Here is a 72,089-nt window from a genome sequence, read left to right as displayed (position 1 = left end):
AGGGCCCCATACTGATGTTTTGAAGTAACCCTTTTGTTAGCTGCCTCGGGATGAGTGACAGGAATAAAAGCAGCCTGTGTGGAGACGGGAGCAGTGAATAGGGTTCAAGTCTTCATCCTGAATGCAGTCATGAACCATGGGGACACCAATATTTAGGATCACATAATAAATCCAGGTCTACAGCTGGGAATAGACTTTTAGTTCACCCATTAAACTTTTCCCCTATTCCTCCACCACTGGATGCACTATTCACATTTCTAAACTAGCCCTCCAAGGACCCTAAAGCTGTCTCATGAGTCAGGGAATGGGAAAAGCACTGTGGTGCTTGGGTAGGAACACAATCAGTGATAGTACCATAAAAGAAGGTTAAAAGAAATGGAACCAAAGCCCTGGAGGTCTCCCAGTAACCCTATTCACAACCAAGACAGCAGAGCAGAACAGTGTTCCTGGAACATATTTGGCTCAGTCCTGAGGGTGTCATGTGTACAGTTCCTCATTGCCCTAGTAGGAGCCAAGCAGGAATAAAAATTAGGTTCAGATCATTTCATTTCATTAAGTTGTTCCCACCTTCAATTATCTTTTAGCATAACAGATGTCATGAACTTTTTTCTACGTTCAGTTTGACTGAGGAAGAAATTTTAGGTGTGTGCAGTCTGCTATTCATAATTTAATTTATACTGTGTACATAAGCAGAAATGCATAAGTAAAGCCTGAGTTATGCAAAATTGCCAGGACTGTTTTGGTGCAGTCACCTAGTGAAATACTGGATGAATTTTTCCTTCTTCTGAGATAACAATGGGAGCACCTCAGCATGCTTAACATCCATGTAAATTACAGCTATTATTGTGTCAACGTTCAAGATTTCCTTTATAAGTATGAAATTTCTCTGTGTCATTCGGCCTGAATTCAAGTGAGTAAAGTAGCCTGGGTCTGGTGTAGGCAGACACTAAAGGGAAAAGGAATTGAAGGTATGCTTTCGTGGTAGTCACAGCTGAAATTTAGCCAGCTGAACTTTTGAAAGATGGCAGACACACTGGTTGAAATTTCAGATGATATATTATGCTGAAGAACCTTATATTTTCCCATTTTTAATTTTAGTGATTTTACTAAAACCAAACAACAAACAAAACAAAACAGCATATAAATAATGGATGCTCAGAGCATCAGCGACTCATGGAGAGTTGGGAGAATTATTTGTAGTAAATAAATTATAAGATAATTTTTTCCTTTTTCTGTTGGCAAATTGTCTGCGAACAGTTCATAATTTTCTTAGATTTATTTATTTGAAATTAATCAATTAATTATTCATATGATTCATTCATGGCTGTATCTTATTCTGAAAGAATTAATCGGAAATCTGTAATAATAGGGAATTATATGGTCATGATTGCCCAAATATTTCACTGAACTTATTTCTGCGCTGGGTCAGCTGAGTGAAATTTCAGCTCCAGTTTCCAGATAGTCATGTCTGTGAATTTTAAAATCCTTTGACAATAATATTCTTCAAGATTTGTTTCTAAGTTCTATATATCAGTGAACATTCCTATTAGTAAATCTCTCTACCAAAACTATTTGTAGAAATGAAACAAAATGAGTGAAATAAAAATACTAAGTATTGAAGGAGTATTTTTCAGGAAATAATGCTGAGCTGGATTTTTAGCGACAGTGAATTTTTTAATAAGCTTTGTTCATTCCTGATACTCACACAGGCACGCACTTACTAAATGGTATTAACATTTGGCAATGCAGCAAATGTGCTGGTTATGCTGTGACTCCGGATGTGAAGAAGAATATTACAGAGCTAAGGGATCAACAGAATGAGGCTTCAAGTCATTAGTCCATCGGTGATAATTTTAGATGCTGAATACCAGAACTCCCCAATTGACATTCAACAATCACTGAAAGACAAGTTGAAGTCAAAAAACGTACAAGAAAGGGCAATGAAAATGGCTACAGGAATAAAGCAGTTGCCTTGAGAGGAGGAGGAAAAAAAAAAGACAAACTGAAAAGGATGTGACTTAATTTTGGAGAGAAGAGGGTTAAGGGAAAATACGACTGAAGTTTATAAAATCACGACAATGATGGAGTAAGATCAGTGGAGAATCATTATTAAGCAAATTCCCAAAAATCTAGGATTTCAAAGCTCTCATTGAATCTAGTAAGAGACCCTCTAAAACAGATGGAAGGAATTATTTTTTTTACTGAACAGGTAGCAAACTTTTGAAATGTGTTGTCACAGGAAATTGTGCAGACGGATAGTATCAGTGTTTCAAAAAGAGATTAGACAAAATCAGAGACACAGTTCCATAAATGGATACTAGAGAGAATATGCAGGGATCTATACTCCATCCCATATCCATGTGTATCCTGTATACAATGGCTCTGAATCCGAGGAGAGGAAAAAGGCAAGTGGCCAAACTCACGTGTTCTGGCTAAATATCATCCCCCAGTGTTAGCAACAGGGTATGGTGTAGGACACCAGCCACACTCAGTAGGATGTTTATTACGTTCTTGTAGCATTTGAAACTTTTCTAGTATGCACACTTTCAGATTGTACATTTCTGCTCAAAATTAACATTCGTTCCTTATGTACCATCAAACAGTTTCTTGTGATCAGGTAGCATGAGGCAGAGGTTATTAAAATTTCAGTGCCTTCACAGAGGAGGGCAAATCCTTCTATCTGCATAAGTTCCTTACAGATCCTACAGGGATTTATTGAGGCACAGTCATTCCACACACCCCTCCCCATATAAACAGCCTCACAAGACTCCGGATCTCTAGTTGCTAAGCCTGCTGTTTGTGAAAGATGAAGTATTAATTTTGTTTGGTGAGCAATTTCTGTCTTTAGGGATTGTCTCATCCTGTGTTTTATTTGCTGGACATGGGAACTGCCCATGAACAAGTCCTAACCAGTGTTCGTGCACCGATGTAGCTCCACCTGAGGCAGCAATGAGAGTAGACCAGAGGAATTCTGAATGAACTACATTCTGCCAGAGAATATGGCTCTGTCTCTATTGAAATGTGACTTAAAAGCACGGTCAGCTCACCTGGAAGTTCCTTAGAAAAAAAAAAGCACGTGGACAAAAGCAATTCTACTACATTTTTTTTAAGATCACAAGAGTCAGAGCAAGCTTAGTTATACAAAAGTGTTTAAAGAAAAAAGTCCTTCCAGGCTCCATAGCTGACATTTTCTCCCATGGCTGACAGAAAGAGAGAAAAGAAGCATTTTTCCTTTCATGCCCTATACTTTCTTTCTCATGACACAATCAGGAAAAACAGGGAATGCCAGACAATTTTCTGCCACCCATTTCTCTCATGGCGGCAGAGGAAAATAAAAGTGACTCTTGAAGTCTCACCCATCCCCAAATCTCTAACTCATGAAGTGAACACAGAACTCACAAAATCACATACTTCAGAACAGCTAAAAAAAACCATTTTCTACTTTACCTAACAGTGATGAGCTGATTACACTGTTCCGTTTTTTTGCCTGTAAGAAGTACTAATGACTTGCTACTCAGGCTACAAGAAAAACAAGGTTCCTTTTCCCCTTTAGCCATGTGTAATATTATCATGTCTCTGGCAGTGAAGCCCTGAATGGAAGCCTGCAACAGCAACGCTTCAACACAATTCATGCAGTTACATAAATTTACTATCTTGTCAGTGAGATGTTTTCAGTTTAAGGCATACATTTAGGCTATGAAGTAACTGAGATGATCTCTCTGTGCTTATATTTCTTCAGAGAGACACTATCACAAACTTTCAATACAGAGGTCAAGCATCAAAGGCAGTTACAGGTTGTTGGCATTCATTTGTCTTCTGGGTACAAAAGAGAACACTTACTCACTTTGAACATGGAAGAGCTGAAGCAGACTTTAAATCAGCGTATGTTAGAGGTTAGTTCAAAGAGCATGCTGTATAGCACCATACTACTGGTCTATAAATGGAGGGAAATGCATAAGGACCGAAAAAAACCCACAGTGTCTCCAGAGATGCTGTTACAAGTGAGAGAAGAAAAATTTTAAAAGGATGAAAACTTTACTGAGGCTGTAAATAAACGTACATAGTGAAGATTAAATTGCGACCTTGTATATTAGCTGATTTAACACCAAACCTTTCTATAATAATGCTAACAGAAGAAAAAGAATGAAGCTGATCCTTGCAATGCCTCTCCCTCTCCGGGTGCTTCGCTTATTCATCACCAACAAGAGGGCTCCAGGCAAAGCAATAGAAGTGGGACTGTAGTTACCTGGGAAAATAGCACCAAAATCTGCATGCCCTCCAGAATTTGGGTGCTTTTAGGGTTCAGTGAAAACTGAAGAGGCTTTTCAGCATGGCTGGACTTAATTTTAGAATTTGATTTCTAAATTCTGATTTAGCTCTATTCTAATTAGATGCCTAAATTCCATTTTGTGTCTAGGACAAAAAGATTTCCGTTGCTTCCTTTATTTCTCGAGTGTTCTCTGTTCCTCAGAAGTTCACATACAACATGCTTCTAGAAGTAAAAGTTATGTTTGTTTGGAGGTAAACAAGGTGCTTGAATCTTTATTTCAATGAAATTTAGATAAATATATTCTTCTGACCTTAAAGTCTAGTAATATCTGTATATTTGTGGCTCTACAGTTGTACCTACCTTTTGAGGTCATAATCAGGTTCTTCTTTCAGAAATCTTGCAATTCATTAAAGAAATCTTAAAGTCCAAGCTTCACCAAGAAAATCCCAGTGTTAACAACTTATTCACTAATGACAGATTAAGCCCCATATAAGATTGTCTGTAGTACCTGCAGATCAATTATTCATATTTTGAGAGCTAAAGTTTTACTTTTAAGTGATACGTCATCTGTGAATACACCCTTTGCTCATGGTTGAATTCACTTTTGTAGAATATGAAAACTGTTGTTTTTAGACCAAATAGAATCACAGAATATTTTGGGTTCAAAGGGACCTTTAAAGGTCACCAAGTCCAAGCCCCCTGCAATGAGCAGGGACACCTTCAACTAGATCAGGTTGCTCAGAGCCCCATCCAGCCTGACCTTGAATGTTTTCAGGGATGAGGTACCTGCCACCTCTCTGAACAACCTGTTCCAGTGTTTAACAACCCCTACTGTAAAAAATTTCTTCCTTATATCCAGTCTAAATCTACCCTCTTTTAGTTTAAAACCATTGCCACTTGTTCTATCCCAACAGGCCCTACTAAAAAGTTTGTCCCCATCTTTCTTATAACCCCCCTTTAAGTGCTGAAAGGCTCTAGTCAGGTCTCTCTGGAGCCTTCTCTTCCCCAGGATGAACAACCCCAACTCTCTCACCTTTTCTCATAGGAGAGGTTTCCATTCCTCTGATCATCTTTGTGGCCCTGCTCTGGACCCACTCCAACAGTTCCATGTCTTTCCTGTGCTGAGGGCTCCAGAGCTGAACACAGTACTCCAGGTGGGGTCTCACCAGAGCAGAGTAGAGGGGCAGAATCACCTCCCTCGGCCTGCTGGCCACACTTCTTTTGATGCAGCCCAGGATGCGGTTGGCTTTCTGGGCTGTGAGCACACATTGCCAGCTCATGTCCAGCTTTTCATTCACCAGTACCCCCAAGTCCTTCTTGGCAGGGCTGCTGTCAATCCCTTCATCCCCCAGCCTGTATTGATACCGGGGGCTACCCTGATCCAGGTGCAGGACTTTACACTTGGCCTTGTTGAAGCTCATGAGGTTCACATGGGCCCACTTCTCGAGCTTGACCAGGTCTCTCCGGATGACACCCCATCCCTCAGGCGTGTCAACCTCACCACTCAGCTTAGTGTCATCCACAAACTCACTGAGGGTGCACTCGATCCCACTATGTCACTGATAAAGATGTTGAACAGTACTGGTCCCAGTACAGACCCCTGAGGGACAAAACTCGTCACCCATCTCCAGCTGGACATTGAGCCATTGACCACTACCTTCTGGATGCAACCATCCAACCAGTTCCTTATCCACCGAACAGTCCATCCATCAAATCCATATCTCTCATATTTAGAGAGAAGGATGTTGTGGGGTACTGCGTCAAAGACCTTACAGAAGTGCAGGTAGATCACATCTGTAGCTCTTGTCACCTGTCCACTGATGTCCAGTGATGACCATTCCTGTATGAATAGGCTCTGCTTTCACTTGCATCTCCAACAACACAGCACAAACAGTTGATTTATATGCAAAACTCATTTTTCCTAGTACATTCTTACCTATATATTTATTGTTAACTAAGCAACATATAGAAATTTTGAGTGTCCTGATATGGGATTTTCACATAATACCTCTTCCCATACAGCAGGCATTTTTGTGTTATAAAAAAAAAAATGAAGTAAACCAATTACATTTTATCCTCCTGTAGACTCCATGACAGTGGTGCTTTAATTTAACCATCTCAGTTATCATGAATGAAGCTACTATAGTTGAACTTCTTAAGTAGAGGGAATGCATCATAACAGTGTTCTTAGGCTAGCCAGTGGACCAAAATACAAAATGAAAGGTGCCTAAGCCAGAAAGTTATCAAGAGCTCAAAGCTGAAGCTCTGAAATCATAAAAGCAACTTTTTTGTGAAGTTCAGCTCTTTTGAAGTTTGGCACCCAGCTCCAGGAACGGAATTTACAAGGTCAAATGAAGTATTTGAAACTCCTTAATACATAAGTTAATTAGACAAAGTGAAGTGAATGGATTGGGATTCATAGTAAACAGCACATTGAGCACAAAAGTATTTAAACTAGCTAATAAGAAACAACAAAAGAAGGATCTGTCTAAAACTCTGCCTCCTTCATGGAAGCCTGTATCACTGACTTGTCACCCAGCCAATTTTTGCATAGCACTGGCTCAAGCTTTTGCCTATGAAATGGAAAACTTCCTCAGTCAGTGAGAGGTTTTTACACATTTATCTACATTATGCATGTACATAGGTATAACCTCACCACCAGCTAATCTGGTGTTATGGATAAAAATATTCCCTAGTTGGTGAAACACTCTGCAGTTCTTAATGCAAAATTTATAAGGGAACTAAAACTGTGAGGCAGAACAAGCATGACCTGGCTTAATGAGCAGTACGTTGGTTTGAAAAGCAAATTTTTAAGTAGCACGAAACATATAACAAAATCAATTGCCTGCATTTAGAAATGTTAGGCTCTGGCATACACTTGTAAATTGGTTCTCTTGGTCCTGTAGTCATATGAATAGTGAGACAATTTCTTCACAAGGTTCCCATCTGCACTCAGCCTCAAAGCAAATGGAGCGCTTCTCAGTGTTAAAGAGGACAGTACAGCAGCCAACATAGTAGCAGAAACCAAATATAAACACTAAAAGAAAAGCCACAAGCAGGAGTACGTATGTATTTGAAACAAAGCGTCTATGGTGGATAACTTATTAGCACGAATAATATGTAAAGTGTTTGGGTGAATAGAATTGAAAAGGATTACAGTTTTCCTGGGTGCCAAGGGAAGAATATTAGTTTGTGAAGCATCTCAAGGCCTACAGGGCTAGGATCGCAACATCTGAAGAGGATTTTAATGTCATGCTTCAGGGAATAAAGAAGTTAGACCAGTTGCCCCAAGATACATGCATCTCATAGGAGAAACCATTCCATCCTATGACAGAAGATGGAAATGAAGTTTAATAGGCTTACAGCTCTGGAAATTATAGCATGAGGAGAGAAACAAAGGTAATAAGTCTATAAACTGGTCACTGTAGGTGAAAAAAACAGGTCTTGCATTTATACATAGACCTGAATTAAAGAGAAGAAATATTTGTCACTGTCCTAAAGCAGGAAGGGAAAGGGAAATTGTGGGAGAAATGCTTGACATTGCTTGTTTTTCTAAGTTTGATTAATCAGGGAGGTTCAACTGGAGAGCTTAAAAAATGGGACATCCATTCAACACTGCTGTGAAAAACACCATTTCTTTAAATTGATTTATATACAGCACCAATGACATTTCATATGAAAATACAACATTTGCTGCTCTAGAACTTACATTAAGGTCTGTAGAAATGACATCTTGCTTTGGGAAAAGTGGTATAAGGCTGTGACCCGTGGCTTAAGACAGCTTTGCAAAGAGCAAAAGCAGTTGCGTCAAGAAGTCTGAGTAATAAAAGTAACATTTCAGGAAGCGAAGTGAATATAGTAAACTGTATGGGCAGTTCACAACACAGTCTGGGCCAACCCCTGAATCTATCCTCCTGCAATTATGAAAGGGGTCTTGCAAACTCATTAGAATGATGAACTTCATAGAAAAATGTACGTCCAGCCTCTCTGAACCAGCAGCCAGAAAACTACAGTACAATGATGCTGGACAGCTTAAAATACTTAATGGTGTGTTAGATGAGCTGGAAGGATAATGAAATACTCTAACACAGAGGTACTATGACTGTAAATGGAAATCAAAGCAGCACATATGTAAGGAGAGTACAGACACATCACAAATAAGTTTTCACTATCTTACAATCTGGTACTGGATCAAAAGAAGAAACCCACAGGAGACTGGGCTAGCTCAGGACACCTATAATCCTAATATTTAATTCCTTTGTTTAACAATCTGGTTATACATATCTGAAGCATTCCAGAATCCTAATATGGCTTGTAAACTCTTATTATTTTTGTACTTAATTAGGAAGAGAAGATGTGAAGGACTGGACCTTTAAGAGGTTTTTAGCAAGAAGTTGGAGCTGACTATTATCTCATGCTGAGACTCCTGGTATATAACATTGATTGGACAGAAAAAAAAAGATCCTGTCAGCCTCTTTGGCTAAGAATGATTTCTGAACAAACATAGCTTTCCCATATGAGGTGATGGTTTAAAAATAGGAATATATATTTACCACATACAGTTTTCTACGAGTGAAGCAGTGACATCAAACACAGTAGTTGGCTTATTTGAAGTTGACTTCTTAACATGGACTCTCCACTCAGTATGACAGAACACAGTTAAGAGCTGAGCAGTAAAATACAAAGATTTTCCATGTATACAGAAAAAAAAATAATGGTAGGTTGAACCATTCCCAAAATTAAACTCATAATAATTCTGAGCAAATGACTGCTTTTAACAGTTATTTACTATATTTTATAGCACAATGTTAACCTAAGCCATAAAACATAATGACTTGGACTGCAAAAGTGGCAGCACATTTTAATTTTCATTCCAAAAATACTAATACATACTGTTTTTAACTTTTGCTTTAGTGCTTTGTATTTAATGTGCAGGAATTTGTTGTAAATTGCTATAAAAATTGGAATTAATTTCTAAAACAAAATAAAAACAAATTATTTCCTTCTGACCCCCTCAACCATCTCCTGGACCCATAAAATAGTTTCTTTTATTGAACTACTCATGAAAAATGTAGTCTTTTTCCAAAGTAAAGTTCTCCGCAGTGATGTGCCAAGTGATCTGATCATAATGAGGGAGCTGGGTAACCATGGAGTTTGTTTTCCATCTACTTCATAATTACACTGCTTATAGTTCCTGATTCTAGCCTGCAGCTACCATGAAACCTTTTTCAGCGGGTCTGATAACCAAATCTGGTTTTCTGTCCTTGGCGTCCAGAGCAGCAGTGGTTGGTTGTAGCCTTTCCGATGGGTATCTAAGTGGTCTCAGGCATAACACCTTGTGCCTAATTGAAGCTAAAGTACCGTACAAGGTGAAAATCAATGTGTGGAGGGGAGAGAGAGCAGTAGAAGCTGTCAAATACCATTTCTGACAAGCACTTTTGGCTGTAAAGGAAACACGGGCCTCTCATAAGATGGAAAATTGTGGTCCCAAGTCTTTGTTTATTAGGCGTTCTCATTCTCAACTCCTAGAAAAATCAAGTAATTGAGGCAGTTTTTTTTATTTTTAGCAACAAGCAGAATCACCTGAAAATTTGACAGCCACAGTGGCCTTTACTCAGAAATCTGTTGAGAAAAGAATAAAGCAAGAAGTAAATGTCTCACAGCTTTTTGGAATACAAATAGTGAAGAGAACAAGAAACAGGGAAGGAGAACTTTCTAGATTCACTTCTAACCAACAGGAAAGAACTATATGAAAATCTGAAGACGAAAGGCAACTCTGATGAGACAGGCAATAAAATGACAAAATTCATTATTTCTTAGGAAGAAAGGGGGAAAATCAAATATTAAGACAAAAAAAGTGTGAAAGCAGACTTCGATAAACTCAGAGCTTTGTAAGTAAACTCTTATGGAAAACAAATCTAACGAGGTAAAAACTGAGCTCTGAAAAGTTAGCTTTAAAAATTATATCAAGGGCACAAGTGTAAATTACATTGTGGCAGATGAAGGATAGAAAGTTAAATTAGTGTTAATGAGTTTTTCAATCACTTAAATTTAAGAATGAAGAACAGAGAAGTAGAAACTAGGTAATTTATGAAGTAGCTTAAAAGAATAGTTGGAGCATGAGGAAAAGAATAGAAGAGCCAGGGCTCAAAACAGACAACTGTTGGCAAGAGACATAATAAGTAAGAACACCAGCAAAAGGCCTGGCCAACTCCCAAGGGAGCAGGAAGCTATCAACATATGATATCAAGAAACTGAAAGTAATTTCGATGTCTTTTTTGCCCCAGTCTTCACTAAAAGGGCCAAGTTCTGTCAAACAGGCAATGCAGTTAATGCTCACGACAAAAGGATGAGTCAGGCCATAGAAGGGTAAGAACAAGCCTGAGATTGCTAAAATTATTTACACAGTTTTAAGTCAGCTGGACATGCCCATTTCCACTCCAAGATACATAAAGAGATAATTTCACTAATGTCATAGGCATTAGAAGTCCTTCTGGAAAACTTGTCACAATAAGTGAAGTTCCAGAAGACTAATATAGGACAAATAATATTCATCTTTAAAAGTGGAGAGGGAAAATAGGAATTACAAGCAGTCAGTTTAAATTCACTCATACAGATGAATTACAGGATTTGAAGAAAGAGGGAAGATAATATGGTCACAAACAAGCACCAGCATAGTACTCAAAGATGTCTCATTTTCATCTACAAGATGAGGGGCCTTCATGTGTGGCTGAGATACAGTGTCTTGATGTCAATAAAATACCCGCAGTTTTAAGACAGCAAACCAGAGACCAGAGTGTGCTGAAATATTTTGGAAAATGGTATTTTCGCTAGCAAATCAGAAGACAGATATTGTCAATTTCCAAAAGGCAGACAGCACACTGGGATGGGTAAGTAGGTGGTGTCCCTTCCCAGAACATCCAAAGCCTCATCCAGAGTTGTCTCTTGTCTCCAGCATGGGGCATTGTTCAAACAAGGCTTATAAGGAGAAGGCAATGAAGAACAGTAACAGGTCTGAGAGATGATACTTACAAAGAACTTTTGGGGTTGTTTAGTTCGAAGAAGATATAAGGAGTAATGAGTATCCAATGTGCAAATGTGACTGAGAACAGGAAATGAATAAGTTGTTCTCCACACTGAGTGTGGGTAGGGAAGAAATAAAGGCTTTAAACTGGGAGAAGAAATTAAGCTTCAGACTAGGAATAACGTTTCCTAGTGGGCAGACTAAAGAAGAGCAGGAATTGATTTCCCACAGAGACAGTAGAAATCTTAGGTTTTAAAAGCAGATTAGGCGAACATTTTCAATACCATAAGTGAAGTTAATGCACCTGAGATCAAGGAAATGGACTGGATAACCTCAATTTCCTTGTACATCTATCTATCTGCCCAACTGCTGAGAGGAAGGCAGGAGGGAAAGACAAAAACAGTTCAAGGTGGAAGATGTTACAGAATGAGAAGACTGGGTACAATTCATCACTGTGCAAAAAGTGCATTCCAAGTCTGTGCAACATGAAGGTTTCCCTAAAGTCCCACAGACTAAGTGGTGCTTAAGTGCTCTACTGGAATTACATTGATATTCAGAACTGGAACTTTCCTGCCTTTTCCGAAACAAGGCAAACAAAAACCTCCAAATTGCTCTCATTATTTTAATTTAATCTTGTTTACTCTGTATTGGCACCAACTAATCAAAACCAAAGTCCTGCTATGTTAGATATCACATAAGAACAGAAGAGTGGGTAGTTCCTGCATCAGAGACCTTACAGTTCAAAGGTGCATGCAATATATTCTTCCTGCTTTCCTTGTGATAATTCTCATCTACACGAAGGTGGAATTTTTTATCTTTGAAATCTCTGAAGATGTGTAAATATGTGTTTCTAGCAGTAAAGATATATTACTTTATATCTGAAATCTCAAGGAAAATAGTTTTGTTATCACTCTAATTTTCAGTGTTGTGTTTTCTACAATGAGCATTCTAAAAGTTGGACTGTTTGAGGACCATTTTAAATAGGTCAGCTTTTGAGTGTTTTGAGGTTATTTTAACTGTTTTCTCTATGTAAGATGCCTTTGCACTTGGAAAAAGATTCTACCAATTTGCAATTACCAGTACTTCAGAACAGAACTAAGTACAACAGCTGTATCACACTAGAAATTGTTGTCTGTCATTTCTGAATTACATAACCTGTATCTTCTCTTTCCAGTCTGAATCTGATTTTGTAAGCCTATACGGTTTTAATCTGGTCCAAATGTCATTCATGTCTATTGTCAAACATTCCATATCTTTAATTTGAGCTAAAGAAAACAACCATTCACATGAAGAACATATTGCATGAAATGACTGTGCGGGTTTTGACTCTCTTAAACTTAATTACTTTATCTTCATATTTTTCAAATCTGTCCACATACTTTCAAATTATTGCAGTGGGTTTGCTAAATTGTTAGCATTTCAAGTATTCTTTCAATGAACATTCTTTCAACATAGTTTTGCTGGAGCATGGAGGAAATGAAAGCAACATTACAGCATTAGAGAAATGAGGCTCATGCGATTGAATGTATTTACAGTGTGAATGAAGCAAATATGCAAAAGTTGTGTGCCCTTTTCTAGAGAATCCATGACAAAACAATATTATGTACATGACTTTTGTCTCATAATGTATGAGAAAAGGTGTCTTTTTTTTAAAAAAAAAAAAGTAACTATTGCTAAATATGGGATTTCTGTTATAAATGCCATTGTACTAATCCCAAGGGTTTTTTCTCACTGTGTACATTGTCTGTTTGAGTAACTATGATGTGATCTTCCTTTTCCCGTTTCTTCAAAGAAGTAATGATTTATGACATCTAAAAGTCATTGTTGATCTAACCTCCAAATTACATAGTTTGTTTTAAAATAATTCTTAGCATTTTCCCATTACAGACAATGAATAACTTAAGCTAGTATAATCAAAGAAGATCACAGGTTTTCCTGTTAAACTGACAATTTAATTCTTTTACAGTGTATTGTAGCTGCACCTACTGTATTTATTGATGTATGGACTTTATGTTGTTTTTTGCTTATCCTTTTCTACATCCCCTTTGTAATCAGCAGTCTGAATTTCTGCAATATTATAAATGGCTCTTTTCTGTTTGTCAAGCTTTTTTTGTGATTCTTCTTTTCTCAGTCTTAACATTTTCCTTGATGTCTTTTCTTCTTGTAATAGAGGTGAAAAGATCAATATATTTATTGTGGGTCCAGTTATTTGGCTTTATGCATATGCATCCTCTTCTTAACCTTAGTGGGGCAGTTAATGAACCTAATCCACCACACTGCTTTGTTGAGTAAGGATGGACTGAAGCATTTGTGTAAAGTTGGCTGTGTGGTTTAGTGTTTTATTGAGGCAGGCTACGTATGCAAAAGTAACGATATGTTGCATAACTAACTTGCAAACTAACTGTTTGCAAGAGAAACTCTTAGTTTTCCATAGTGACATCTATGCAAGTAAATCCATGATACCACTAATAAAACCACAAGAGAGATCTGGATTCATGCAGAGCTTGAATTAACCTCAGTAATACATCAGAAGCTTCTCCTTGGCCTGCTTATAAGTATTAGTAATAATAACTACATATAAATATGAAATGTAGGTAGCATTAATGTTATGTATTTGATAGAGTACGAATATAGACAGTAACAAGGTAGCTGCAATAAAAATATATTCTGAAGTAAAGCTTAGTATTTTGGAAAAAATATTTCAAGTGGAGTTTCAACTGAAAATATTTTCATTTTTTACTTACATACTCAACACTGCAAAAAAACAGAAAATATTTCAAAATTTGAATTTGATTGACAGCTTAATTTTAAGGCTTGTAACTTAATGGGTTAATTACCTTACAATGAACCCCTTAATCCATGTAATTCATTTACAAAGCTGAAAATCTGACCAAGGCTTGTTCTTATAAAAACAACGTAGCGGTTTTTCCCTCATTTGATTTAATAATTTTTTATGTACATCTTTTTTTTTTAAATGTTATGTATTATATAGTAGAATAAATAATTTTATAGTTTGCAATAGTTGTAGATTTAAATGTATATTTTATTTAGTTGCACGATTTATGTTTTGTTTTGAAATTGGGAAAATACATATTTGTGCACTGTTTCCCCTTGGTTTAGATATTCTTCAAAGACACTACAGTGAAGTGACATGGCACAAAATCTGTTTGCACATTACAGCAATTAAAAATGATACAATATTGTTGCTTCCCTTATGCAAATGAGAAATGAAATAGCCTTGAGATGATTTAGATACACCCATAAATCAGGCAAGCCAAACAAAGTAAGATTTGCTTTGCACAGATGTGACAGCCAGATGTGGCTCTGCTTTTTATTTCATAGCTGTAATCTGTACTGGATTTAAGTTATTTCCTGAAAAACAAGGCATGCACTCAAAGCTGAAATATCACTAGTAGCTTCAGATCAGTACTTGTTTTTAGCAGGGATCATTTCTCTGTTTGGATTCCTTTTCTCTGGGGAAGAGGTGGAATGGAAATTGTTGTTTCAGGGCTTTTTCTTTAGAGTTCTTAAGAGAGGCCAGCAGATTTCATGACATTCAGATATTGGGATCATTCTTTAGATTTCTGTTTGTTTAAAAGATTCATTCAAATTACTAAATAGTTTTTGGCAAGGGGTGCAAAATGTTTTCACTGTAACAGGTTTGTTTCTGTACCACATTAATTTATTGCTCTTTTAAGCCATAATTAATATATATCCCAGGATGATTATGTTTTAGTGTAGAGAAAGTGTATTATTAGCAGACTCCTTTGGTGAAACAGGAAGCTTTCACAGGTTTTAGTTTTCACACTTTTCACTTTGTACAGTTGGTAATGCCTTCTCTAGAATTAAGAGACCGAGATTTGTCCTTGGCATGCACACTCTTCCAATCAAAGGTAACAGGCGAAATTTTGTCCTCAATTATGTGCGCATGATCTCCAACAACTTCATGCCAGCTTTTATAACAATTATAAACACAAAATCTAAAATTGCAGCTGTGATCACCACTATGAGGTGCAGGAAAAGTGCTATCACGTCTCTGTGCACTGCACAGTTCTTATTCCTGTTGCCTTCTTAATGAATACTCCATATCTAATCCCTTGTTAATGGATGCTCTAAATCTAACATCTGCCTGCCCCAAATGAGTAAAAAACACCTGAGTGCTTGACAGTGGGAACCCGAGACGTTGGTGCTTTCACAGTCAAAACAGCAGGCAAATGCCTTCCACTTGCAGATGGATGAGGCAGAAAGATGACCTTAAGATATACAGTTCGTCAACTTTGCTTAGGCTTTCCCATTCAGCCACTTTTCCTCCATCCAGACACTGCTTTTCCTGGATTGCCTGGCAGCTACTAGGCAGCTCTCACCTCTGAACCTCCCGGCTCTGTCTTGCTGTAAAGTTATGCGTCCTGTGACAATGGGTAAATAGTTGTATCAAACTGGATTCTGCTCATCGGGGGTTAGGCACTCTGGAGATCCTCTCTTTTCTGACAGCACACAACCAACTTTGTGCGGTTGACTGAAAAATATTTGTTCTAGTCCTTTTTTTGGTGTATGGTATGTTCTAAACAAAAGGTCTGCTTGGTACTACATAGATTTTCAAGGTTTACTTTAACTGTAGCTAATACAAGTTATATGAGCTTGTAAACTTTGATTCTTTTTAGGGGTTTATGACTCACAGTAATTTATATGGAAGCATTTTGGTAGGGTAGGAATAGGATCACTTCTCTTTGCCCCTTTATAAAGACATATTCTTGAGAGAACTCATAGTAATGCTTTCGGCCAGACCAAGCACATAAAGATCTGGTTTGACGTCCTTCCATTAGAAAGTAACATGGGCATGAAGTGTGATTGTCCAGCTGTCTTGGAGTCCTCTGTGCTCAAATTATCTGATCGTGATTTTGGACATAGTCATGGTCAACTGATAGCTTTATTACAGCTTCTTCAGTTCCAGTGTTCAGTACATTAAACTCACTTTAAGGGCCAAGGTCATTCCAGGGTAGACCTCTCTCCTTTTTTTTTTGTCATTTCATTCATTTGATGGACCTTGAGGTTGGTCAGCTGTTTACACCATCTATATTTTAGATTTAGTTTTTTGTTAGGTATTCTTGTCTTGTGTAGTGTGGGTAGTTCCTGCTAATCTGGAAAAGAGAATAAAAACAGGCAGATGAAATTCACTTATTCAGGCAGGCAGGAGGTTAGAGCGTAAAGCAATGTTGGCATGGAAGGGTGCTCGAGTGTAATGATTCAGTGTTAATTTAAAACCAGACTTAGAGAGTGGTCAGATTACAATTTATAATGTGTCTAAATAGATGGCCTGGAAGTCTATACTACTTTTGCTGTGCTTTTCCAAAAAGTGGTGCACCCTGGAACCTGGTAAAAGGGCAGTCTATGGCTGTACCCCATCTAGAACGGTTCCCTGGTAAACAAGTGTTTATTAGTTTTTCATGGCAAGGATTACATACCTTTAAGTCTGTTTATTAAATTTATAATCCTAGGTTCATTTTGAAAAGTCTGTTTAAGTCTCACATAAACAAGTTAGTAGAAATATAATTGGAGACTTCCCTTTACAATACCCCTACTTGGTATTACTACTTTTTACTTCAGTCCATCGCTTGCATTCATTTTCACTATGGTGACCAATCTCCTTAGTTCATCATCTCATAAATCAAAAATGTAAAACTTTTTTGTATATTTCAACACCAAAAATTCAGGGTTTTTTTACAAATGGCAATCCTGGATGCCACTGAATATTTTGATCTTGGATTTATGCTCAAAATGCAGAATTTCAAAATCCAGACTTCTGAGAAAGATCTGACTGGCTAGAAAAAGGTGTACTTTAAATACAGAATGTGGTTGTTTTAAGTCACAGTATTTTTGAGAAAGACTACATGAGCCCTCTGTAGATGTCTTTATAATGAGCTTCCACATTAATTTTAAGAAATCAGTATGATGTGCTGCTTGCAGATTATAATGTAATTCTGTAATACAAATTAGATCAGCTTTGAATGTCTTTGAAATGTAGTGTGTTAAAAATGGTATGTACAGGTTAAAAGATACAGATTCAGAACACCGGGATTTACATGAAATTATCACACATGCTTTGATAGAGTCCTAGACTGATTCAAAAGAGCAAGTTTCATATGAAGCTGTCTCATTTTCTTTGATAGCCACCTTGATCTTTATGCAGTCATCTATTAATTATATTACAGATAAGGTAAATAAAAGTGTTGAAATATTGAGATCACAGCCTCCTTTTTTCTTGTGAAGACTAAAGGTATGCTTCTATGAAGTCAGTGAGCAATGGGGGATGATAAAGGTATTCTTTAGCTGTCAGACAGTATTTATTTTGACACGTGACTGAAAGATCTAGAGTTCAATAGCTAAGAGCATAACTGAAAGAGTAAAACTTATACGTGATCTAGACCGAAGGTGCTATAAGACAGCCTACGCATTTTCCAGGTCCAATGCACTGGATAACACAACGAAGGTTTTCCTGGTGGAATTATACTTCATTTAGTTCTCAAAGGTTGTGCTGTAACCCCGGTCCTGCAATGTGCTGATCACACCACACAACTGCCACTGACATCACTGCTCATTCCGGCTTGTTTCCTCCCAGGTTTGGCCTCTCTGATTTCCTCACACAAGCAGCTCGGAGGCTTTAACCCTGTTAGTTCTAAAGGAGCCCATCACAGTTATTACAGACTAAACATAGGAAATGTGCTTATTTTATCAGCTTCAGGAATTAGCTGTGTGGGGTTTGAATGTAGCAATTTTTCTTTTTTTTTTTTTTTTTAAAGGCCGCTACATTTAGCTAATAAGCTACAGTGTCACAGTTACACAGCTGTAGCTGCGGAGTCCTCTGTCTCAAGAAATTGGCTTATCTGCTTACTCTTTAATTCAGAACTTTCCAAAAGAAAAGTCCTTTGCTTTCAGTAAGCCTAAATAGAAAGGTCTAAACTATAAAAGCTATTTATCTCTGTAGTGACGGAATTTTCAGCTGAACTAAGCGCATCTGCTCACTTTAATATTTAATTTCAGTGTTCTGCCCTCTGTAGAGACAGATAACAGAACCTGCCACCAAAAAAGCGCAATCAAATCATGGGTATATCTGCTAGAACAATGGCTTTATTTAAACAAACATACAAGTCCCTATACAATGCCATCTCTCAGTGCAATAGGTTTAACTCAATTCATTGCCTATACAGACGTTGGTGTTCTGAGAAGAAGACTCTAGAACTCTTCTGTCTTTTTTTTTTCTTTAGGAGATGTTCACATACATTTAAACTTGAATCTGGTATCGATATTGCTTTATATAGCTCACTGTGAGATCATCAAAAGTTAACGCTCATGTCTCCATTGATGTGTTAAAAACGTGAACTAGCAATCTGCTAATAAAAGACTCTAGAATCTCGTGTTCGTTAACGGTGTATTTCTCCTTTAAGAGACTCTTTTTCTAGTTCTGTATGTTTTAGTCTTAGTCTTTAAAGGGTTTATTTTCCAAACATGTATATCATTCCTACCACCATTGATGATATTTATGCTACAAATGTATGAAGAGGGAAAACAGTCCTTATGCTTTTAAAAGTAGTTTATATAAATATTGCAATAATAAAACTATTCAGAACCCCATCCAGTATTTTTCTGTACTAAAGTTCTTTTGTAAACTCACTTTGTAGTCAAGACAGATGAGTTTTTTGTAAGTTTATTTTTCTCAAACCAAGGAATGCAATTAGGTGACTTTTATCTAAAACATAAATCTGCTGACTTGCTGTTAAAGTTTTGGAAAATGAGGAAGTAGGCAATGGTTACAGCAAGAATTTCCTAGACTGCAATTGTATAGGCGCTTATTCCTAATTTTGTGGTTTGCTCTATAGAGTCATTATATGGGAAATCTCTGTAAAGTGTACAGTGGCTATATGCAAGGAGAAGAGAGCATGGAGAATGAAAGGGAAGAGAGATAGACCCAAATTCCCTACAGAAAAATATAGAGAAAGCTATAAAAACATTATTCTTCTTATAGGATGACCAGGTAGTATCCTTTGCTAGCGAGGTTTTCATCGAAGCCAATGTGCTGATTTGTATGTTAAGATCATCTTTGGTACAAGACAAAGAGTGGTAACATCTGTGCTTAGAAAAGAAGTATTATAACGTAGCAATAAGAAGGGAGATGATTAGATAAGTATGTATGTTTTCCATAAACCAGAACTGGAGCATTGCCAACAAATGATGAACAGTTTGGCCTGTGAGAAAGTAGCTTCAACAGGTTTCCTTTCATAAGCTCAATTTACTGTAAAATACATCTTCCAGTGGATATGAATGTCCATTGCTGTTCTGGCCTTTGGGTGATTTCTGTAAAATTGTCAAAACTGAAAAGTGATGTGGGCTTATAAGTCATGTGTATGCTTGACATTTTTGAAAACTACACCCTGAACTACGTATCAGACCACACAAGATATGCTTATATGGACAGCTAAAAAATACCCAGGGCCTTGCTATGGAGATTTACCCTTTTTGGTTGTTAAGTTTTTTTAAACTTTCTCTGGGGGGAAGAAAAAAGGGAAAAAATAGGAAAAAAAAATCAAAAAACGATTGTCATAAATCCCAGAGTATGCCAATAGAAATACTTTAATTTTCAGACACTTTGCTGTAGTAGGAAAGTAACACATTCCGTCTTTTTATTGAGTATGTCTATTGAAAAATTCTTTAAATCATTAGTTTATTTTCTCTTCCCCTCCAGATTAATTCACTTTTACATTAATTCATATGTACATCTCACCTGTTGTTTCGGTGCTTGGGGGTTTTTTGTTGTTGTTTTGGTTTGATTTCTGTTTTTTTAATTGTTAAAAAAAAAGCATCTCCAAGTCATTCACTGAAGTAGACTTTCCAGATTATCTCCAAACGGTTCTGGATTGTTTGACGTAGACCAGCATCTCATACTACAATGGCCATGATATGGTCTAAGAAAAACCGAATCCACAAACTAGCTAGGGACACCGGAATTGTAGCCACAAATATTTTTTTGATGTTCTAAATTGATCCTTGCCCTCCCTGCAGCTGTGAGAGCTGACACCAGCACGCTACTTGTGGATGTGCACAGACACGGAACTTGTGATAACACCATGAGAGTCATTAGAGAGGGGATGGCATCAAGTGACCCCTTCTAGGTAGCAAAACAATTTTCAAGTAGAGCATGGGCCTTCAAGGGCAAGCAGCTGATGAGCAGGAGAGGGATTTTTTCTTCTGGTTCATTGGTTTTTTTGCTTCAGTACCTCTTTTCCATCTTTTCCAACCAGTTCTTTCATCTCCTAAGGCCTATATTGAATAATAAACAAAATCCACTGATTTTGTTTGGACTGACTGTGGCTGAGCCCTTGGAAGTAGAATACTGAAGTATTTGTTAGCTTTTATACAGAGTTTTTTTTCTTTAGCATAGTTTTCTTTCAATATGCATAGTTTCTATGTTAAATGTAGGTATATCACACATGAATATATTACAGAATGCATTTTTAAAGATAAGCTAACAGATACTTTTTTCCGCTTGTTTAAAAAGTGTGTGCCTTTGTTTGAAAATCAAAATAGGTGTTTCCTTGCAGAAAAAAGCTATATGCACAAGATTAAAAGACAGAACAAGATACAATATCTAAGATCAGTTGGGCAATTATGCGACAATACTGTATTGATAAATTATTAGAAGACCTTGACTTATCATACGATTTGAAAGGTCACTCACCTTATGATAACACTTCAGACCCCAGCTTCCTCTTCCAGACACTAAGCGTTTAAGAAAACCCAGCAGTGTAGCACACCAGACTACTTAACAGATGTCTCTAACTGGTGACCTCAGATCAAGCTTCATCTATTTCTTAGCAGACCCGATTCCAAAGCTATAGCGTTTGTATTTATGCATGGTGTGTACCATTTCTGTACATGCTTTTCAACATAAAATTAAGCTTCATAAGGAATTTAAACCCATCTTGCAATGCATATATATCTGTAATGCACAAATAAAACAGGAAACCATCAGCCATACCACCTTTTCTGCTAAATCTACAGAATATCCATCTAATACAAAACAAAGAACATTTTTGTAGCAAGTATAGGTACATTTAGAGCTGATTGGAAAGTAGAAACGATACACAGAACTATCCATAATTATGCCTTTTTTACAGTATTCTGTTCTTGTCCTAATTTTCTTGCAAGCTAGTCATGGGATACCCCTGCAACTCCCACTGATATATTAACATAAAACGTTCTAAAAGTTTGTCTTTCTCTAAAAATACACTTGAACTAGCTGAACTTCCTGATCTACGTCTCTCCCCAAAATAAACAACGAGTGAGATCTGTTTATATTTGAGAAGAAGCTGCTGTGAATCTCCTTTAAGTGCTTTTGTAGAAGTGCATTTAACTGCACATATTATTCTAAGTTTTGTATTATGCAATATTCCCAATATGAAAAATCCAAAGGATTTAATTGGAACATAAAAAGAGCAATATCTTTAATCCGATATGTTAGGATTTAGTAATTGTATTTAATATTTTAAAATTTATTAAAATCATGAATTACAATAGATTATTTTGGAAAGTGTCCCATGTTATTTGTTCCCTAATAGTCCCAGAGACATTATATTTTTCCAAAAGAAATATAAATCTTATTAAAAAAACTTGAGAAAGTTGGTGTGTGTATATGTCTAGAGAGAAGTTACTCTCCTTTTCATCTTTTTTTATCCAAATTCTGATTTCTTTGCCTTTGTCAGCTTAAATTAGGCTTTTAGTGTTATTTTAACATTTTGTATTTAATGTGTACTGAAAATGGTCTGGGCCTAATGTTAGCACAGCTGTGAAATTTGATTTTTATCCTCTTTGCTAAAAGACTTGCGGGAGTATAAAGATTTTTATAACAGTGCTTCCTAAGGAGGTAAAAATAATCAATATAATACCACTTTAAAAAAAAAAAGTAGATAATTTGCACAGTACTCCTGACCATAGCAGTGATTAAATAAACACTAGGTAGGGTCACCCGCTGCTTGTAAGCTGGTAAGTATAACTTAGCCATTACCATCCACTCCTGCTTTTTATGTATTAAATTCTGGCACTGTGACAACAACTCCAACGCATTTCATAGAGTCATACGACAACTGACTAGAAAGAACCTCTGGAGGTGATCTGGTCCAGCAAGTCCAGCTGAAATAAGGGTTGCTCAGGCACCTGTCCGGATGAGTTTTGGATATCTTCACAAACAGACAATTAAAAAAATCCCTGCATGTGTTTGAAAACCCTTGTGGAGAAAAGATTATTCATAATATCTAAAAGTTGCACCTTCCATCCATCGTCTCTTATCCTGTCACTATGCAGCTCTGAGTAAAGGCCGGACCTGGCTTTCCATATCCTCCAGAGTAGATGAAGACAGCAGTAAGATCTCCCTTTCACATTCTCTTCTTACTTCTGAACAAAGAAAGATCTCAACCTCCCTGCAGGTGTCCTGTGCTCCAACTCCTGCTCATCCTGGTGGCCCTCTGTCACTGCCTAGCTTATACTAACTGGGGTGCAGAAGATGGACACAGTACTCTGGGTGCCTCCCCTCCTCAGCGCTGAGCAGCAGGGAACAAACACTTTCCCTGACCTGCACCTCCCCTGGTCAGCTCACCAATGCCCTTTTCCTGGAAATTATCTTCAGTTTTCTTCAGAAATGTTTTGGTTGCAGCAAAGAGTTGGCCACAGCTGGAAGTATGCTCCCTGCTCCTGAATGGGACAGAAATGACCAAGTGGATGCGTGCACGGATTGTGTTACTGTGTGACTAGGTTGATTTCTCTCCAGTTTCTCTTTCCCCCATGCTCCTACCTGCAAAAGTGGCCTTGTTTGGCCTAGACGGCACCCTGAGCTCTCGGGCTTCTCCGAGATGATATCTACCTTTTTGTTAGCCACCTTGGAAACATAAGCCTTCAGGTTGGAAACAAGCCACCTGCTATCTCATGGCAGAGGCAAAGGAGAACCCCAGAGTACTAGCCCATGGCCTCATTGCTCCTTACCACCTGCACTCTTTGCAGCTTTCCATGGACAACCTGATGCACAATCCACTTTCAGAGCACCCTTCTGCCTTTACCTGTGCTCTCCCAGTCTCCCAGAGCTTAAATCCAAGCTTATGAATCCCACACTGCTTTCTGGGTCACAGCCTGCTCTCTCCAGAATCAGCCTCTGGGCAGTCTGGGGAAGCACCTGATTGCTATCTGTTATGGCACTTTTCATCGTCAAGTCAACTTTGACTGGTACAATCTTTTTTTGGTCAGAAGCTTCCCTGGCTCTGTGTTACACAATGGGGACAGTGACACACATTGAGGGGGCCGGAGACCCACATCTGCTGAAGCTAAAGGAATTTTGCAATGTTGCAAAGAAAGCCAGGTCCTCTCCACCCAACTTCTTCCTCAGTTGGTATAGAAGAGTTCCTTCTTCTTCACTCTACAGAAGCAGGCAGAAGCACGACAGGTCACAAAAGAAGATGACATGAACATTTTTTTGATTTTTGATCACCAGGAGACGAACCCCAGCCTGGCGAGACTGATGCCTGTTTCCTGCCTTCAGGATAGTTTGCTGCCCTCCATCCCAGCTACTCACTGGCAGGTGTCTAAGCCACCTTGCACTACTTCAAGGCTCTGGGACCAGGCTAAGCAAGGCTGTGGATGACAGATGCTTCAAGTGCCTGCAGGAGATTGGAAGCAATGAATTTGACCCTTCTGCAGGAAGTTTATTGCCTCTTTCTGGAGGAATCTCAGCCAGGGCCATATATATAAGCAGTGGCTGCACCTCCTGCTGGTCCCTCACCATCTCCTCTTCAATGTCATCTCGATGTCCAGTAGGTCTGGGCCCCCAGTGACCTGGCAGAGCAAAACTGTTTTGTCCTACATGTTCTCCCCATGTGCTCATGTCTTGCCCTGCCTCTCCATATCCTTCCCCCTCTAGGCTTTATCCCTTCAGTTTATCCAGGCTTGACAGGCAGAGGAGCTGGAACCACTTTTTCAGGAAGGAGTGGATGCCTCCTGCATCCCAGGTGTGTCTCTCCCGCTGCTGGTGCAGCTGGTATGGCCACTTCTCACCAGGTCTTTGTTGGAAAGACTTGGCTGACGGGGCAGGCTTGTGCCAGTCTTTACCAAGCTGGACTGGGCTCTGGGGAAATGTTCTTTCTTCAAAAGGTCGATGTAAAGTCCTTCATGCTCCAATCAAAGAGCTGGCAACAACTGCGTTTTTTCTCCTTACACTCCTGCCTGCTCCAAGACACCTCAATGATCACAGGGACGACACACTCAGCGACCTGAGGCCACAAGTCAGGTGGGCAGACTTCTTTTAAGGGCTAGGGTACAACAGGTTACCCAGTACGGGCTGTCAGGTGGCTGGTGACAGCAGGCAGCTATTGGGAGATACTGTACCTCTATTTCCTGCCTCAAGGATTTGGAGACCTCCATCACAGCCACCCACTGGGTGGCTTCTCCAGAAATGTCTGGAAACTGCTCAGTATGTCAACATAACTTTCATCCTAGCTCAATGGGAAAGCTTGCACATACATTTCTTGCTCATCATTCTCTCACACTTGACGAGTTTACAGAGAGAAAATAGGAAATGGCAGTAAAGATAAGTTTCTTATTAACATTTAGAATTAATCAGAAAGAGTATTTGTTCTGTGTGTATTCCAAGATCTCTGGGTGACGGTGAAAATATGACACTGAAGTAAAATATGGTTTACAATTACATTTTCAATTATTCTACTTTTAACACCTTCATTTTTTAACTTATTAGTGTCTATTTAGCATGCTTTTTCTCGATAAGACAAATATCGGTCACTCATGATCAAGACTTCTGTCTTTTTGGACAGGTAATTTATAAAGCCCTCAACACAAAATCAAAATTAGAAGTCATTTTTCTTATATCGCAATGTACTCTATTTAACTAGTAATATTACTTAAATCAATAATCTCCAAAATGTAATGCGAAAATATTTTATATCAATGGCAGAAACTTATTGAAAGTCATGGTGAATAATATTAGTCTGTTTCAGGGAAAATTAAAGGTAATAATAGAAGTTAATCCTAATGAATTGCAATAAATGAAAATATTTTCTAAAATTATATACCACACTGTTTATTTAACCACTTAAAAGCAGTTATCTACCAAGACCTGGACTTCAAAACAGGTAACTTCACCGAATTGTGTTTAAAATTATGTAGAGGAGTGTAACACCGCAGTTTCCATCATTTCTAAGAAGCAGAAGCTTGAAAAATCACTTTCACATAAACCCACAATGAAATTTTGGTAATATATTTGTCACAATAGCAATAGCAGAAATATACTAATACTTCAATTATTAACAGTTACACTTTTATTTATAGCCATAGAGGTTTGAAGAGAGTTTAAATAAGAAGGTATTACTGTAACTTTTGATAAATGAAACTGTCATTCTATTACCTGACCTTTTAGTTAGTGTAAGCAGGTGGTAGTCAGTAGCACTCCGGCTTGTGATAGTATTAACGTTTGTTTTTTTTTACTAAAACCACCTTGGCTGAGCTTATATCAATAAATAGCTCTTCTATGTTACTAGAAAACCAAGGTATTACCTGTCTACATCAAATAAGTTCCATGTCAGATGTGTGACTACTAACACTGTTGAATGTGTCGCAGCTAGCAACTGGAATTGTTTAGATATTATTTTTATATTCACTGGTTTGGGTTCTGTAGAAAAAGCGATCTCTGTGAGTGTGAGCTATCCACTGGTATGTAAAGAAGATGAAAAAAATAATTGCTAAAACTTTGTACATTATGTATTTTCTATACTTGGGGGAGGGGGAACAACACAAATTCTGAAAATATTTTGGTCTGTTGTTTTTAACAAATTTTATCTGAGAGACAAAAAAATAGCCATTACTGGGAGTGCTTTTCTTCTGTGAGCCATGGATTTTTATGACTGTCTGTGCAGATGCATGGAAAATTAAGTGAAAGGAAGGAAGAACGGGAGGGACAACATAAAAAGTTGCCAAAAAAGGCCTGGTAAAAGACCTGACAAGAAGACCAAACTTAATTCAAGAAGCAACAAAGACTCAATTAAAGTGTTACAGTGCATTTTTTACTCTCAAAGAATTCCTACGGCTCTTTATAATTATTCCAGCTGATACTACAGTGATTGTGGAGGCAGGCTTACCAAACGGTGTCCCATCAACAAAACTAAAAGATGCATAGCCTTTGTTTATTACCATCAGTTCTTATTCTTAAGTAAAATGTTCACCCGTATGCTAGACTTCTTCCTTCTCCCTCTTTGCAAGGGCTGTTAGACTCCACCTAAGGAACCTCATACATGGCCAAAAGAGACACATGCTTAATATGGTGTTGGGATAACTGGAAGGATTTCTTTACTGTATAAAGAAATACAGTATTCCCTATTCTTCCACTTCATTATCAGCTGTGAGTTGCTTCAGCTTTCAAATGAGAATTTATCATTTTCCAGCCTAAAGATGAGTGCTATGTTGGCACATAAAAGAAAAACTACCAGCACACACCTTTGTTTCATGTGCTCAGAAATCTCCAAATAGTCCCACCACAATTTTAAAACCACGGAACTCTTCTCCTCTCTATTTAGGTAGCTGCTGTAAAGCCACATTTTTAATGGCATTGGGAACAGAGAAGGTCTTTAAAGTGATACTGAAATATGTCTGTGGAAACATTTTCTCTCCATTTAAACAACTTAAAGGTAAGGGGGAGAGATCTGTAGTTTATCCTCTCAACAAAAGCAAGAAATCTTTAACGTTAGGGACATAGCTATAAAGTAATGGTTACAAATTATCAAACACGTTTATGTGATGGTACCATCAACATATATTTAGCTAGATATATGTTGTCAAGATAAAACTTCAGGGAAGGCAAAATTTCGGGCTTTCACAGACTCATGAATCAATGCTTGAAACCCTCTGGGTGAAAAATGTATGGAGTGTGAGTGCACTACTCCAGTTTTACACAGATGAAACTTCATTGATTTCTGGCATAAAAGTAGAGTATTGTAGTGATAAATCAGACCTCTGCATTTCCTACAGGTGTAACACAATGTTTTCTATGTCAACTTAAACAAAAAAAAAACAAAACAAAAAAGAACAAAACAAAATTAAACAGAACAAAACAAGCCCAAAAAACAAACCCACCCCCACAAAAAAAGCCTTCTAAAACCACAAAAGGCTTTGCAAAAAAAAAAGAAAGAAAGAAAGAAAGAAAGAAAGAAAGAAAGAAAGAAAGAAAGAAAGAAAGAAAAAAAATTAGTACTTATTTTGTACTTACTGATTTACTGATTTTAAAATGTATCTCTTGAACACATCGTGAAAGTGGAAAAGAAATAAAAGTTGTACTTATTTTGTAGTGACCTGAATTTAGCATCAGATGTTAAAATCGAGACATGAAATTTTGGTAGAGAGATAAAAGTCAGAACAGAGACCTGACCACATGCCGGATGATATTAGTGGCAGATGTGATCGTCAGAAGTGTGATGGCATTTCCTCTGAATAGGCGAATGTACTCTTCAAACTTTGATGTTAACATGATTAGCAATGAAAGTATGCTTTGTTCCTTTGCCTTCACATGGTCTCAATATTGGCAGTTATCGTTTACTTGTATTTTTAAATCAAATATTATCCTGCCCTGTATTCATGTGCAGATGCTTTGCACAATACTGCTTTTTCTGTTGGACCTAAAAGAAAACTGTGAACCAGTGTACTGAACAGAGGCTAAATATATATTTTTTCGCTTTTACTGGATCCAAGCATTTGCATTTCCTAGTTTTATACTGGAAGTCCCAGAACCACTTCATACCATTATCCCTACTACTTTGTCCGTTGCCCCAAGACAGCCGTTAATTGACTGCAAACACAACTTTATTGCAAAATGACCGTAGCTTTATTAAGCAACAGGATTTACAGGCAATAACATAATCAATATAACATTAATATATCCATAATTAAGTAAGATTCTTACAAGCTTTGCCTGTAGCCTGAAATATATAGAACATCATTGTGACTGGTGATAGCAGTTGTCCAAAAAAGATAAAATCATGATTTCTAAAGCGGGAAAATACATATCCTCTCTCAATTGAAGGAAAGATGTCCTGTTTATTCCATACACATCCTCATCAGTCACCTAAAAATTCTTATTCATCCATCTTAAAATGTAACAGTTGCGTAAGAATGTTACTATAATAAAAGTTAGAATAGCAAGGTATGTTCCTGAGAACATACTGGGATCGACTCTTTTATTCAAACTCCTGTTAAGTATACCTGGAAGTCAGTGATGCTTCCTGTATTTGACATGTTACTTTTATGAGTAAGGATGGCACACCAAACAAAACAGATAAAATGTTGTTAAGTCTTGCGCATTAGAATACCACTGAATGTCTTTCAGCTGCTGCAATAAATCTGGGTGTACTTATGAAGTTCTGTGAACCTAAAATAGAGTTTACTATTTCCATGAACTCTATCTGTACGTGAATGAATGACACTCGAGACGACGGAATCTATTCAAATGGTATGTCTCAAGAGCAGAAATGCTCTTGAACACATAACTTTCCAAAAACTCGCACAAATAGTCTCTGAAGTTCTTCTATGCCTTCTTTTTTTGACAAAACATTGATTATTCTTACTACAATGGAGACATACCAACCTGGAAAGCCATGTCTGCACTGCACTATTATAATTTGGTTCTGTTGGCAGCCCTGAGGTGAAATTCCCCGACCAAATTCCCTTAGTGCTTCCATCTACTTTTGAAATGTTCTCTGGGGCACGGTAGGCATGTTGTTGCTTGCGCGGGGAAATGGGTATTGTTGCTTGCACGGGGACCATGGAGGCATCCAACACCTCCAGCTTATACCCGCATACAGCCTTCAATACCTGTGTTCTGTAGTGCCTCTCCTGAAGAGCCTAAGCCTGCACACAGCTCTCTCACGAGACTTTGCACCATAAGATGATATCTTCATGCCATGACCCTGTTCCTCCTTTTTGCACACAGAAAGTATTTCTTCAAAAAGACATGGCACACATAGGCCTCTTATTTCCAAGTATAGCACCCAAGCAAATGACGGTATGCTGCCTCTGAGAAACCATCAAATCAGGAGAATATCTGGACAGAGTTAGTTCAGGAGCATGGTCTGGGAAAGTCAGATGCAGCAATTTGGACCAAGTCATCTTAATGCAGAGAGGAAAGCAGTGACACATTAAGGAAGAAAAGCTGATGGAGTTTTACAAGCCAAAAGTAGTAATTCTGCTTGGAAGGGGGCTGCGTATGAGGAGGTCCATCATAAAAGACTACCATGCAGATTATTCTATTCTTGGAATGGAAGATGGGAAGACAGATGTCCAAGCTAGTAACTCAAAACATAAAGGATAAAAATGGGACATAAGATGATATCTCCTAAAGAAGGATGTCTGTCAGAGAGACAGACATCAAAACATCTGCCATGCGCAGAAGCCTATGAGTGACCTCTTTCTACCATTTGCTTTGTAGGGACTTCCAACCAAGCAAGGCAACCCCTTCAGCTTGTTTGGAATCGCTGCCTAGGAGCAGTGAGAACTATCCCAAAGATATTCACTGCCCAGCACCATGCTTCCAGGCTGGCAACCTCTTCCCTCGAGCACCTAGAAGTTATTCTTCCTCCACATACCAGTGAGCACTACCCACAAGCCAGAGATCAGTTATTCTCTCACATTGTGTAGGATACAGTTCTTCTACACCTACAGTAATCTGAAAAACCTATATTGGGATATTCAGGCTATCCTTCTGCACCAGATTAGGGGGAACGATTGTCTTGTGCTGATTCCCTACTCTACAAGCTCCATTTCAGAACTTTCTGAGGAAATTCCTTGGCATCTCTAGGAAGCAAGATGATCAAATCTTTAAGGTAGTAGAAAATCACAAGATAGCGTTCACTCTGTAGAAGAGGAAGCAGAGGGAAGGATGGAGATCACTTTCAGACCAGACTTCACAGAATTTCCCCGTTGCTCTGAGGGACTCTTCATTTACACACAACACACTTACACAACTAGTCCTATCCCTGCTGCCTGAACATGAGGATGAACATGGATGTAAGCCCAGAATTCCCTCTGGCAGAGAGCTGTGTATTATCAAACACAAGAAGAAATAACCAGATGAAGAGCTGTGTCCCAGGAGAATCTCACAATCTTCTCCACTCTGGACACTTTCTTACGAATAACTGGGCAAACAGCCCAAAGCCTGATCTGGTTAGAATTGCACATCAGGTTTATACATTTGACAACAATAAAATATTTTTGTACTTTCCAACATGTGTTTGTTCTCTGGGCTTGAGGTCCTTTGGGACTGCCCTTAGCTCCACTGCTGTTTTCCCTGTCTTCCCCATGCACATGCTTTGATCCCGGGAGATGAGAACCTCTGCACATTCAGGTATGGACTAATGGTCTCTTACAGAAGACCTGGGAGTCTCAAATATCACTCCAATGAAAGGTTTGAAAGAGATGACAGTCAAGTGTAAAAGATGTTCTCCCTGGGATTGGGGATATGAGAGCTTGTCCTTCTTCTGACTAGGAGTCACACAGCCAGTGTTTTTCTGCCGCCCTTTGAAACTGATGTAAGGAGAAGCTTCTGTCAGGCAAAATAGCAGTATTCTTGTATTCCTCTGCTTTGATCAAGACTAGCAGAACGCTGGCCAGGATGATAGACTGTGATGTTCATAGTGATGGTTTGGAAGCAGCATCCCATTGCTCACGATCTCCCAAAAGTTCCATAAAATGACAAATATATTCCCTTAATAGTAAGCTGAGGAGTATGTTTTCTAATGAAAAGGGATGATGGAGGCTGGTATTCAGTGTGGAACGATTTTTTTTTTCCTTGTAGTCTCACAAGAAGTTTAAAAGTGTCATTTTTCAAGTAAGAGGGGGAGGAGATGTTTTAAATTTGGAGAGGGAAGGGAGAGTAGAGGCAGGCAGACATGGAAGTCTGATGAAGAGGACAGAATGGTCAGGCTGTCTGCTGACAGCAGCCTGTTCTTACAGCAACCAAGAGAAAGCCTCCTACCTGTTGAGAGGACATACAGGAGGAAAAAAAAAAAAAGAAGATAATATTATTTGAAAGGGAGGATGAAGAAAGACAGAACAAAGATAAAAGTCTCAAAGCCAGGAAAAGACCCTGAGAAAAGCTGATGAGGATGACCAAACCAATGAACACTTACACAAATGGCCTTCAGCCACAGCCCTTCTGTTCCAGGAGCAACTGAGCAACCACATCCATGGTCAATGAACCCAGAACTATGAGTGCTTATTGTCAGGAGAGACTGAGCAGATTGTGGAGCCAAAGATAAAAGCCACTTGCCAACGATGCAAATGAGAACCCTTGCATTTTATATTGGTGATCGTACCTGAGACCCAAAAGATCTGCACTGTGGGCATGCATATCATGTACTATCAAAGGGTGCTTTCCACAAAGATGTGACAAAACCGAATAGGTTTCTCAAAGCTGATATGAGGCTATCAAACAAATGTAGATAGACTCAAGTATTATGAGCCAAATTTTATCTTGGGGATGGGGAGGAGGCAAAACCAATAGCCTAGTGAGACAAAGAACATCCACTTATGATGGAAAAGCAATCGAGAGGGACAAGTTTGTTGGCGAGAACAGCACTTCTCTTATGCTTCTCTGATCTTTCATGTACATTGCATAAATCGGTAAGGGAGGGCCTAGGCAGACTGTAGGACTTTGTCCTGCCTAAGAAAGCCATGTGTTTGGGCATGTCAAGGAGCCCAGCAACTCAACTGTCACACTCCTCCTGAGAGCATCCTCATACCCAGGTAGCAGCCACACAAAATGTAAGGCAAGATCCGACTTCGTTAGCTTCCGGGTGGATTTACCACAGATTACCAGAAGTATACAAATTTCCTGTGTTCACAGTAAATCATCTCCTCTTACCTCATGTCCACATGTAATCACTTAGACTCACAGAGCGGCCCTTATGAGCAAGGCCTGGGGGAATAATTTCTTCACTCTCTAACGTACACATGCACACACATATACAATAGTAGAAGGCCATATAAATTTTTAAAAAAGTAGTTGGTGACATGAATTGGTTTCCGCTTCCTCCTCTGTTCTACTGCTTTCATTTCTTGTAAAGTCAGTAAGAAGATCACCACAAAGAAAATGTAACTTGAGAAGAAATTTATACGTTCCTTCAAGTTATTCTCCTCCAAAGGGAGATGATGAATTAAAGCATCACTACCCCCTTAAGGTTCTGGAAAGTAAGCCACGGGAGACACACAGGTTGTTCACCTCCGTATCCGATTCCCCTCAAAAGATATTAATCTCTTCCGTTAGCATGCTACTCTGTATTTTAATTCTACCAGAGGCACCATCACCACTTCTCTCTTCATTGTATTCCACTCTTCTTTTTCAAAATGACACCCTGTTTTGCTCTCTTTTGTTCTTAAAAACTCCTTCTAGTAAAAACTTTAGATTTTGTGCTCTGTGGCATTTACCGGTATTATGTAAGTCATTTTTTCAAACAAATCCTGAACTGCTGATGTTCAGAGTAGCGGTGAGGTATTTTTGCTATATCCATCCTTGTAAGTCTCCTGCTCCCTCACACAACCTAAAACATGCCTGTCTCAGATGAAGAAAGTCTCCATTTTCCCTTTTCCTCTCTGTGTACAGGAAAACCACATATACGGATATATTTATCGTAATCTCACTTTGCTAAACAGTATCTTTCAAGGTTTATCATCTCTTTTAAAACTAATTTTCCAATTTTTTAAATTCTTTTATTTTACTTGTAGCTTTGCATGTGAAGTTGTAAATTATTTATCCTTTTATCCAAAAACTTGAAGGATTTTCCTGGCATTTTAAGAAATCTGTTTATAAAAAAAGTCTTTATAAAGCAATTTTCCCAAATATTGCATCATTTTGTAGGCTAGATTGTTTCTCTAACTATACAATGTGTTTTTCAAACCGAAGAGACCAAGAGTAGGTTCCTTAATCCTTTTTTAACCACTGAAATACATGGAGTAATTTAAAAATATTTTTTTAACTTAAAATAAAAGAAAAAAATCCCTTTATTTTAAGGCCTTCCTTATAATTGTAACCCATTCTAGGGCAAGCCACCTTGATGACTCCAGCGAGAATAACCACAATTTGTAAATATCAGATAGCTTTCACTGACATAACTAAGTATGGACTTCAGTGTGTAAATTCAGATACGAGAGTCAAAATGTTTCCAGCGGCACCACGGGAGTTGGTGACAGTGTGGTGAATATATTATGAGGCTGTGGATGCAGTTTAACGGCACCAGTTCTGGCTCCACCCCTCACCTGCAGTCACCGGGAATCTTTGAAACATCCTGTTACACCCGAGTCTCGGTCCAGCGAAAACCCTAATTCTCAGATTCTCATTTCTGCCATAAACAAAGCAGGTAACTTGGGGAAAACACTTCTCTACCTCTGTGTCTCTGTCCTATGCTGGTCTCACAGAGGTAGTGTTTCTTTGTTATGTTCCGTGCAGATCTCATCTAGTACAATTTCACCTGTTCTAGGAAAGGGGCTCTCTTCCATGTTATACAGAGACATTTTTAAGAGGATTCCAGGTACAGCTATTGCAAGGCACAGAAAAATAATAATCACTTCCCCAGGGACTCTGAGTCTGAGCTGTTTGCTCTTTGATAGCCTAAAAAAAAAGTAAAATGCATATATTCGAGCAAAATGTTACTATTGTAGTAGAACCAAAAGCTGAAGGATGAGAAAACAAAAAAAGAGGAAAAAAAAACCCTCAACTTATTTAAAAAACAAGACTTTGTGTAGTAATCTATGCAGCTTATCTTGCCCTTTGCTCTGAAACAGCTGGTAAAAGATCCTATGAGGTGCAGTGTAGTAAAACTGAACCCTGATCTGATCTGTTTACATAGCTTACATGTTCCCACTCTTGCTTGCAGTTATGTATGGATTTTCTTGAAATCGAGCTTATCGGATACATTTTTTAAGGCCTGTGAAGCGCTTCCTGTGTGTAAATTCAGGGGGCCTGAATACAGAAATTTCACTTGCCCGTGAATTTTATATGTTGCATATACTTAGAAAATCTCATCTGGGAGGTTCACTACTATTACTTCTGCTGCTATATCGTTATCAGAGAGGCAACATCCTGACATTCAGTAGAGAAGATGCTTGTTGGCTTGTTTTGGTTTTTTTCTCATTTTGCAACACCTAGAATTAACAGATGGAGGAGTCCCCTTCGCAATCACACATGAAGAATGCAAACAGTTATTTCTAATACCGCAGCTCCCACATTATATTATTCTAAACAGGTCTTCATCCCTGTAACTGTTGTGAGGTGAATTGTTAATATTCGATTATCAATAGTGATGTCACCAGGCAAATGCAACTGTATCAGAGGGATCAGCCCAAAGTCAAAACCGAAGTTTACAAGGATTGAGATGAAAGAAATCGATACAAATAACGAGAGGGCAGTGCTACAAGGCTCTGCAGTGGTGGACTTGCTAACCCTAAACCCTTCCACCTGAATTCTAACAAGGAAATCAAAGCGCTCGTATCTGGATCAAGGCGCTTTCCAGCTTTGCTTTAGTGACAGGGGAATGGGCATTACCCAGAAGCTGCAGGGTGATGTTCAGACGCGGCTAACAAACCACCAGCTCAGCTTTTCTTTTCCACAGGGCAAGCACTCTAAATGCTCCTCCTCCCCTTAACTTGCTGAAACTTGCAGCTGTGATTCACAACCTGACCAACAGTGATAGATAACAAACCACTGACCTTGAGGGCGGCTTTGTGTGTCAGCCTTCTTATTGCGTTGAGTCACCGCACTCCTCGTGTGTGTTATTTTAAGTAGCACATTTATCAGCCAGTACCAAACAGAATATGTGGCCATGTGTATTTTATTAGCGGGTTTTGAGTATTTTTAAAAGAAAAAAAATCAGAAAAAAAAATCCACTTTATTTCGAAAAAGGCTTGAAGGCTCTGACACACTTTAAAAATCTTCTTGTTTTCAGTTACAACATAAGGAATCTATATGGATGCTAATATGTTTGCATTTGTAGCTTTTCCAGACCTTTTTTTTTTTTTCCTCGCAGCACACTGCAGTGTAGCAATGTCAGAAATATACCATTCCCCATAACAGGACACATCTGTGGTGAATCTGCACAGAAGCAATTAATTTCCTTGTGGTATTTTTACACTGGGGGCTTAATGCAAGTCCCCATTATACAAACAAAAAGCTCTAGACAGCTCCTGCTGCCTGATAAAAAAAAAAATAAAATAAAATAAATCAGATTGAGAAGGGCTGTTTGGCCTAGGACTGCTACCGGCAATGACTTGTAATGAGGCATCCCAACACTAATTATGAAGCTTATTAAAGAGAATTGTCTAAGTTGTACTAAAGTGCATACTATAATCACGTTACGGGAGACATGCATACTGAATTGGGGTCCTCCAGTTTCTTCTCTTAGAGAAGCGGACCCACTACTTAATGAAGCCAATTTGGGTCTCCGTTTACAGCAGCAATATTATTGTGCCTGGCAGACTGGTCAAGATGAATTCGATGGAGAGGCAGGTGAGAATCCCAGCAGCTTGGTGATAATTCACACATCATAGCCTTCACAACTAACTAACATCTGCAGGCGAGTGGGCCAAGAAACTGTCAAAAACAAATACTTCCAATCCAGGATTTTATTATTAAACTTCTCCCAAATCTTCAGTAAGGTTGAAAAAGCAGTATTACAGTGTACTGTTTCAGGAAAGGAAAAAAAAAAAAAAAAAAAAAGATTAATAAAGATGTTAGGAGGCTGAACTGCTGTGAGATTTGTTTAATTATTCCCCACAGTACTGCCCCAGCAATCTGCTGACATTTAGCCCCGACCTTGCAAATCCTCAGTAAATATTAATATATCAACTCAAACAGGGACCGTTGTTTTATTGGTTCACGGAGCTCAGAGAGATTCGCCACAGCAGTGAAAAATAATGTGCAGAACTGAGGAAGAACGGCTCCTTTGATATCACCTTCTGCTGCACACATGTGCTGGGAGCATCAACAAAATGGAAATTCTGTTACTTTGCCACAGCTGTAGAGTGACACTTCAGATGCCTTTGCTTCCCTTTGTACAGCCTGCTGGAATAATCCCAAAACCACAGTGGCAAGAGATTAGAAAACACACACACACACGCGCGCGCGCGCGCACACATATACACACACAGAGAGAGGAAAGGGAGAGAGAGAGACAGAAAGAGAGAGAGATCACATTTTATTATCTGACACAGTGGAAATTTTAATAATGGCAAGCTCCCATCTTAAAACCTAATAAGCTTTGCCCAGAACAATGAGCGCGCTAATAAGAGCCGAGGAGAGCTAAGCGCAATCCACTGGAATCTGTTTACTATGGTGACTTTGCTGTTTGCCTCCGTGAGCGCCACATAAACTTCTTTTTTCTCTGAACAGTTGCCCCTATTGACTGCTTCCTAATGCATTTTATGTGCCTACCAGTCCTCACAAATCCTGACAAAATACCCCCAATTTATTTTCTCCCTTTTATTTGCTTGCCTCAAATGTAAATGTACATTATTAAAATATCTTCTCATAACTACACTGCCATTACTAATAGGCGAGTGTTTGATGTGGGTCAATACTGCATCCAAAATTCTTGGGTTTAGGGGAAAGGGCTGCTGTGCAACATTTGGCATTCAGATGTATTGAGCTGCAGAGTTAATGCGTGATTAATTTTATTCATAAAAATGTTAATCACTTCATTGTGAGATCTTTTTAACATTCTGTGCACCGAACACCTTTTAACTTCTTTTTCACACAAGCTCACAAATGTATTTAATATTTTCAAACATTCTGTTATTACCAATAACACTGGTAATTAAACATACATTTAAAATGCAGTAAAAAGCTGGCAAGTAACGGCACGGCACCGAACACAAACGGGAGCCCGTTGCCCGCTGCCTCTCCCGTGCCCCCTCCCCCTTGGCAGCAACTGACCAGTTTCTTTAATGTGTGCTTGTTTGCCGAGTCCGGGAGGCATTTATTTTTTTCCACAAGCGTGCTTCAACCCTCATTGAGACAGCCGAATATCGTGAAAATAATACAACCCTGTAGCCCGCTATAGACGGTGCTAAAAATACTTGTGTTCTCAAAGAGGGGAGGATCACAGCGCTGGGCACATCGCGGCAGGTTGGGGGCTCCGGGGGTTTTGTTTTGGGTTGGGATGGGATGGAATGAGGGGGGTTTTTTGAGACAAGCGCTCGAGGCTCGTCCGAGAATGGTGTCAGGCATTGGTGGGTGTGCCGGCTGCACTCACTGACTTCTTGTTTCCAGCTGGGCACAGCTATTGTGAGCGTATTCAGCCAATGCACTCATGAAACTGGATAAATGGATTAGTGGATCAGAGACACCATCGGCATCTTCAAAAGGAAAACAGCAGCCTGCAAAAAGACTGACATTTGTGTACTGGGGCAGAGGGTGTGTGAATGCTCTGCCTCCTCCAAAGGGACAAGACAGTGATAAACTTTCCACACTGACCACCTCACTTTGTGCTACAATTGACCAACAAAATAAATGGATTGCTTCATTGTTTTTGAACCGTAGGCAGCACAGGGAAAGCGCTACTTGCACAGCAACAAAGGACAATGTATTGTGTGGGGCCAACAGCTCAAAATAAAACCTTTAATTATCTACGGGTCAGCCATAAATCTGGAATAAAAATAAATGTTACTTTTTAAACTCGCCTTTAATTCTGCACGGAGTTTACGCCAGTGCTTTCTATTCTCTCAGGAGAGGCACTACCGGGACTCGGTGTGTGCCCCACGTTTGCATTTTCACATTAGCTTGAATCCGGAGGAACACGTTGGAAAACAAGTTTGGCTATCAGATGTGAAGGATGTCTGTAATGCTAATTAAAGTGAGTAAAAAACAGATAAAAGACATATTTTTTCCCACTTTTTTTACAAACACCCATGCAAGTATTCTCTTCATATACACAAAAGAGAAGCCAAAACTAATATTAATAACGGTGACGGGACCAGAGTAAATTAATTCCTCACAGAAGTACATTGTTTAGTTTTAAGAGCTCATATTTTCGAAGTCTTAAATTTTGAATACCTATTTCTATGGGGTTTTCAGTCTCCTGGTACTTCCAGCGATTCCTGTCCACATGGCTGGTTTTACAGGCAAGCTATGAACGGCACGGCATGGGGGCACCGCACAATGGGGAACACCAACCTCGCCGGGAGCCGTTTATGTAACTTTTCACTGGCAAACACGCCACGCAGGCCATGTTTATTACATGTTCCAGTGTTTTACTTGATTTGTGAGTCCCAGGTAAGATTTACTGCTGAAACGTAAAACTTGGCGGCTCGAAGCCTGGAATCGGGCCCCATGTCCCTCCTTGCCCGCCACAGCCCCCATGAAGACGGCGGTGGGCTCCAGCCCTGCCGGCCACCTCTGTGGCCCTTCCTGGTGGAGGGGGACGGAGTGGGACCGGTGGGTCCTGCATGACGTGGTTCCACATCCACCCCTGTGGGCTAGTGGGGGACCTTCCCTGGCCAGTTTAGGCCATGGGCACCAGAGCCACAGCGGTCAGATGGGTTTTGGGGCCTGCGGTGCCGGGGCTCCCCTCCATGTGCCAGCAGGCCTGCAGGGAAGCAGGCAGTGCCGAGTGTGGGACGGTTCCCGAGATGGCAGGGGGGCTTCATCCCCGAACTGAGCCCGGGGCAAGGGGAAGGAGGATGTGGGCTGGGGCCCCTGGGTTGAGGCTGCCTTTGGCTGAGCACTCATTGCTCATGGGCCCTTCCCCTGCGCTGCCTGTGTGCCTGCCCAGCACGCTGCTGCCAGCTCCAGACATTCTTTACACCTCGCCTTTTAAGGGCATTTGGGAATTAAAAAAAAATAATAAAATAAAAATAAATAAAAAAACAACATCAGAGCTGGCCAGGCAATGGAAGCACCCTGTAACACCTTCCCTCCCCAGCCGCACCGCCTCAAGGGCCGGTCCCCTTAGGGCGGACAGGGCCGAGCCCGGCTCACCCCGAGCCCCTTCCCTGCCCCAGGGTGCCCACCCGACGTGGCGGGAGCCGGGCACCCCGCCACTCCTCCGAGGCGAGGCGGCCCAGCGCGGCCTTTCCCGCCTCTGCCTGACCGGCGTGGGGAGAGACGGGATGGGGACGCAGGGCCGCGGCAGCCCCTTCCCCGGCACCGGGCGGCGGGTGCGCGGCCGGGGCTGGGGGAGCCGCCTCCGCTGGAGTCCCGCCGGGCGGAACTAGTGGCGGACCCGCATTGTAATCGTCGTCGTCCCCCGGCTCCGGCCATCGGTCGCCGGTTAAAGAAGGGGCCGGTGGCCAGCAGCGGCGAGGAGCCCTCGTCTGCCGCCGCCGCCGCTCTTTGTAAACGGTCTCATCTACAAGGACGACGGAAACTTTATAGCGCGTGATTCATCGAGCGGGGCCGCGCTCGCCCGCCGCCGCGGCGCGCGCTACATTAATCAGTGTCAGGCCACTAAAACAGAGATATGAATATGAATCCTCCATATTGCAGGGGGAGATAAATGCGCTTGTGAATAATTGATCGGCGCCCATGGGGAAAAAAAAAAAAAAAAAAAAAAAGGTTGATGTGGGTGGTGTGGGGGGGGGGGGTGTGTGTTGGAAAACATGGTCGCACAATGAAAGTTACCGGGAGATGCAAGGAGCCCCGCTCTACCCCCCCGGTGCGGGGATCCCGGGGGGTGAGGGGGGTGAGGGGGTACATCCGCGGCCCGGAGCCGCCCCCGTCGCGGGTCCGGCCGGTGGCGGCGGCTGCCCGTCCTCTGGGCGGCTCCAGCGTCGGAGCGAGCCCGTCACAAACTCCAGCAAAGCAGCGAAAAAGGGATGACAGGAGCCGGGAACGATAGGAATCGCAGGAGCGAGCCGGTTCGGGTACACGCACCCTTTCTCCACTCGTTCCCTTTCTCCAAGCTTTTTTTTTTTTCCCCTCTAGTTAAAAATAGACTTCATTTTTTTCAGAATAAAATAGAAAAAGAATAAAAAATGAGGCATGCATAGCAATGAGCACGTTTCATAACTACGTCTCTGTGACAAAGCTAAATCCCCCGCTAAAGCTGCCGATTGCTTTTAGTGTGCTCTGGCAAACTGATAATTTCGAGTTTGCTGAAGTCGAGATTGTAGCAACTTTTCTTCACAGATTTCTGCCATTCTTCTGGTAACGCTAAGTAAATAATAACAGAAACAAGACAATTTTTACTGGGGAAGGACGGAAGATTATGCAAACGTGTATGAAAAATGTTTTCTGCCACCCTGTTAAATAGCAAGAAAATGTATTTTGGCGCTCGGTTGTTGTTCTCAAAGAAGTATTACTCCAGGTACCTCCCATCCTATTCAATGCAAATTTGCCTATTGACTTTATCAGGTTCGGGTCCCGTCATCGTTTAAAAAAAAAAAAAAATTAGGAAACTAGGACTTTCCAATTTACTCTTATCAGCTCGAAGCATTCCCAATTAAGGCAAATCGTTTAGCTTAAGCTTCTCCTTTATTATTCTCCCTGCCCTGTGGTATTTGCTGGTATACATCTGCCAGGGTGGATCTCAATGAAAACGGAAAATATGACAGAAAAACTACAAATTATTTTCCTGCCAGGGTGACGTAAACGATCATTCCTAGCACGGCTCACGTGACAGGCGAAACCTAGGAAATATGGAGCCCCCGCTCTTTCTCCAAACTGGCCGGGGGGGCGGTGCGTGGCATCATCCCGCCCGGCCCCGCACCGCACCGCACCCCGCGGCCACCGGCAGCCTCCGGGGGCTCCCAGCCCTAAATCCGGTGGCCGCCCGCCCGCCCGCCCGCCTCTGCTCCCGCTGAAACTTCCTTCCACGAGAAATGGCCACCTCGGTGCGGCCAGCGGCGGGGAAACAAAACCAAATTATCTCCCTCCTTCAGGTGACAGCTAGGCTAAAGGCAGCAGCCCTCGGGGGCTGCTGGGCACGCACCCACGCGAGAGCTTTTCTCTCTTGGAACAACCCGGCGTTTCGCAGCTGGCCTTACTGCTGTGGGGCTTTCCCTTTTCCAAGGGGAAGCCACTCGCCCTCCTGCACAGAAACTTTGGAAGGGGCTCGAGCATCCTCCGTCCGAGCCGGCAGCCCGCGGCCCCGGGCGCCGCTCCTCCCCCCGGGCCGCCCCCCGCCTTCCCCAGGCGAGGGAAGGAGGCTGGAAGCCGGGTGCTTCGTCCCGTCTCCGGCAAACGCTCCGGGAGCGGTGCGGAAAGGGGTTGACGGTGCTGGCCCCGCGGGGCTTCGTTCACATCCCCCCCTCGGCTGGATGGGAAGGGGAGCATCACGACTGTTGGCGTTGTTGGGGGTAAAGGGAGGGTGGGAAATTCAAACAAGCAGAAAAAAAACCAAGAAAAAAGAAATCAAGTTTTGCAGCAGAGCCTGCTCTAGAGATGCCGAGGCTTCCACAGGCGGAAAACTGCCAGCCGGATAACTAGTAGGAATTATCACTCTCCGGAGGATAATCAAAACTGGAAGCACACTCCGGAGGATGTCGCTGGCTTTCTGTGTGAATTAAAGGCGGGTAGCCTCACCCCACACACACACACCACCACCACCACCAGCCCCCCTCCACCCCCCTCACCCCGCCGGAGCAGCGCTGCGGGGCTGGCACCGCCGCCGCGCCGGGCGACGGGACGGCGCCGCCCGCCGCCCACAGAGGGCGCTGCGAGCCTGCCCAAAGCCGGGTCCGCTCGGCTCCTTTCGGAACCGCTCGGCTCCGCTCGGAACCGCTCGGCCCCTCTCGGCTCCGCTCGGCTCCGCTCATCCCGGCTCAGCGCCTACCCGCTCGGGGAGTCGCGGGCGCGCAGTCCCGCTCCTCTGCTCGCCACAGTTCAAGTCCCCTCTGAGGTTAATACGCCGCAAAGTAACTCCCCGGCTCCCCTCCTCTCCTCCCGAACCAGTTTGGCACCGCCGCCTTCCCTCCGCCTCGCAGGGCATCGCTGCGCGATTTTTTCCACGCCGCCGTCCCTCCCACGGAGGAGCGGTGCCCGGCTCCCCGCAACGCGCCGCCCCCGAGGGGTTTGGGAACCGGCCCTCGGAGGGAAGGGGGCGAGAGGCAGCCAGTGCGGGGCGGCAGCGATTTCCTTGGAATTGGTAGGAAAGAGCAAGCGATTCCATCAGATTTACACTGGTCTGACGGACCGCTTGGTTTTACAGGCGTAAAGTCTATTTTCTTCCATTTATTTTTAGTTTGAAGACGTTTTTTCCCCTCTCTCTTTTCCTCACTGAAATAAAAGTGATTATGGTTTGGTTAAAACTGTAATTCGCTCTTTTGTTGGAAGCGTTACCAACGCGGGACTGCCTGCGATTTAGGAAAAAACAAAACAACCAGAGGCCAGAAAGCAAACTAATCGATACTGTGCTGGGAGCCGCAGGGTGCCAGAAGGAGTCTCTTTTCGGAGACAGCCCTTCAGGTACCCTGCGCAAAACCTATTTCGTCTCATCTGTTTCTCTCCTCCATCTGAAAAACCCCAAAAGTAGAAGCCTGGCCGCCTGCACTGCTCCGGCAACAGATCCCTGAGCGATACTTTACCGATAGCCCTCTTTGCTCGCGATGATTTTGCAGCTGAATCAAGATCAATGTTCTGATCTCTGACAAGAATTTTATTAATATTTTATTTTAAAATCTCATCTTGTTTCCGACAAGTCCATGTTTGAGGTTGGTTCAGTTTGGATAGGGCGTCACCACATTATTTCTTAATGACTTTCCCAGCTGCTTCTTTCCATTTTCCACCATCAACAACCATCTGGTATCTTATTAGCACCTCAATGCTCATTTAGTGTTCTCATTTAGGAGAAAAAAGAGGTAAACACTCAAAATATTACACATTTTAACGGACCGTCTTTGGAAGATTAATGCCTTTATAAACCGATAGATTGTCTCTCTCTCTATTTAACCAACAGATCGGAATCGCAGAACTTTCTTCTGGGAAGTGCAAGGGCTGCCATGTTTTGGTTTTTTTTTTTTTTTTTTTTTCTGCTAAAACAGTGCTAAATCTCACAGGGAAAAATCTTTCACAGTCATATTTCCTCTGTGTTTATTCAAAGCGTAAATCGTTACAAATAATTCTGTTTCCTAATCTATTATTTTTTTTCGGCTTCGGTCGGAATGTATACCAAAGCACTGAAGCTCTTGATCCAGTTTAGGAGTCGGTTTGGACAGCAAAGTTATACACTAGGGAACTGTGAGAAAACTTGTCCCTTTCATTTTCAAGAATGTATTTTATAACGTAAGTGGAAGTCAGATCCATTTGTGTTTGGAAAATGGATACTACAGAACACATCTGATTCATCACAACTGAAAAAATAACTTTAATTTTACTGGTCAAGAACCAGCTTCACTCAGCTTCGTAAATTTACTTGTATGAAAAGGGAAGCTCGCAGCTTGTTTTCGACAAAATAGCTACAAGTCTCATTAAAAGCTCGGACCTGGTATTTTAAGTTTCAGTTACCCAAAGGCAAAGAGACTTGACTTTGTAGAAAACAAATTATAAATGTTTGAATAGATTTGTAATATATGTATAAGATCTGCAGCAACAGAATACATACCTGAAGAGAGCTCATAATTTCATTTAGTTTATTAGACAAAAATATATGATTTAGACAAGTTTTGCTGACGCGCTATTTACAATCTGAAATCACTCTATATACAGAAAAAACACAAACACATGGGAAACATTTACCAAACAAATAATCCAAGAATGGTTAGAATAACACGATCTGAAATGGTACAATGAAGAAGGGGATCCATCTACAGATTTGTGTAATCGCTTTTATGGATTTGCACCACCTTATTGCAAAAAGAGATTGATGGGAGTCGTTTATATCGTTTCCTTTTTTTTTTTTTCTGTCCTTAATACCAGTCTCTGTAATATTTTTCACCAAACCATTTAATCAAGCAGAAGGGAGAGCTGTTAAAATTCTCGGTGTTCCCTCTTGCTGAGCCAAAGAGCTGCAGGGGGGAAGGGAGGAAGGAAAAAAAAAAAGACGTAACAATCTTTCAGTAAAAAAAAAAAAAGAATCCTTTCCTATAATGGCCTGTCTATTGCTATAGCATCCTAGTATTAGTTAGTTGCACAGAAATCATTGTCACTGGTGTAATTAACACAAGATCTTTGAGGTCTGTTAAGTTTCATAAAAGTTACAGGCTGGCTATGTACAATTGCAATTTAGCCTAACTTTGAAAAGATTACAGCAACTTCTGTGTTTTTCTTGTTGTCTGTATGTATTATTATGGTGATGATTAGGTGTTATAATTAGTCTTTATTATTCAAACGCTCTGTTTCACATAAGTAACATTCCTGCAGTGAAAACAAACAAACAAACTCACTTGTCACGGACAGGCTGGAAGGGCGATTTTAGTGGCTGAGGTGGGGATTCGGTTCTTGGTACATTTTCTCTTTCTAGGAAGAGACAGAAGAAAAAAAAAAAAGAAAATAAAAACAAAACAAAACAAAACCAGGAGAACCATTTTAGAATAACAACAATAAAAATCTGGACAGTGTACAGAGAACACACCTCCCTCTCACCCTCTTGTTCAGACGTGTGTAGGTGTATATGTGTGCGTACGGCACTATTCCCTACTTTCAATATTTAAATAAAGGAGTATTGCAAGCTTTTCTTGCCACATTTTTGACTGTCATTGAAATTATTGGGAGATGAGGGTCGGGAAGGAAAGCAAAACTCAAAGAATATGTTTCACAGCACTGTTCCTGCATTCTCATCTTATTTGATGGGCGTATAGGGTGAGCATGTAATAGCCCACATGAAATGGGCTTAATGTATGCAATCAACATGCTCCAGGAAAAAAATAATAATAATAATAAAAAAATCAACGCTAGGGTAATCTGTAACTCCGTTAAAGGCAATCAGTTACACCAGGGCTGAGTCTGACACCATTGCTCAAGGAGAAGTTCATGTGCATGTGTTGAGGGGGGAGGGGGGAGGTGGATGCCTGGTGCATGCATTACCTATGTGTTTGGGACTGGTCCTCTCTGAAGGTTTTTCACTGCTTAGGGCTCCCAGGGTTGCTGTTAACACAGAAGGTTGTTGCTGGGCCTGGAGGTGGTGATTGTGATGAGCAGCGTGGTGGTGATTTACTCCCAAAAAGGACCTCACATTGAGTAGGGAACTCTGAGCAAGGAAAGCCCCATTTGTCCAGTTGTGAAATTTGCCAATCTGGCATGTGTAGAGTCCATGGCTAGGGAGAAAAGCGGGGTGCTGTATCTGTGGAGAAGTGTGGTTAGCTTGGGGAGGAGGGGGCGGAGGGGGAGAAGATTTCAGGGCTCCATCGGGACTGGTTGCCGTCTCTGCCAAAGACCAAATCTTGGGTTTGCTGTGAGATGGCATCTGTAAATTGTTCTGTCCCCCGGGACTGATGATTCGCGTGCTGTTGTCAGAGGCCTCCTTCACCATGGCCAGCGTGTCTTTGGGTTTCAGCCCTTCAGACCCTGACAGCGCCAAATCCTTCTCCTTTTCCAAGTGCTCCTCTTCGCTGCTTTGTCTCAGGAGCTCGGGCTTCTCCTCCTCTTCCTCGTTGCTCTGCTCCCCATCATTCTCGTCGATTTTATCTATGTCTATGCTCTCCAGGTCGATTTCCTCGTCGTCTTCGTTCTTCTCGGGGTCCCCCTCATTGTCACTCCCGAAGAGGTTCGCATCTTCTTGATCCTTACTCCTGGAGCCCCAGGTCACCTTGTTCTCCTTCTTGAGTCGCCGGCGGGCGTTGGCGAACCAGGTGGAGACCTGGGTGAGAGTCATCTTGGTGATGATGGCCAGCATGATCTTCTCGCCCTTGGTGGGGTAGGGGTTCTTGCGGTGCTCGTTGAGCCAGGCCTTGAGGGTGCTGGTGCTCTCCCGGGTGGCGTTTTTGGGCCGCCCCGGGTCCCCGTACTGGAACTGTCCGTAGGGATAATAGCCGGGGGCAGTGTGGGCAGCAAAGGTAGCAGGGTGGACACCCGGATTATCTTTCAGCTCGTACTGGGAGCCCTGCAACACATTCAGACAAGCGGAGAGGAAAAAGCACATCAATTATCTCGTTAGCGTCTCTAACAGACCTGAATAGGCTACTCCGGGAGCCGGAATACGCCTTTGAGCGGTGCAAAGGGTCTTCACGGGCAAATTCGGCCCTCCCCGCTCCAGGCTCTTCACGTTTAGATCAGACAGAGGTATTCCCAAATGATTCCCCCCCCCCTTCTTGCAGGGAAAGGAAAAGAGAGGGGCTAAGCTGGGCTCTGACAGACATCATGCGTATTTTCTCCGCAAACCAACTCAAATCAAACGCTGGAAATGCAGCAACTTCGCATTCGCCCAGGCGAGACAATTTATTGTGCCCTCGAAATTATCAGGCAGAGAAAGCAGGTACTACAGCACAGTTACAAACTCATGCCTGCGCACAACGCCGCATTTATCTGCAAAATATCCAGGAGGATATTACAAATGCACACAGAGCATTCGTCTTTGGCCCCAGATCTGCCTTTAAAAGGAGTTGGCGTGAGAGGAGACTGGGGAGATGAATGCACAACTTCAGTACGAAGACACTTATAATGTAAGAGATTTTCCACACACAAGCCAACTCCCCCCCCTCCCCGCCTCTTTCACCCCCCAAATCATACACTAAGATTCTGGTGTAAAACATTAACTTCTAACTGTTAGAAGCGCCTTTAAACTCTGGAATTAAAACTGACCCACGCATTGTAGAGTATGGATATGCAGACACTTTATCTCATAAGTTTTACTTTGATCTGGGCAGAGCAAACACAAATTGTTTACAAGCGTTTAGAGACGGTGATTTATTTGCAATCAATATTCTTTTTATCATCAGTAGTAAAACACAGCAAGTCAAATTATCCCATCAGGTGTTTTGGTAAATAACATTTTATCTTTCTAGCAACCTCATTAGGCCTCATTATTACCGCAAATTGTCCAGATATTAACTTATTATTTTAGCTCGTGATTTATAAGTGCTCAGAATTTTAGAATTTCTTTCAAAATATCACTGTCATGGTAAATCACTGTAGCAAAACACCAGGATACTTTGCGAGTAGGAAAGGGAACTGTTCCTATATAACTAACGTTTAAAGCCGTTTTCTTTTTTTCTTGCTTCTATTACAATCTCGCGCTTTTTTTTCCTAGTCCAGAAATACATTCTTAGTATTACTCTTGCGAAATTTCTGTCAGCCTTAAAAATGAACCTCTTCGAAAATGTCCGCGAGGAAACTAATCTAACTTTGTCAGACAGTTAAAAAGGAACATGTATTTTAATTTCAGAGACAACGCTTATACACAAAGAGAAGCCCGATGTAATTTTTGTAATGTGTTACAGAGAAGGCTTTTCTGCACTCCCTTTATTCCGCTGTCTTTTGTTATTGTTGCTGAAATTATATTTTTTTATGTAATCTCTGATGGGAATTCTTTTGAAGAAGCCACTTGTAAATCACTCATTGCTTCTGTCTCAACTTTTACTGCATTTCCAAAATCAAGGTTAAAAAAAAATAGTAGGAAAAGCATGCTGTTAAAAATGCCTTCGCAGGAAATATTTGCAGCACAAAATGATCTGTTTTCAGATGCTGACCCTGGCTCAACACCGTATCTAGCTACTTGCCTACACATATGTATTAAAAACCCTCACAAGTTACGCCTTGCATGCACCCAGTTATCAATATTCACACTTCTATGTTTCGGGAAAGAGAAAAGAGGGGCATTTAGAAATTAAGTGGAACCTGTGCGTACCGCCGCCGATAAATTTGGAGATACTAGGAACGAAAATGTTTCAACGACACCGGAGATAAAACCAGCTAGTTAAAAAAAAAGATGTTTCACTTTCTCACTATTACATTCTAAAGAAATGGGGAGGGGGGGGGGAAGGAAGGATCCGAGGACAATCTGAGTGACGGCAATTTGTTTTAGAGTTAACGCCAATATGCCTTTCTGCTCCGATGAATATAATGGGATGTAGATGCCCTCCTTCGCTTGATGCAAATCCGATCTATGATACTCGCCATAATCTGAGTATGAAAAGTTCAGGGAACGCAACGGGCCGTTTTTAAGGCTCAAGGAAAATGTCTGGAAATAGACGGGCGTACCGGCCACCGACACCGCACTTTGGCCTTTCGGACGGAACCTGTTTCTAGCTCGGCGGCAAAGAAAAGAACGGGGCGGAAAGAGGAGCGCGCTGGAAAGCCAATTGCAACCACAAGGACCGACAATATCACCCCGTCAACACCACCACCAATAACAACAAGGAAAAAAAAAAAAGCCGAGTTGCTAGGGAAAGCCGACAAGACGGAGGCAGGAGCCCTGCTCAGCCCTTCCACCTTTCCAAGAAGGAAAACTCCGAGGAGTTTTGCCCGGCTGGAGCGACGAGGGCGGATGGGGGACTGCTCCTGCAGACGGAACCCGCCGCCCCCGGGCCCCGGCCGTGCTCTCCCTGCCAGACCCGCCGGCAAACACACACACACAGACACACACACACACACACACGCTCCCTGCTCCGCACCGGACCCCGCTCCGGGCGGGAACGGCCACCGCCGCCCCCCGCGCTCGGTTCCGCGACCCCCCGCCCGCCCCTACCCCCGTCTCCCCCTGCCTCCCGCCGCGGGGGCGGGGGGGGGACATCCCGGCGCTCACTCACCATTTGGGAGAAGAGGCCGAGGTCGGCGGTGTAGGGCAGGAAGGCGCTGTAGTTGGGGGCACTGTAGGGGCTGGCGTACATGCCCAGCACCGAGGTGACAGCGGCCGAGCCGCTGCCCAGCTCGGCGCCCGCCGGCCGGCCCGAAGCGGCGGCGGCTGCGGCGGCGGCTGCGGCGGCGGCGGCCAGCACCCCGGGCCGGTCGCTCCCGTACACCGCCTGGCTGGCGCTGAGATACTGCGGGTAGCCCAGCTGGGGGAAGGACATCTCCGGGGCGCGGGCACGGCGGCGGCGGCAGCAGCACTGGCGGCGGCGGCGGCAGAAGCGGCAGAAATATTAAAAAAAAAAAAAAAAAAGGGGGTGGGGGGGAAGGAATTATACCAAAAAAAAAAAAAAAAAAAAGAAGGGGGAGGAGGGAGCCTGAACAGCCGGGGAGGGGAGCGGAACAAACCCGGGCTTCTCTGGATCTCTCTTTCTTTCTCTCTCTCTCTTTTTTTCTTCCCCCCCTCTCTCTTTACTGGAGTCAGGCAGGGCGAGAGAACAGAAATCGAGCCGATAATTTTCTTTTTTCGTTCTGATTTCTTTCTGGCAAGAGATATATTGCAACCTAGGTATGGAGGAGGAGGAGTGTGGAAGGATTCAGTGGGGTGTCTTTCCTCAAATCTCGGCTCTTCTGTGCTCCTAAATCCCTTAGATGTGATCTGATCAACAATTGAGCTCCAACTGATGTGTCTGCCCTTAGGTCCTAGGCTGATCTTTCAGATACAATTTGAAGTTGATGTTTTGATTGGCACCCACTTGAGCCGCAAGCGCCGCCCCGCACTCCCCCCCCCCCCGCTCCATCGCCCCCCCTTCGCCCCCCTCGGTGCAGCACGTGGTGCGCAGCCCAGCCCGGGCCGTTTTCCTCCGTGCCTGCGTGTGCGTGTGTGTGTGCGTGTGTCCGCGCAGCTGCTCTGCTCTGCTGTGTGTGTGTGTATTTAATGTTTAGCAATGGGCTCCTTTCAGAAAAGCCCCCACTGCTGTATGACAACCTGTCTACACGATTTTACAGCTGTCCAACATTGGGGTTTTGCTGTTTCGCAGCCTTAGTGTGTCCCCTTTTAACAAAAACAACTGTGTTGCTGTTTTTTTTCCACCTTTAACATTGAGTCCCCCTTGTCGTCGTTGGACTCAGGAACAAACGAGAGTGGCCGTGAGAGGGAAAGGGGGCTTTGCAGCCAGGCGACTTGTAACAATTTACCACTAAAAAAAAAAAAAAGGAAGGCATATAAATAAATAAATAAATAAATGCGGTCTATCTATAGCAACCCACAAACGCCACACACACACACAACTTTGCTGAAAGTCACAAGGCTCCTAGCAGTTCTCCCCAGAAAAAAATCTTTAGTTAAAAAAAAAAAGACCCGCAGCGATCTCTTCCCGTCGCCCCCGTTCCCCCCCGCCCTTTCTCCTCCTCATGCCCTGCCGACCGATTGACACTCAGGGACAATTATCAGAGGCATTGCGACGGTTCTCGTAATATTAGCAATAAATAATCCTGCAAATCAACAGTGGCGACATGTATGCCGAAGGGCACAGAAGACCCCCAGCCCTCGCCCCCGAGCAGGGGCGGGGAGGGGGAAGCTGAGTGACTGGTGGATTGTCAAAACTTCCATCCGCCCATTGCAGCGGGGACCAAAGGAAACGCATGGCGGGGGGGGGGGGAGGTGGTGAGGCGAAAGGACCAACACGGGCTGCTGCCATTATCGTCATTAACAGCAATGATTAGAGGAAGGGACTTTTTTTTCCTTCTTCTTCCTCTGGCCCCTTGGAGTGGGGTGGAAGGTGCAGCGGGGAGACAAAGGACCCCTCTGCGAGGGACCGAGGGACTCGGCCGCCTTGAAGGAGACGAGTCGCCACCGCTGTGACCTGCCCGCGATGTTGCCCGTTATCCTCGACGTGGCAGGGCTCTCCCGTACCCCGCCGGGGCTGGCACAGCCTCGCACCGCCCGGCCGACACCGAAAACTTTCCTTTGCCCACCGCTGCCGGGGCCTTCCCATCCCCCGCCGCTGAGGGAAAACGGGGAGCGGGGGGGAGGGGTGGGGGAGGCGGCGAGCTGGGCGTTTCTTGCCCCCGACCCTCCCAGCCCCGACGGGACTGCCGGGGGGCCGCTCTGCCCCACGAGTCCGGCCCTGGGCGCGGGGAGCGTCAGGCCGGCCCGGGCCGGGCGCTGCCGTCCCTCGGCCGGACCCAGCGGGAGCGATCGCGCGGAGGAGCGCGGAGCGGCCGCCCGCGGCCCGGCCCGGCCCTCGCTGCCGCCGTCCCCGCCGCCCGGGAGCTCCGTCTTTGTGCTGAAGGGGCGGACGGGGCCGACGAGCTCTTCCTCAAGGGACGGCGCGGCGGGGGCGGCGGAGGCGAAGGCCCGCTGCTTTTCGGGATGCAAGTGTGTGGCGGGGGCGGGAGGAGAGGAAGAAGTGTGTGTGGGGGGGGTGGGGCACGGATGTCTCTCTCCTTTTCCCGAGCCCAGGGCGAAAGCCAGCTCCTCAGGTCTCCGCGGGGCTTCGAGACCCCTCTCCGAGCCGCGGCTTCAGCCCCACACCGCGGGTCCCGCCGGGACCGGCTGCCGCTGGAGGGGAGGGGGATCCCTCCCTTCCTGCCAACGCCCCCGCGGGGTGTCTCTAACCCCGACCAGCCCTTCCCTCCCCGCGCTCCGGGGAACCCGCTCCGTCTCGGAGAGTTGGTTAAAACTTCCTTCCCCCATCAGTTGGAAATAGGGAGCTTTCCCCTTGCCGTGTTTCACAAGGAGAGGAGGATTCCCACCCTCCTCCCCTCACCTCCCCCCCCGCCCCGCTCCAAAATCTCACCCTCAAAGCAGGCGAGCGACCCTCAGACAAAAATGCACCGCCGTAACAAAGCTGAGCGGGGCTTGGAAATTGCAGCGGTGTTTTGCGAATGGCAGTGTCACATTACAAGGGCTGCAGGTAAATAAAGGTGGGATAAGGCACCGACGCTGCCGAAATCTTCTTAGCGCTTTAGATCTGAGTGGAATGTGTATCCAGAAAAGGTTTCCACTTGGAGGCTTAAGAAATGTGAGCCATCCCCTCCCCCACCCGCTCCCATCCTTCTCAGATCGGTTCAGGGGGAAAAAAAATGCGGGGGGGGGGGGAAGTTTCGCTTGCTTTTCTATCAGCCCAGCATCTTTTCGGGGCGAACTTTGCTGTTCTTCACCTTGTGTGGAAATCGAGGAAAAAAAAAAAAAACAAAACCAAAAAACAAACAAACAAAACCCAAAAAACCAAAATGCATGTTACCTGCAACGGTGATTTTGTGGGGAGAGGGAGAGGGGACAAAAAGAAACAGGACAAAAAATATGAAGAAGAAAAAAAAAAGAAAAGGAAGAAAGAAAGGAAGGAAGGAAGGAAGGAAGAAACCCGCCGAGGACGGGGAAAGTTGCAAGATTGGGCGGAGAGCTTTGTTTCTCATCTGCAAAGTTCCCGGCGCAAGGATGAGCAGGGTCCTGCGAACGCCAGTAATTATGCACAGTTCTGATCAGTAAATGCCAATCCCTCACCACGCGATTCCTGCTCCTGCATTGGACATTGCCCATTTTTCTGACGGTTTATTAAGTCACTTTAGTAGGCAACCTTTCAAAGCCCTTTTTAATTTTTTTTCCCCCCTTGTGCAAGTAAGCTGGGACCAGAGCTGCTACACTAAGCTACTTAGCTTGAAAATCAGTTTAGTGAAGGTCTGGGAGATTCTGGGTTTATTTCCCCCCTTACAAGACCTATAGCAGGAGCTTAATAACAAAAGTGCGAAAAGAACGAAACTCTACGGAAAATTACAAACATCAGCAGCAGCTGCCAGAAGCACCAGGAAAATCTTGCCCTAAACCCCAAGACCTAAACAGTCAAAAAGGTTGGTGTGATCAACCCCCCTATCCATAAATTAGCTTGAAATTGTTGAGATATGGAATAAAATACTGTTGTGTTTTTGGTTTTGTTTTTGTTTTTTTTAAGGTAATTTAAAACATAAATTGGAAAAAAAATCTCTTCTTTTTACTTTTTTCTTTTTTTTTTTCTGAGATCTGTGTTTTAGTTGCTCGAATGCCTCCTTAACTTTCGGCAAAACCTAACAAAAAGGAAAGCGGTGCCAACTCATTAGCCGAACAGCGTTTTTAAAGACGACAAACAGTCACGTAGAGAAAAAAAAAAAAGGGATTGGGCTCAGAGTGAAAAGCAGAGTCACCTTCCCGATGGAGAGCGGATGCACGTCTGAAAACAGGGGGGAGAGAAATATATAGCAGCGCTGGGTATAATGTGATTATAGCTAAGGTAATCGCTTAAAATAAATTGTATACTGTTTAAAGTAAATCGACCTAAATGGCCACGCTCATATAATTCAAAGATCATTGGGTAGATAAACTTCTCCTTAAAGAGCCTTTCTTGAGAAGGAGTTTGCTAAGACAGTGTGATCCTTCCAGTTTCTTAAGGCGATGCATCCACTGCCAAGAGATTTTCTCTTTATTATTAACAAATCAGTTTAGATAGGGGTCCGATAAGAAATGCAAATCCAGACATAGGGGTCGCTGCTTGGCCGAATTTTAACTAAAGGCTGGTTCTGCAGGAATTGACTAAAGGGTATGTTTGCGAAGAGGATATGTGAAGCTTTGACACTGACTCTACTAAAAAAATGAAGTCAGTGATTTTGATCTGCTCCAGATGTCCTAAGAGTGGATATTGCAGGGCTGGGAATCCGCACCAAATATCTGAGGGCACTGATGGTAATCAGCGCAACACATCAGCCAGGGGGGACTGGCAATTGTGATAACCTGCTGCAAATGTGCAGGGCTGGAGATGGCAGTGATAAACCGCTGAAAATATCTTCAAATGGAGATGACAGAGATGTTGAAAGGAGACACCTAACTATGGGGAGAATAGGATACTAAGCAGAGCACAATCTGGGAGTGGAGTTGAGATATTTACTAGGCTACGGTTCACCCGTGTAATTTCCACAGAGGTACAGGCGGTTGTGCGCCGTCTCTGCGTGCAAATACACGCGCGTATGGACCCCTTACTAAAATTCGGGGTTTATGCGGCGTTGATAACAAGATCTACCAAGAGAAAGGGAGGCTTAATCGCTAAAGCGCCTTGTTTGTGGCTTGGGAAGAAAAGTTTTCATTTAATTCTGGGACTGCTTTGAAACATCCTGGTAGCGATTTCTTTTGCAAATCCTCGCTTGATTTTCAGCTCGCACCGGTAATAGACGAAGAAATTTAAGATGATCTCTTCAGTTAATAGTCTGTTTCAATTTTCTATCCTGTGGCAAGAACGTGCAAGGAAAAAAAGAAAAGTGCCAAAAAAATAGATTATCCGTATGTTGCTAATTTTCTGACTGTTCTCAGCATGTAGTTTCACTGTCTTTTTTTTTTCTCTCTCTGCCTTTTTTATGTGTAAGTTTAAAATAACTCTACCGTGTTAAGTATCAATCCTATACATTTTAATGATACATCTGTGCAGGACTGAATCCATTAATTTAATATATCTCGCCTAGATTCTAATTATGCACCGACTGTCGACTATTTGGATCAGTTGACTGAGTTTTCATTAAGTGTATTATATCTGATTTAGCACGGGACTGCGTTTCATTCGACGACGTGTGCTTTTTTATCATTTTTTTCGGGGGGGGGGTGGTGGGGGTGGTGGTGGTGGTGCCGGTGGCAGGGCTGCGGCTCCGCAGGACCTTGGCGTTGGTGTCCTCCCGCTGGTGACCCGCTGCCAGGCCCCGTCGCCTCCGTGCGTCCGTCCTGAGCGCTTCTCATCAGCCCTGATTTATGAGCCTTGTTAAACACTCATTATTACTTTGCACCTTCTTTTTTTTTTTTTTTTTTTTTTTTTTTTCCAGCAGGGTCTGGGAAACAACCCCACTTTGTGACAACAGGGCATGTGTCAAACAATTATAGGCGGAGAGGTGATGTAGCTCTGGAACACCAGATTGCACCCCTCCTCCCCTTCACGCCCATCCCGAGGAACATTTCTGTTAAAAAAAAAAGGTAAAAGGGAAGGAAAAAAAATAAAATAAAAAGTTAAAAAAAAATCTCATTCTCTTTTTGCAAATTTAACTCACAGCAACAGCAGCCTCCAGACCTCTGACCGTGCAAACGAATGGTTTGGTTTGTCCAAATAAACACAAAGTTGCAATCAGGGATATCTGGTCGATTCCCTAAACATGAACACACATATATATCCACAGCACAGGTAGTACAGGAAGGAATCCAAGTCTCAGCAGCTACAGCGTCTGATTGTATTCAAGGTAACAGCTAATAAGGCGTTTACAAAGATTATTTTATTCAGAGAGAGAGAGCATTTAAAAAAGAAACTATGGTCATTCCTCTCTTTTTGAAAAATAAATTAAGAGAAATTGTTTGGGTTTTTTTCCCCGATACCCTGGCGGTGACTTTTTACTAATAATTTATCAGTCCACCTCAGTTGCAACTTACATTTATTTCTGATAGCAATGCGAATGCACAGATGCTCTCTTCCTTAGTGCTTTTGCAAATGAATTGTTAAAGCCACGCACACAGGCCTATATGAACAAGCACACAAATCTATAGAATGAATCATCTGCCTCTCTCTGTATCTATCTGTCCGTCTGTCTGTCTTCCTGTCTATGAATATTTTATGGGTCTGAACTTAATTAACAAAATAATTTCCATTTTGTCTCCAAAATGATCAACAGCAATTACGTGAGATTTTTAAGGTTTATAATTTTATGTCACCAGACTGTTGCTTGGGGGCAGAGGCACAATTGCCATGCCAGCTGCAGTTGTATTTATTTGTTTTTCTGTCTTGTTCCTGTAGGGCTGCATTATGCAGTTTTTAATTAGTTTGTGTTTGTATTTCACCCGTCCCAAATCAATGCCATCCTGGAGCAATGCAATGTAAATTCCTACAGTACAGGTGTAGCTGCTAGCTCTGGAACACTAGGAAACTCATGTCTTACAAATGAAAGCAGTGAATGCCATTCAGCCAAACTGTCAGCTTTAAACAGCCAAGAGGAAGGAGATCAAAGCAGAGAGCAGGAACTTCTACTCTCCAGATTAGTCTTTATGGTTTGAACGCCTAATGCTATTAAAGGGAAACAGGACATATAGCACATCGTTGGCTACAAAGTTACTTCTAATTTTGCTGAAGTCCTGCCTTATTTTGGCCAATGTAAGCCTTCAGAGCATTTCAAGATGCACTGTTTCCTTTGAGGCCTAGTAGCTACTCATCTGAAATTATGCAGAACTAATGCCTTCAGAGACACATTTCTGTTTGTGCACATATTTATATAACTTATCGCCTTCTGAAAGATAATTTTGATTTCCTCCTAGGTTCCACAAAGTCTTTTAATAGAACTCGCAGCAATAAAACCTGAAATTCTAGTATCTCCAGACATGAAAAGTCCCTTTATGTTGTGTTTGGTGTCTCTTCTTTCTTGAAATGACCTCTGTACGGTGGTGTATAAATCTATTATTCCAGTCACTAGGGAATTCTTTTAAAGCTTTCTCTTTTTTTTTGTCAGGAATAAGAGATCGTTCATCTTTAACTAGGCCACATAGAAATTATGATTCAACAGCAGTGTATATTTAATTAGAGTAATCTCACTTGAATTTAATTACCTAATGAATTATTTGTTTAAAAGGTAAAAAGGCTTGTTTGCCAAGTACAGTGCAACCCACTGATAAGAACTTCCGTTATAAGAACATTAATATTTAAAAAAAAAAAAAGCTCAACCAACATTTTATGGTTTTATATTTTAACTCTTTGGTTCTGCCAGCCGTCGTTGGCCGCGCCGAGCCCGCTACGATCAGGGCTCCGACCCCGTCCCTTCGACTCCCCGCAGTCGGCCCCCCCCGCCGCCGCCCACCCGCGTAAGTAACGCGCCCCACGGCGCCGCGGCAGCCGGCGGAGTGGGGGGTTGGTGGGGTGTCGGTGGAGGAGAGACGGACACGGGCGGCTTTGCCGGGTGAATTTCGAGGCGAAACGCCGGCGCGACTCGGCAAGCGGCGGCGAGGCTGGCCGGCTGCCGCGGGGAGAGGGGCTGCGCGCCGCTCCGCGCAACGCGCATCGCTCCGCGCAGCGCCGGGCAGCCGCCGGGCGCGGAGTTGCTCCCCAGGGCTGCTCTCCCTTCCCCGCAGCGCTGTGCCTGAAGGAGGTCCTGACCGGGAAGGTGTCGGAGCGCCGGGCTACAAAACAGTCATCTTCTTTAATTTATTTATTGTTTTTTTTTTCTTTCTCCCTTTCCCCCCAGTCTTGTGGGCAGCGCAGCTAATGACAGTCCTTAGATTATTTATGGTTCTTCGTCCAAGTCAACAAAAAACTGACCAGCCTCTACCCTTGACCTTTCTCCTCTGTTCCCAAGTTTTCCAGCTACCGCATTGTTTGTTTCCAAGATACAACGCATACAGTGCTGAGCTGCAACACTTGTCAGAAGATTCGTCTGAAAGCATCACAGCTCGGGGATTATCTGCCTCCAAAAGAAAAAAAAAAAGCATGTTTTTTTCTTATGCAATAGTGGGAAGGTCTTGATGTATTCTACTGACCTGCTGCAGAAAAACTAGATCCAAATAAATTTCTCTTTTTTTGTTGTTTTTTTTTTGTTTGTTTGTTTGTTTTCTTCTGCACTGGGACCTCTTCTGTAACGTTTGGCAGTGGGACCTCTGGAAGGTACCACTGTGCGGTTATGTGTCGCTCGGACTGAGAACTTTCGGTCCGTCCTCCCCCCTTCCCCAGAACACAACGAGGCCACCGGCAAGGCCTGAACCGCCGGGTGGGGAGCAGCGGGGGGTCGGATTGACCTCTCCTCCCCCCGCGCAGCGATGCCCTGACACCAGGCAGGATGCCCGGTCGCTGCCAGCATAGGGAACAGGCGTTAAACCCGTATCGCTGGAGTTGGCGAAGGTGATCAGGGGATGCCCAACACGAAGGGGTGTTTCTCCCTCGCCTTCCTTTGGTAGGTAAGAACCTGCCAAACATTTCTGCTTGTGGAGGAGCAGCAAGAGGGGAAGGGGACCGTGGGCAGGCAGGGTAAAAAAACAAAGCCAAGCTTAAAACTAAACTTCAGCAATGCTGAGGCATCATTTCGAGCCAAAGCCGGGGTGGGGGTGGGGGGTGGTCCCTAACAGGTGGCACTAAAGCTCCTACTCGGGCCGTCCTGCAGCCAAGGACCGCAGCAGCAATTAGCCCGTGGGTGCACGCACAGACGTACCGCCCACGCAGAGGCAGAGCCGGAGATGCACCCACGCTTCAAAACACCGAACCCGCCGGCTCTGCAGGGAAATCTCCCCCGCTCCCCCTTTCCCCCGCCCTGAGGCCAGGTAGGAGGTAACCGGCCGGTGGCCCCGCGGAGGCGGCGAGGGCTGCGAGCCGCCGGGAGCCCCGCCGCCACCGGGCGAGGGTGCGTGGCCCGCGGGCACCCCCACACCCACCCCCCCGACCACGCAGCGCCCTCGCCCCGCTCCTGCCCCGCTTTCGACGCCGGCGTTTGAAGTGCAGATGGGCTGGATGCGGTTTCCGCAGCAGCGGGCTGCTTTGCTGCGGAAGTGCCCGCTCAAGTCTTCTCGCTCGATGGCGGCGCAGTTTGCGCGGCGCTGAAAATGCAGCCCGGCGCAGCGGGGCTGGGCCCCCGCCGGAGCGGTGTTGGGCGGGGGCGGGTACGGGGGCGAGAAGACCGGAGAGCCCCTCTCGGACCGCAAAGTCAACCCGTGGTGGCCTGGGGATGTGCTGGGTGTCAGGCAGGAAAGGAGTGGCGGAGGCAAGCCTCAGCCTTTGCCGTTCTCCATCTTCTCCGTTTCAGGGTGTAGATCCTCATTTTTTTTAATTTTTCTTTTTTTCCCCATGATTTTTGGAGTTCTGCTGAAGAGAGGCAGCTTTATGCACAGGTCGCACAAGCTATTGGCACGGAGGCGGCAGCAGAGGTTACCCCCTCACCAGCACCTCAACTCCTATTTCTTGGTGCCAGAAGGGTGATGCCTATTTTGCACTTTCAGGTAAATATTCCAGGTCCTGAACCCAACAGTAGCCTCGAGTCTGTTACAGTGAGAATGGCAGTTTGACTTCAGAAAATCTCAAACCTCACAAATGTATTAAAAATGTTAAAGACATTCAAAGCTGAGGCTGCAGTCCTTTTCAGATCTTACAGCAAAATTATCACAATATCTCACTGTTTAGAGGCATATAAATATGTTGGCCTCCTCTACTATGCGTCATTTGCACACAGTATTATTAGAATCAACTGGCAACTCCACTGAAATGTTTGTAATGGCTTTGAGATATTATGGGAGTTATAGATCTGTATGCCTGGCGTTTTAATTCTCAAGGGCCTATGCTTTTCTTAATGTAATGAGTGCAGTCGTCACAGCACGTCTACATAATGTAGTTTACTCCATTAATTTTGATAACCAAATACGTATATTAATAGATCATATTTGGCTGTGTGTTTTTATTCTTACCCCCTTTGGAAAATGTGTGTATTTCTACTGTATTATTACTGATAAAGTACAGCTGTATAATTTCAATTGTGTAGTTACGGTAGGACAAACTATTAAATATATCTTAGACTGGAACTTGTTGAATTAAAATTCCTCAGAAAAAGCTCCTCAGATTCTTTTTAATATTCTATAAACAGAATAATTTACAATGTCATTCTATCTCTTCTATAGCTTTCTTCTAACACTTCAGCATTAGTAGCAGTTGGTGTATTTTCTTTCTTTGCTTTCTTTCTTCTTAGATGTATAGTCACTCTTTTGTTGATATAATTGACTTCTGTATCCATTGATGTGTGCTGCATTTTAGTGATGACTTTGTGTTTTAGCCAATAATACTTTTTAATAAGATTGTTTGGATCATATTTTAAGGACAGGTGTAAACAGTTGGTTTGTTTTTTAATGTCTAGTGTAGACCCGGGCAAGGTTTTTGCCCGGGAACAGGTTTGCACTGAAATCAGACTATACATTTTTCTACATTTATATACTTAGACACATTTTCAACTTTTCTTTACTTTAGGCTTACTAAATTGTAATTAGCTTCCCTCTTCTGCGTCTTTTGCCTACATTAATATGCTAAAGTCCATGAGGGCTGTATCTCTCTTGTATTTGTTCTTTCTAATAATACAAGAGTATATTTGAATGGCAACACAGTTTGAACTTGGTCTGTATCAAACAGCACTAGTCCATTGAAAGCATTGCATCAGGATAATAGTGAGACCAGAAATAAAGTGGATTTAAAAAAATAATAGTAATTGAATGAAAATACTTCTACTGAAATACAATATAATGAGAAAATCCTTCATATGTGGTGCTTAGAACAAATATTGACTGGTGGACTAATACTATTGTGTTCCTTAACGAGAAAGTTAATCATGTCCTCGACTGAATTATTGGTCTAGATGCTGCGAGAAACAGGGAACTAGACTGTTCAAATTTTTTAGGACTTGGTCTTTGTGGTAGTTAGATCACTGTGGCAATGAGTAGAACTCGGTGTGCAACCCTGAGCTGCATCATTGTACTCTACAAAGTAGCACTGAGTTTATTTTATTGATTCACTGCAGGTTTTTTTCCCCACAAACTGCTGTTCTTCATCTCGTATGTTTCAGTTTACTTATGTATGGTACTTCCCTGCCAAAGAAGGCAATTTTTAGGATTTCGCCTGGAGTTGAAAACACTCAGATAATAATGATAATAACACCTTCACTGTTAATTCTTCATGCATAACTAGACTGCTTCAATTTACAAGACATCTTATACAATATGGTTATATTTTTCTTTTTTTTTTTCCCCCATGTGTGTTCTGCTGTTTTCTCATATGTTTTGCATTGTTCACAGACAAGATAAATTTTAGATGTTTAAGTCATGATGTTCAGAGACTTACAGACATTATTAAGAACAGTAAGGAATTATGAGCATTTACAAACACAACAGGCCCAAATTAAGACCCTCAGTTCAGCAGCTGGAAGCTTTTTGGGGTTAATTACTACACGCGAAGAGAAAACATGCAAGGAACTGTGTACTCATTATATTCTGCACCCTCAAGTTAAAGAGATTACCAATGGAGTAAAAGATTGGTTAGCTTGAGTACAGGTAGTGGAACCTGAATTCAAGTTTTTATTGTGTTCACCTATGTCCGTAAGTTGAAATATTTAACACCTGGATGTTTTTTTGAATGCCACGGGATGCTCAAATAAAGAGAGATACGAAACAAATCTAAGCCAACCAGATGTTTTGAAGACAAGGAAAGTAAAAGGCCGTATCCTGCAAAACGGGGCTGATAATGGACGGGGAAATATTTGCTTTTCTGTTTCACCTTTTATTTCTTTCCCTGGGTTTTCCATGAGGGTCAGAGAGTTAGACAACAACATGGTCATTCGGCAGTTCGCAGGTGTTTTTTCTTTCTCTCTCTCTCACCTTGCTTCAGGCCAACAAGTGAAAGCATTTGCAGTAGTTCATACTGTGCTGGCATCACGGCTGTAATTGCACTAACCCAGAACACTGTTACCATAAACATTTCTATACTAACCTTAATAATTCTAATGCTTCATGGAAGCAGTCTTGGTGCTGTTGCATTGATGTAGTAGAGACTGCCAGCGTAACTCACAATAATCTCACAATCCTTACAAAGCCTGCTCTGTGCAATTTCCTTCTACTTCACATTATTTACTTGGTCTAAACTACTTGCTGTTTCATATAGTGATGAATACCAGTTCATTTAGTTCAAATAAAATAATCTCTTCAGATATTGATTGGTGCTCTGACTAATCCCTACTTCATGAGTCCATCTTGGGACTGTTGGGAAGTTTCCCCATAATGCAGTGCTACTGTATGGCTGAACAAACTTCTGTGTTAGTATAAAACATTTCCACCTACACAGAGATTTGCTGAGGATTTCTTAATTTCTTACAAGTTTATACACTTTTTTAAACCATGATAAGCTCTAGGGGTATAAAAAAGACTTCTCTAGCAGAAACTAGACGCTTCAATGGAAAAGAGTGTGGTCAAGAGCCTTTGTCATCTCAATTCCACTGTCATTCTGTTCGCTTGTTTGCTTTTGTTGTGAGTTTTTGTAACTGCACCACTGCCTTGAAGTCCAGGGAGCAGGATACCCAGATTATTCTCATTTGATAGGGCACAGAAGCAGTATAATAGCCCTTCTTGGGGGAGGGAACAACTCAGTGTATCTCCACTGACCAACAGAGCTGCTAATAATGTCAATATGTTGACATATAAACTTGGATCCTACTACACAGTGTCTTTTGGGTGACAACCTTTCCCTGCTAACTCAGTATACTTTATTTTTCATCCTTCTTTTTAAAGTCTTCTCATCTTGCTTTCTTATCCTCTGCCCATTTATTACCATTTTGTTTCCTTCAACTCCATCTCCCATCTTCCATGTTCTTATTTATCCATCTCCACTGCCTCAATCTCATCAGCTCCATGTTTGACCCTACATTAAAACAACTTTTGCTTTTTCAGTTGTTTTAACTAAAAGCAGGATCCCTATATTCTTCATGTTTATCTGTACTTGGTAGTTGATAAAGATTTCAGAAAAGGGATTGTCTTTCTGCATGTTTATGTAATGCCTGCTCCACCTGAGACCCTAAAGCTTAAGCAACAATTAAAAAAAGCGTCAGTTTTCCATTGATGTGTCTACTCTGCTTAAAAATGTCCAAGCAATTAGGTACTCAGGTGACTCCTCATGTAACTACAGCTGTGTGACTAATTATGCTACACTTTTTCCTTCACTAAACTTGCACTTGAAAGAGCATGTATGTATGCAAGAGTGAAAAATCTTTCTGGATTTGTTTGCGTTTGTGTTCCTAACAGTTGCTTGTTAATATGAACATGCTTTGGGGAAAAATGGTGGCCTGTGGATGCAATCTGACCTTCAGCCAGAGTTGATATCAAGTAACTTCACAGTTTGGCATCTGGCTGTTGACAGTGCTAGAAAAGAGTATTTGTGTATGTGCATTTAACTGCATGTCGTGCTCTGTGCATGTAGTACTTGTACTACTTCCCCAGTAGTAAGGGAATTAATACACACACATACAATTTTGAACATTTTTTTTTCATTATTGCTACTATTTAGCTTTGCTTGACATTTAGTTATGGGCAAGAGTAGAAATGAAGGAATAAATGTAAGAAAGGAAATAAAAAGCATTTAAAACCATCTAAAGGATTACTTCAGCTAGTTGGGCAAGCCCATGGGACAAGTGAGGATGCAGTCAAGGACATGGAGAGGTAGATGAAGAAGAGGTAGATGAAGACACTGCAAGGGTCACTCTCCAGTTCAGGACTTGAACCTGAGAAGTGAACTTCAAGGTGAGTGGACCACTGGTTGGTGTGTGAGATTCCAAGGGTTGTGATCATGGTACAAAGTCCTGCTGGGGAAATTACTAGTGGGGTCCCTCAGCAGTTCACGTAGGAACCCATACTGTTTCTCATTAAGCTAGAAGCTAGGATAGAGTGTACCCTTAGCAAGTTTGCAGATCATACCACATTGGGTAGGAGTGGCTCTTTCACTGGAGGGCAGGTGACTATTCAGAAGGACATTGACAGGCTGGAGAAAGGGTCTAGCAGGAATCTCATGAGGTTCAGTGTAGCTGAATGCAGAGTCCCAGCCCTGGTCTGGGAAGACATCCTGCTTCCGTCCAGGCTTGGAATCAACTGGTTGAAAAACAATTTTGTGAAAAAGGACCTGAAGGGCCCAGTGGACAACAGAGGGAACATGAGCCAGCGCTGAGCAGCAGTTGCAGTGAAGAACCCCTGCATAATGGGCAGTAATAGTGTTTGTGGAACCAGTAGGAAGGAAGAGATTATTCTCCTCTATTTAGCAATCGTGAGATTCTATGTGAAGAACTCTGTCCATTTTTCAGCTTTCCAGTGCAAAATAGGTATCACCATGCTGCAGTCAGTGTAGTGGAGGTCTACCAAGACGATTAGAAGCCTAGAGAGCTTGATGAGGAGAGGCTGGGAGAATTGTGTTTGTTCAGCCAAGAAGAACAGGCTAATGGGAGATCTTATTGCTGCCTTCAGCTTCTTATCGGTAAAGTCTAAAAAAAATAGACACTGACTGTTCTTAGAGGCGGCAGGATTAGAAGCAGAGACACAGGTTGTTTTATGGGAAATTATGATTAGACACCAAAAAAATAAAAGAAAAAGGAGAAAAAAACGCAAGCCACAAGTGCCTAGAGAGTCTCTGGAATCACCATCCTTGAAGATATTCAAAACTGAACTGGACAAGGCCCAGAGGAATCTGACATAGTTGGATGCACTTTGAGAGGAGGGTGGAACTAGATGACCTCCTTTCCAACCAAAACTATGTTATGATTTTGTAGTAGTTGAACCCATATCGCTATAAGAATGGAGTTAACATCACTGCCTATGTTACAGGGCCATTTGGGACAGTCTACAAAATACGTGGCAATAATGCATGTGGCTGTAATGCATCAGTTGTATGCACTACAGATACATTTATTTCACAGCTTTGAAATCTCATCAGAATGCACTGTGTAACAGCACTGATACTTCTCTCTCTTATGGGTGTATAGTACAGCTTATACATAGCCATGATAGCTAATAAGATGCTGTCTGATACAGTGAACAAGCCATATTAGCAAGCTAGAGAGATCTGGCAAGCACTGTGCCATCTTTATCAGAAAGCCATTTCTGTGTCCAGGAAAGAGTGGAGAGAAGGGAGAAAAGAGGTGAGCAAGACCTGAGGAACAGTCATCATCCAGATGATTAACTGACTTTTCGACCCAGCTGGTGCTTTAATGGCCTGTGCCAGGGAACATACAAGAAGTGGACTCGCATGTAGATGTGCAGGATAGCTCTGTGAGAAAGCAGAGCTGCCAGTTATTATCATGCACTCTACTTCTGAGGATAATTTCTCTGAGTACACAAGTAAGGGTACTTCCTAGCTGAAGCGCTTTTTTCTATGGCCAGGCTAACATAATTTGGCTTTCTTGGCTTGTGAGGTCCTAGGAGAGCCTTTTGGCCCATTCTGAGATTAAGATCCTTTGTCATTTGTTGCTAAATAACAAAGAGAAAAGTCACTGAATGTAAAGTGCGGGGCGTGGGTGGTGGGGCAGGAACAGCTTTTAAACGGGTTTTGTAGTGTTGAAATGGAAGTGTTCTCTGACCTTTCTTAATCCTAATTATTGTTTATGAAAGAACAAGTGCTTCTAAAATAAATAAATAAAAGATATACTTTTAATTGTGGAATTAACCGTAGTTGCATGTCATTCTGAAATATTTCATAATTTTGTAATTGCTTAAAGTGTTGGTATTTAGTGAACATAATTTACAGTAATTCCTTTATTCTTTCTTTGTCTAACCAATAATCATCTTTGTAATAGGCAATAGAATCATGAACTGAACAAAACTGTACACGTAAGTGTTCAAAACATTTCTATTTGTCTTTTGTTTCAGTAGGAATCCAAAACAAAGTTAATCTGATCAACGGGGATCAATAGAAAAGTGAGTGAAGATTCTTATTTCTTTGAAGCCGGTGAAGGCAATGAAATAATCCTTCTAAACAATGAAGGCCTTTAATTCAGAGTCTGGAACACTGAAAGGCATTGTGAAGTGGGATTTGCAGTGTTTCTGGTTTTAATTTAAACTGTACAAGCAGGTGCAGTAATGGGAGGTGAATTACTCTTATTACATTGTTGCAGTACTGTAAGACAAAAACCACAGAAAAGTCCCAGACCTGTTTTACTGATGACTGGAGTAGTAAAAAAGTCTTAGAAGAGCGTCCTTCTGTCTTACTCTCCATGTCCCCACCCTCAATTTTAACGTATCCATTTTCTTTCTTTCTTTGTGATTTCCTTAGGTCTACAAGCTGAAAACAAGTAAATGGGAGTCTGCACCCGTGTGAGCTGGCCACCTCTGGAAGCAATGTCAGCCAGTTCTTCAGCCTCCTGTGCCTTCACATGGAATGCCGATAGTGGACTGGGCTGCAGAGGGCCCTTCTGTGGATTTTTGGGGCTGAGGAATGCATAAGACAAGGCGGACCAGGTCCACCACCGTGAATCACAAATGGTTGGTTCATCAGGTGGGTAACGCACTGCCAGCGGGGCAGGGACTTGCCAGCCAGGACACCATTCCACTGTTCCCAAGGGGAAGCAAGGGGAGCAGCACAGGCCCAGACACGGTGGCGGGGGTCAACTGAGAGTTCAGAACACTTGGCATCACTGCGTGATGAGGCAGGTCCAAGGAACATAAATTGGCAAAGCAGGATCAGGTGGCAGCAGCCAGGGTCTTACTCAGCCTGGTGACCGCCAGAGAGGTCCCACAATGAGGTGGCAGGTCTGAGGTCAAGCTGGGAAGTCAGCGCATGGGTAAGGGTCGAGAGCAGAAGGCTGGGCATGGCTGTGATGGAGCTGGAGACAGGCACACACAGAGCACAGCTCACGCAGGGACTGATGGCCCTGGGTTGAGCTGAAACAGGGGGCCCTGGGCAATGGGCAAGGGTGTGGGGGGCCCCCAAGCCAGGGCTACTAAAGCCTGTTAGTGCCCTCAGGGCCTTGATAAGCATATGGGACAGCGACTGATCAGTAATCTGAGACCAGGACTAACAGATGGATCTTTGCTAGAAGGTGCAGTATTGGACAGAAGACAGGATGCAAAGAGGGGCCCTCCGGCTCGTGCTAAGGCAGCAAACCAGGCTGGCCAAAAGAGAGCATGAAGGACTCTGATTATGCTGCAGCTGATGTCAGTGCTTTTATGGACAGGAGGAGGAGGATGATTTCACTCTCTACATTTCTGTCTACCTCACAGGCTTGCAAAAATGTAACGTGCAGTAGGACCCCTGTTGTCACTCACCATTAACTTGTTCGGGGTGAAAAGAATGATTTCTTAGTAGTTTTCTCCTGACTTCTTCTACCTCTTCCCCTAATTTCCTTACTTCATATTCAATTAGATTCTAGTTGTCAAAGAAAATTAATATTAAATATTTATATGCAATATTTTCTGTTCCATATCTCTTACAGAAGGAATTGAGGATTGATTGATTTTTCCCTGTGTCTTGATCTTTCACTTTTTTTGTCTGACTTTCCTTTTCTTGTAACGTGAGAGGAAGTTCAACTTTTGAACCTTGGGTTAAAATGTTTGTCTTGGCCCTAGGCTGAACTTGCTGATTTTGATACTTTATGCTTTTGTTTGTAGAGTCTAGGAAAGTATAGATGGGCAAAATCAGGCTTACTGTGGGTTCACAACTTGAATCATGATGACTGCAATCATCGTGAGGACCATTTCAAATGTATTTAGTTCACATGTTGTCCTTGGGGTTTTCTGTCTACCTGGAAGAAAAAATACTGTCCTCCAACCCACCTACATCCAGGAACTCAGGGACCCACAACCACCAAACCTGTCACAGAAGATTGGTTTCATGGCACTGGGGGGAGAGGCATGATGCCAGAGTGCTGTTCCTATCTTCAAATAGCATCTCCCTGAATAAGGTCCTCTTTGTTTCAGGAGCCGTGGGTGTGTTTTGTATGCGCTGTTCATTTATTTTTTCAGTTGCGTGTTCAGAGATAACAAGGGTTGCACTAATTGCCTAAATAAGATTTGGAATTTAACAAATTATACTGTTCAATAACATAATTTTCTTTGACAAAAACAACCCAGGTAGTGATTTCCTAGTCTGACAGCACTGGGAACTAGACTTGATTCAGAAGTGTAAGAATGAGATTCTAATAGCGTAAGAAAATAAAAAGTGCTATTTATCACTGTTTCAGTGTCACCAACTTGTTATTTTTATTGTTCTTCAGAATAATGGGACTTATTGAAGCAGTTTATCCTCAAGTCACATGATACATTTTATGCATGAAGAACGAAGAGGATTCTAAATAGCAAAACATAAAAAAGCACCTCAAATTTAACACAAATCCACAGCAAGGAGAGCTACATTTTAAAAACCATCCTATTTCTGTCTGGAATGAGCAGAAAACAAGTACATATGGAAAAGAAAAAGTTCAGTGATTAAAACCACACAAGTTGAGGTATTTGCATAGTTACTGCTGCACTCAAATGAAAGAAGATAATTGTGTATATGAAAGGTTTTCAACAGCTGTCTTTGGAATCAAATAAAGAATTAGATAAACGTGCTGGCTGCTATGCATCTGGGACATATACACCAACACTCAATATTCACAAATTGCTAAATGCTTGTTGGACACCTGAAATTCTATTGATTACTAAAGCTCAATAATGTCTGAGAGACTTGTTCAAAAGAGTAGGCAAGCAAACAAGAAATTACATAGTATTGGTACTCAGCATATACAAAATTCACTATGCTAAGAGCAAGCATTCTGACCAGATAAATAACCTTAGTTCAGTGTGGCAGCATCCATAACAGGAAACCTTTCAAATGGTGATTACATAAAATTAAGGATGATACAGTGAAAAAGAGTATTGTAAATCAGACAGCAGGGAATTTCAAGGATCACAAATCCTTGCCTAATATAAATTACAGCAATAAATTCTAGCATGGATTGTTTCTTTTATAACAATGGTTACCAAGAAAATAGGAATTGCGAGCTAAAATTCCAGGACATTTAAATCATGGTGGTGTCTAGAAGTTTGTTTTATTTAGTTTCCAGTTTGCTGAAAAGTTAACACAAGCAATAGATATAAAACTATTTGATTTTATAAATTAATGTCTGTTTGCTTAGATTCTATATTAAGTCAGCAAGTAACACTCTTAATGTATTTATTATGGTAACTGGAAATAAATAGTTAACCTTATTCCTTCTTTCACAGATTTTTAGCATGACCCTAGCGACATACATTCATGTATCAAGAATTCCATTGAAAACTGTGGAAAGATACCAGTATAAAACTGGCGTGTGCATCAGTCTCAGCACTTGGTAGAGGTTATTGTCCCCTGGATCTTCTCATTTATTACAAAACACACAACAAACAACTGCTTGAGAGATGAGAATAGTAATTTTAAAAAAAGTCTGTTAAGATTAACTCCCAGAATGCTGTGCCTCGCTTTTCATCTCACTGGAGTTATTAGTCGTCTCTCAGATGGCTTAACAGGGATGGTCATTGTACTGTAACCCTGGGCTCCGATAGTGGGGTTGTCCTTATGTCGTAATTAGAGAAAAGATATTGCCTCAGAGAAAACTGTAATATAAACATGAACTGCTCTGGCTAGCATTAATCTATTTTGATATGAAGTGATCTGGCATCATGGGAAGCCAAAGAAGATTTTCTTCATGTGATTTACAAACAAAAGAAAAGCCCTGCAAGACTGCAGAAAAACACAACTCCAACAATGCTTATAATTTGGCCTGGGGTTGGCTCCACAGTACCTGCAGGCAATCTCACGCAATGCAAAATACCACTAGTGAATTCCAGTTCTCTGTAGAAAGCAGCTCATAATGGATATTGGCTAGTCATGGCGCTCTTATGACTAGTTAAATGCCAAAGCAATGTTTTGCATAAATTAAAATAGGTTCTCATATATTTCTGGTCAAATACTCCCAAAAGAGAAATTCTTATGTTGCACACAGCACGTTCCTGTTCTTTGAAAATAGTAAAAAAAAAAGGGGGAGGGGCTAGAGGAAAAGAGAAAAAATTAATCTCTTCTTAGGATTAAAATTTCACTGCCCTTAAAGTCTTCAACAGGTCCTTTTCAAAAACAGAACTTGAACTCTCTGTCCAACTCTGTATACAAAGTGTTGAGTCGTAATCAGTTTCTGCAATTTCCCCGCACAATGATAATGGCTTGGGACTAGTCTCTGACTACTCTGTTCAAAGAGGAATGAAAATTACAAGTGTATAATTACACAGTGTCATCTGATGCCACTATGTGATATAGCTGATTATCTGTGAACATGGATTATACATATATGATGCCTCTAAATTGTTCTGCAGTTCTTCAAGAAACTGTAAGTGAAGATTTGGACCCATTATTTATTTGCCTTGAGTGCTTCCACAAGAGATTCTCTTACATATCTTATTCAACGTACTTTGGGGTGTAGCTCTAATGCTTTTGCAGTGAGGCAAGAAGGAAGCATAATTTCTATGACTCATGGGATTGCTTTATACAGGACTGGTTGTACTGGGACTTGCTGCTGAGCAGTGGTGTACAAGGTAGTCTCTCGGAAGACCCAGAGTTATGGCTTTCAATACTTCTTCTGTTTAGATGATTGCAACATTGTCTGATACTAAGGGCACATAAAAAATCATCTCCTTTATTTTCCTTTTACATGATTGGAGCTAGTAAAAGTGCTAGGAGGGGAGCAATTTCTTTTCAGAGAGTTTGTGGTTTAGTTCCATTACATCAATAAGAAATGAGGTATTAAAATATATTAAAAGATAAATATGACAATTTTTCCCTCTGTTTTTCCAGTGTGCTTTGCCTTCACTGTCATTCAGGCAGCAAAGACTTCATGATATAGAAGGTGGTTTTTTTGTATTGTAAATGTCTAAGGAATAGTAAGGTATGAGCACAGAGATTAAATTAATATGAAATTTTGAATATTGTATTTAGGATGGTGGAACTGTACCACATGTTCCGCAATAAATTAGTTATTTATATTCCATTTACCTATTACAGTTCCAGGAATGCACTTCCACCAATTCTTGTATTTTTCTACCACACACTTCAGGTCAGGGCCTTGACAAAAAAGAATTAAGTATTGCACTGCTGGACAGTCTCTTCTGTTCACAAACCAAGGAATTATATTTCTAACAAGTCCTCGAGTGAACTTGCAATACTGAATTCTGCTGGTTACCCTTGACTCCTGTGTTTTCACCAAGGAATTGTGGAGAAAAATGGAAGCATGTCCTCCTCCAGTCCCTCCTCTGTGACACAGCCTGGTCTCTGGGTTCCCTGTTCTCACTTGCGGAGCCTGGCAAGGTTCAGCCTTCTTCCCCTGGTGTTTTTTTTTTAGAAAGCAAAGCTGATCTGTTCTCTACTATAAATAGATGCAGATGGTAATAATAGCACTGGTAAGCAACCAGGTGAATGCCAAACCTTCTTTGAAATGCCCCAGCCTCTACTGATGAGGAGGCTTGCACGCAGCACCATCTGTCAGGGGTGTTCGTTTATCATTAACCAACTGGGGAGACAGCATGAGCTCAAATGCCACCAGAAAAGAGACAACAGCTCTGTTTCAAATGCAGTACATTTGTTTCAAGGAAAAATTTGTGAACAGAAAGTAGGGCTAAATGTATTAAATAAATAATTTGCTCTGAGTCAGATTCTGCTATGTTTACTCAGACAGAAAAGTACTTTATTTAGCAGCTGAGTGAGCATTTCACGTGGAGTCAGATATCTGAACCAAGAGAAAAGATCAGAAATTTGGATTATGTTGTGGGAAATATCAGAAACTGTTTAACCATGGGAGACTGTGGTTATAAGGCTTCCAGTAACGGTGGGTAGGTCACTTCATAGTAGCGTAGTCCATGCAAAAGGACTGTCTGGAGAGCTTATTACCCCATTTCTAAGAAGTTCTCTGTTGCTGATATTCAAATGTTGATTTTCAGAGCCTTAAATCTCAGCAAAGCTTAAATTAATTTTCAAAGGGACAGCAGGCCCCAGACTGGTCCCCTGCTGCATTCATGCTTCCTATTCCAAAGCAAGCTTGAGTATCCTGTAAGAGTTAGACACCAAGCAATCAGTAAGAAGAAATGCATAGAATACATACAAATGCAGGATAATGTAGGTTATAGAAGATCTCAGGAGGTCCCCAGTCCAACTTCGTGCTCAGAACAGGGTCAGCTATGGGATCAAATCAGACTGTGCAGGGCTTTATCCAGTTGGGTCTTGAAAAATTCCAAGGACAGAGACTGCACAGCCTTTCTGGGCAACCTGCTCCACAGCTTGGCTGTTTTCAAGGTGACAAAGTTTTCCTGATTCAAAATGGCATACTTTTTGTGGCTTTTGTTCTCTTGAATGGCTGAACACCTTCAAATGAAACTTTTGTTTGTGTAAAAGAGGTGTTAGTTCCCTGTGCCTTGTTTTGTGTGGAATTTGTTTCAGAGGGCATTTTCCAATAATACCTATTAATCTGGGACTGCAAAATGAAGTAAATGGATATTTAGGCACATGGGACCTTTGGGTACATCTAGG

General features: G+C 42.1%; 1 protein-coding gene and 1 long non-coding RNA gene across 2 annotated transcripts; one reads left to right on the top strand and one right to left on the bottom strand.

Annotated features, from left to right (window-relative positions):
* Positions 1–43,923: 43,923 nt before the first annotated feature.
* Positions 43,924–49,722, bottom strand: IRX1 (iroquois homeobox 1). Its single transcript, XM_063326318.1, has 4 exons — positions 48,990–49,722; positions 45,331–46,345; positions 44,691–44,763; positions 43,924–44,312 (listed from the first exon to the last, which is right to left on the bottom strand). The coding sequence occupies exons 1-4, from the start codon at positions 49,251–49,253 to the stop codon at positions 44,255–44,257; spliced, it is 1,410 nt and encodes a 469-aa protein (XP_063182388.1). The 5' UTR covers positions 49,254–49,722; the 3' UTR covers positions 43,924–44,254.
* Positions 49,723–58,861: 9,139 nt separating this feature from the next.
* Positions 58,862–67,014, top strand: LOC134510732 (uncharacterized). The gene is made up of 4 exons (XR_010069706.1): positions 58,862–58,996; positions 65,435–65,479; positions 65,835–66,056; positions 66,598–67,014. It is a non-coding gene; the product is annotated as an uncharacterized LOC134510732 (long non-coding RNA).
* The last annotated feature ends 5,075 nt before the right edge of the window (positions 67,015–72,089 follow it).

Source organism: Chroicocephalus ridibundus, chromosome 2 (assembly GCF_963924245.1).
Source record: "Chroicocephalus ridibundus chromosome 2, bChrRid1.1, whole genome shotgun sequence".
Classification (NCBI taxonomy): Eukaryota; Metazoa; Chordata; class Aves; order Charadriiformes; family Laridae; genus Chroicocephalus; species Chroicocephalus ridibundus.
This window is presented reverse-complemented; position numbering and strand designations above follow the sequence as displayed.

Coding starts and splice junctions, on each gene's coding strand:
- IRX1 (XM_063326318.1), bottom strand. CDS start 49,253: ATGTCCTTCCCCCAGCTGGGCTACCCGCAGTATCTCAGCGCCAGCCAG. Junction 44,764..45,330: donor GACCAGTCCCAAACACATAG/GTAATGCATGCA, acceptor GTCTCTTCCTAG/AAAGAGAAAATGTACCAAGA. Junction 44,313..44,690: donor TTCCAGCCTGTCCGTGACAA/GTGAGTTTGTTT, acceptor TCCCCCCTGCAG/CTCTTTGGCTCAGCAAGAGG.